The sequence below is a fragment of the Vicia villosa genome, linkage group LG2 (assembly GCF_029867415.1).
Source record: "Vicia villosa cultivar HV-30 ecotype Madison, WI linkage group LG2, Vvil1.0, whole genome shotgun sequence".
NCBI classification, from domain to species: domain Eukaryota; kingdom Viridiplantae; phylum Streptophyta; class Magnoliopsida; order Fabales; family Fabaceae; genus Vicia; species Vicia villosa.
This window is the reverse complement of record NC_081181.1, coordinates 52,832,607-52,904,695: the sequence shown is the minus strand read 5'-3', so window position 1 is coordinate 52,904,695 and position 72,089 is coordinate 52,832,607. Positions and strand designations below refer to the sequence as shown.

The following is a 72,089-nucleotide window of genomic DNA, read 5'->3' as shown; positions in this document are numbered from 1 at the left end:
GCCACGTACCTTCCACTTCAGAGACTCAGTACCTATCAAGGGGCAAGAGGATTTATTTTCCTCTTGCCACATACCTTCTAATTCAGAGACTCAGTACCTATCAAGGGGCAAGAGGATTTATCTTCCTCTAGTCATGTACCTGCAAATTCAGAAGTATCCCGAATCAGAGGCTATGACCCATTAGATATGGTGAGCTTGATTCTCAAAAAAGAACATCCAAAAATCAGAGTTCTTTAAACGAAGATGCGACCAAATCATTTTCTAATATTGCTAACTAAATTACTAAAGATCCTTGAAAAGATTGCATTTGCATTCATCACATCACATAAAACTAACTTTGCCTTTCAGGTCGACCAACTGGTCAGACAAATACCATCAAAAAATCAATCTCTGTCAGATATACATTCTGGAAAGCATATCCCTCCAGACATTCTGAAGACACCTACATCAGATATACATTCCGGAAGCTCGAACCCCGGACATTCTAAAAGTTAAAATCAGATGAACATTCTGGAAGCTTGACCCCCAGACTTCTGAAACATTCCAATCAGATATACATTCTGGAAGCTCGAACCCCGTACATTCTGAAAGTTCCAATCAGATGAACATTCTGGAAGCTTGACCCCCAGACTTCTGAAACATTCCAATCAGGAATACATTCCGGAAGCTCGAACCCCGGACATTCTGAAACATTTTTATCAGATACACATTCCGAAAGCTCGAACCCTGGATACTCTGAATCTCTACACGAGTTCCACAACAACGACGCAAGCTAGATGCACCTAAGCGTCAATTCACCAAAATCAATATGTCATCGGCTCAAACATTACAGCATCTATTGAAGATCAGATTGATTACTCTGAGGGATGCTCCTAAGAATTCTAACACCTCCACTCCTGGCTATAAACTCAATGCGAGGTGCGTGTACCATTCCAACAGTCCTGGACATTACACAAACAATTGCCGGACATTGAAGAATAAGATTCAAGATCTGATCGATGATAGGGAAATCAAATTCAACCCTCCTGAAAACTCCCGCGATGATCACTGCTCATATGCCTAGTCATGACAAGACTGATTGACGTCTAGACGAATGAATTTTTGGATCATTAGATCTACTTTCATTTGCAAGTTTCTTTTCTGTTGGTTTAAACATTTGACTCATGATAGACATTATCTGTTTTAATAATCATCATCAGTGCATTGCATATGTTTGTCTTGAAAAAATTACTTCGCTATCACTCGTTTTAAATTGCGTCTTTATTTTGCATATGTTTTGTGATACTCGACTCCTGCTAAAGCTGTATGCCTTTTTGAGGGAGGATGAGGAAAATGATACCGCAACCTCATACAGTATGCTTTTAAACAGACTATGCTGACGATGTACAGGCATTGTTTCAATTCCTAAACAGTGGAGATATAAGGATGTTAATCCCTCGTCAACCCCTTTGAGCCTAAGGCGTATGAGTTTTCTTTCTTGTACAATTTAAAACCCTTAATCATAACCTGGGGCATGGTAGTTACTCAGTTAACTCAATTATACTAGATGCTGTTTTCACAAATAATGATGGGTTCCTGTAACCATTAAGTCAGGCAGTCAACATCTATCAAATGAAAAATAAAAATTAAGTCAAAACCTATGAAGGAGAATTATCGAAAATCGAAATATCCCGCTGACTGTAATCTCAAAATAAACAGTTCAGGCAAAAGTTAGGGACAACAATGTCAAAAAGAGGTCACTACAAATCCTCGACAAAAGAAAACGTTTCAAAAGAGGTCACTACAAATCCTCGACAAAAAGAAAGTATTACAAAAAAGGGATGACTGCCTGTCCAAATAAACCTCAGGTGCTTTAACCATCATCAAATATCAATGTTACAACTTCAAGCTTTGCTAAGGCTTAAACACAGAGCTAACTGAGCATAGGATCGGAGAACATCACGAAGAAGGGGATGGGTATAAATAAATTTTTGAGCTGTTATCCTTTGTTTCTTAAACCGTGAACCAAGACACGTTACAACCCTTGAAAGTCCTAACTGAAGCATGGTTAGTTCGAAAGCATACTGTCACCAAAAAGGTATCCTGACTCCTTAAGGTTTACCAAAAATGTGGAGTTGATATTTCGCTTTACAAACATCACGTTTTTACAAACATCACGTTTTTACAAACATCACGCTTTTACATCTCCTGTTTTAATGTTTTTCAATAAACTCAAGACAGACATATTCATTGCATCTCATGAATTCATTATTAAACATATTCTGCTACATAATTTCAAATGTTAGCATCAGAAAGAACTTGCACAGGGTACAACTAATGACTGGAAGTTATCCCGACAAACAAAATTACTCCGAGAAGCAATGTCTCCTACGTATACAAGGGGCATGGCACGCTTTGCCCAATCAATCTGGGGCAATCAAGTCAAGAATCGAAGAATCTCTCAAATGCCAAACAGTCAAAGGCGTACATCCCAAGTGGACTTCAAACTATTTCCTGATCAGTCAGGGGCATTGTAGATGTTTTGATTGGCTGCATTTTGTGGTAAAACATTCATGTGTATTCTGTTGTCTTGACTAAGGTCATGACATGTGGTGTGTAGTGCTAAAGGTTATGCAGGTTCTGGTTGTGTAAGCTAATACATGCTGTGAGTTGGATGTCATGCTCGACGTCATGACATCAGTGTTTGACAGCAGTAGCTGCTACAGTTTCTATTCTGTTTCTATTATGTTTCCTTATTTATCTTAGTCTTTATTTTGGGAAACTAAAGATTATGTTGATTGTACATCAGTAATAGAACAAATCATGGGCTGTCTTTTTGGCATCCTGATATGTGAGAAGCAGAGAATTGAAGTGAAGAATACTGTTTGCTGTGATTTATGCAGAACAGGTACAGCATCAAGATGTTCTATGGAATGTCACGGCATGCTCTGTGACATCAGTATTTGACAGCAGTTACTGTTATATTTAGCTGTCACGCGCCTGCTGAGCTGGAATATAAAGATTCAGTAAGTACTCAAAAGATGCAGAATATTCTATGGAATATTATGCAATCCTATGTGGCGCAGGTTTAAAGGTCAAGAGAATCAAGATTAGAATATTTGAGAATTATGCAGTTTCTAATTATGAAGATAAATTAGGAAACTTATGATTGAAGACCTTGTTTGTAGCAGAAGAAATCTGCTGATTTGTAACAGCATGGAGTGCTGCGATTTTAAGCCCAAATCCAACTAGGATCAGGTTATATATAGGAATCTTTGTAGCCTTGTAAACCTAACGATCATAATGTAGTCATTAGGGTTTGTTGTTTAAGTGAACCACCCAGGTTGTGGGATGGTCACTGATTTGTGCCTCGAAGCCTGTAGGTAAGAGGTTTGTTTTATTCACTCAGAAGCTGTGAAGCAATGAGTGAAAATTGTGTTCTTGGAACTACGCTATTATGTATATTTAAGTTGTTGGTGATTAAGTCGTCGATGCAGTGGCTGAGTTGTTGACTGCTAGACATCGTTGCGATGATTGGGAGTGGAATGGAGTTATTCCATATCTAGGGAGAACCTAGGTAGAAGGGTCATTGGGTAGTGATTAAGTGAGGAGTTGTAAACTGGGAGTTTAGCTCTGAATTGATACTGCTAATAGTGGACTTCATCCCTGGCTTGGTATGCCCCCAGAGTAGGTTGATTGAACCGAACTGGGTGAACAATTCTGTTGTGTTGTTTATGTTTCTGCATTGTTTATTTGTAAGTTCAGTTTGGATGTCATAACATCGTGCACGACATCAGTGTGTGATTTAATGACTGTGCTAACACAGAATCTCTGCTAAGCAAATTTGTTAATGTTAACTGAACTGATATGGGATCCCAACACTTCCAGACTTCTGGATGTTAGATGTAATAAATAATTGAGGGATCTGTATGTACTGCCTCAGCCAAGCTGATGACAGACCAGATGTCACAACATCGTATATGACATCTGGGGTCTGTCTTACCAGAATTTCAATTGGTATCAGAGCAGGCATCCTGTCTGTTTCTGGATGAGATCCATGGGAGATACTTTCTGGTTGTTGGAGGTAGTTGATTGTTTGAACATTCATGTTCATATTGAATGGTCCCTAGAAGTGGAGGATGGACCTATGTGTGGAAGACTGGACCAAACTGACCAAAACAAGTGTATTCTCTTGGCAAGGGAAGATGGTGTTACTGGTTTCAAGGATATCCAAATGATTCATGCGGGAGTGAAGAATTTGGGGTGTTTTATTCAGCATATAGCAAGGTACAGAGAAGAAGATTGTCAAAACCTTCATGCGGGAGTGAAGTTAATGATAAGGTATTCTTTGTGCTTATCTGTTTCTTTCTGGTCAGAATATTGGTTAGGTCTTGTTGTGTTGCTTGAAGAAGAAGCAAGCATATTGTTGGATTGTTCAGCTGCAATTCTTGGATGTCATGCTTACAACTGGTTCTGGGAGTAAGCATTGTGTAATCTCTGTTGATATATGGCTATTTTCTGCTGCATAGCATCTGATGCATAATCCTATCTTTGAAAGAAGATCTATAGGGTTATATGGTTTTCAACAGAATTTGTAGCAGATTGTTTTCAACTTTAGTACAAGTGTCAAAGATACTTGAGATTTTTTCTCAAGTCCACTCATAAAGGCATGGTTATTGAGGTTGAAGAGGTTCATATGATCAGTGTTCCTCATGTTCATCTGCAAAGTTGTTTGATAATCCTCAAGATTGTCAAGAATTGTGTGTTCCAAGAAGAAGGAACTGATGGCATACTGGTATGCAGCTACCAGTTGAAGAACAGATGTTCTGGTGCTAAACTTATGTAGTGTGAGTACATTTGTTTGGAACCTACTCCTGATCTGGAAGAGGAGACATCTGCTTTTTGTGTTGATTGGTCAGAATACAATCAACTGAACCTTCCATCCCAAATGTCAGTTTATTTCAGGCATAAGCTTATGGGAGTTGGAAGTAGAGCTCAGTGCAAGTGAAAGGATTCATTCAGGTTTTCTTTTCAAGACCTCTATGAAAATTCAAGATGAGCTTATATCTGGTATGTTCTTTTGATCAAAGGAACCAGATGTGTGAATTGTTTTCTTAACCATAGAACAGTTAGTGTTGAAAACTGAATACTGTGTATCGTGCATAGTGAAATATGGTTTTGAATATTGTGTGATGATTCAAGGGAGTCAGATTACTGTGTGGAATCTGAGGTATTTTCAGGAGTTATGTCATAAGTGAATCTGTTCCAGAAACCTTGTTGAGATATGGCATATATTATCCCTTAATCATGAATGATGTGTAGCTGACTGATGCAAAGGTTATTGTTTTAGGCCTGAGGTTTATTGAGGATAAATTTTAGTTGGTTTCCGCTGTATGGTATCTCTGTTAACCATGGTTTATGTAAGTATAGTATCCTCAACTGGTGTATGAAGTATGTATAGGTATAACTCATGGAGTTAGTTGCCTCTAGTAGGGATGTTGTATAATGAGACTTTTATGTACAATGCATGGATAAGCGGTGTGGAGTTTCCATGATTGTTTGTTTGAGGGGGAGATTTGGTTAACCTCCCCACGTCTGATTCAGCCTTGTGTTTGGTTGGCTACTGAACGGTGTCACATGGGTTCTGGTTGTTGTGTGACACATTTGTAAGGAAAGATTCATCTCTCTCTTTCCTAAGGGCGAATCTAACTGGGAAAGGATTTAAGATCAATTGTTATTTGTGCAAAGTACAAGTATTTAATTGATTATCCTTGGAAGTTCAAGATAACTGATGTTCTTAAAGATGTTGGAACATCTCTTCTTCAAGACCATGTACAGGAAGGATAGTGCAATTGTTTTAAGATCTATCTCTTTGATGGCAGCAGAAGCATATGATCACTGAAAAAGGTTTCCTGGCAAGAAACATGTTCGGTTTTGGAGTGCACAAGAAGAAGAAGACATCATAATCTTGATGGTGGTTACTTGGATCAGTTTATTTCTGATCTAGGTAAGGAAGTGCATTGGCTAATGCACACTGTGAAGTCAAGAACAAGTGGCAGTATTCTTGACATCATGGAAATAGCTTTGCTCAAGGAAGTGGCATCCTTGGTACAGCTAGAGGATTAGTCTCTAACTAGTCCTTCTGATGACTCATGCATCAGAGTGTCTGATGTTGTTGGAAAAGAAGCAGGGATTCATAAAAGTGTGAGCTTGGATGACATAACTGCATAACTGCAGGATGGAGGTTGCGTACTCAAACTTGGTTTCACAATCAGGTCTATGAGAGCATTGAACTCTGGTTCTGTAAAGGGAGGAAGTTCTTTCAAGTGGCAGAAGAAGGAGCTGAATTCAACAGCTAGATGTTAAAACACAATGTGTTGACATTTGGTTCATCTCAGAAGTGGGTTCGAAGGATCAAGATAATCAACATATGGCAGCTGTTTATTCTTGAGGATAGTCTTAGACAAATTACTTTTGGGCAGAAGAGTAATAAGTTGAAGACAAAAAGGAGGTGTTTTCTACTCACCTCTTGGAGCTTGTGGTAGAAGTTATGAGCTATCTATGAAAGAGTGCATCTTGTAATATAGATCTCCTATTGTGGGTGACTTATTGTATCCTAATCAAGTTGGTGGCGAAGTGGTATCTAAGGATTATCAGATGGTGCTTTTTTTTGTGTGTCGTGGTCATGTCATGCAGAGTAACTTTTAAGGGGGAGCTGTACGTTGCTTTGGCAACATTTATGGCCAAACAGGGGGAGAAGAGATTGTCACCCCAGATCATATTGAACAAGTTATTTCTATTCATGGTATGTGATAGTGTAGCTTGTGGAACTTATTCAGCAGGTCTGATGTTTTGATGTGCTTTAGCAATTCTGCATAACTGGTAGTTTGCTAGTTGTTTTTGTGCTGCTGTGGTGACAGAATGTTTTAGCCAAAAATTTGCCAAAGGGGGAGATTGTAGATGTTTTGATTGGCTGCATTTTGTGGTAAAACATTCATGTGTATTCTGTTGTCTTGACTAAGGTCATGACATGTGGTGTGTAGTGCTAAAGGTTATGCAGGTTCTGGTTGTGTAAGCTAATACATGCTGTGAGTTGGATGTCATGCTCGACGTCATGACATCAGTGTTTGACAGCAGTAGCTGCTACAGTTTCTATTCTGTTTCTATTATGTTTCCTTATTTATCTTAGTCTTTATTTTGGGAAACTAAAGATTATGTTGATTGTACATCAGTAATAGAACAAATCATGGGCTGTCTTTTTGGCATCCTGATATGTGAGAAGCAGAGAATTGAAGTGAAGAATATTGTTTGCTGTGATTTATGCAGAACAGGTACAGCATCAAGATGTTCTATGGAATGTCACGGCATGCTCTGTGACATCAGTATTTGACAACAGTTACTGTTATATTTAGCTGTCACGCGCCTGCTGAGCTGGAATATAAAGATTCAGTAAGTACTCAAAAGATGCAGAATATTCTATGGAATATTATGCAATCCTATGTGGCGCAGGTTTAAAGGTCAAGAGAATCAAGATTAGAATATTCGAGAATTATGCAGTTTCTAATTATGAAGATAAATTAGGAAACTTATGATTGAAGATCTTGTTTGTAGCAGAAGAAATCTGCTGATTTGTAACAGCATGGAGTGCTGCGATTTTAAGCCCAAGTCCAACTAGGATCAGGTTATATATAGGAATCTTTGTAGCCTTGTAAATCTAACGATCATAATGTAGTCATTAGGGTTTGTTGTTTAAGTGAACCACCCAGGTTGTGGGATGGTCACTGATTTGTGCCTCGAAGCCTGTAGGTAAGAGGTTTGTTTTATTCACTCAGAAGCTGTGAAGCAATGAGTGAAAATTGTGTTCTTGGAACTACGCTATTATGTATATTTAAGTTGTTGGTGATTAAGCCGTCGATGCAGTGGCTGAGTTGTTGACTGCTAGACATCGTTGCGATGATTGGGAGTGGAATGGAGATATTCCATATCTAGGGAGAACCTAGGTAGAAGGGTCATTGGGTAGTGATTAAGTGAGGAGTTGTAAACTGGGAGTTTAGCTCTGAATTGATACTGCTAATAGTGGACTTCATCCCTGGCTTGGTATGCCCCCAGAGTAGGTTGATTGAACCGAACTGGGTGAACAATTCTGTTGTGTTGTTTATGTTTCTGCATTGTTTATTTGTAAGTTCAGTTTGGATGTCATAACATCGTGCACGACATCAGTGTGTGATTTAATGACTGTGCTAACACAGAATCTCTGCTAAGCAGATTTGTTAATGTTAACTGAACTGATATGGGATCCCAACACTTCCAGACTTCTGGATGTTAGATGTAATAAATAATTGAGGGATCTGTATGTACTGCCTCAGCCAAGCTGATGACAGACCAGAAGTCACAACATCGTATATGACATCTGGGGTCTGTCTTACCAGAATTTCAGGCATCATACTAAGTACTAGGGGCATGTCGCCCATAGTTCACATCTCATAAAGTCCTCGCGAGGCGAATCTTTCCAAAGTTCCTACTAACTGGGGCAAATCTATGCAAGTCCAGTTTGACATCTTGATCAACATTCAGTGGTGTGTCCTAATTAAATCCAGGAATGGTAGGTACTATAATACTGGGGGCAACGTCCAAGATATCCACGTCTTCCCACAAAGCTGATTTCGCAAGATCATATCCCCACAGAGTAATCACTAAGAAGATACCTTCAAATACTCTCGTCCCGACAAAGACGTGGTTCCCCAACAAAGTTTACATCTGCAACACTACCGTTTCTCCAACACTTTGCTCTTCTCCAACATGGCTTACTAATATCTTTCATCCCCAGTTAGGATCCGTCAAATTACTATTCATCCCCAAGTAGAAATCATAAATCCCCAGCTGAGCATCTCCAAGAAAAGATCAAAACATCAAACTCACAATGACATAGAGATTTATCTTCTCAATCAAGATGCTTCGAGTAACATAAATCATAGCCATACATCATATACATCACATGCATATTCATACACTGCACGCGGTTATAATTTATACATAACATACAAAGCGTCCCATTTAATTTTGAGAACTCCATCTCATTCATTACATACATCATAAACATTACATAAAACTGACATTGCCGCCGAGTGAATATTATCTGACAGGTACATTACAAAGGTTCGAATCTTATTCAAAGCAAAGCCTAACGCACGGTTCTCCAGACATCTGAGGATGCAAATCGGATTAGTCTAACGCACGACTTATTGATCAACCTAACGCACGGTTCTCTAGACATCTGAGGATGCAATTGGGAATAGTCTAACGCACGATTTATTCTTCGACCTAACGCACGGTTTTCCAGACATCTGAGGATGCAATTGGGATTAGTCTAACGCACGACTCATTCCTCGACCTAACGCACGGTTTTCCAAACATCTACGGATGCAAATTGGATCTGATCTGACGTACGACATATCCTTCGACCTAACGCACGGTTTTCCAGACATCTGCTGATGCAAACTAGACCCAGTCTAACGTACGACTCAACCTAAGTCTATTCCTCAGAAACAGTCTAACGTACGACACATTATGACTCTCAAGTATATCAAGTCGGATGGCATCTTCAAGCCCATCTCCATCATACATCTTCTCCAAACACCTGGATGGCATCTTCAAGCCCATCTCCGACAAAAGTCCCTACTTCATCTAGGGCAAATTTCTTGGTATTCTAGTGTTCAATCCTCTTCTACCCTCAGATTCCGACAGGCACACATGCCAGTCTACATCTTCAAATATAAGAAAATTGAACAGGGGCAGCTGTCATACCTCAAAATTTGCCCTCATGTTTATATCCTTAATTAGCTGGTGCTTTGCATTCACTTCATATGCCATTTTATAATTAATCATATTTTGCCCATATTTTAAACCTTGCACGATTTTATTAATTTTAATGTTTAATTCAATTAAGTTGAATTTCTAATTAAAGTTATTTAAATCCCTTTTTACTATTCTTTGGTTTTATTATGTTTGCTCTTACTAATGTTTTCCTTTAGGTACAAAAGAAAGATTATAAAAGCCCATCTTGCTTTTTAAAAAAAAAAAAAGAGGCCCATATCCTTTTGATATAGAAAACCCTAATGTTACATTATAAATTCATTAGAGTTTACATGAAAAACGAATTTTGCTAACCTATTTTCCCGATCCTTACACTAATCCTTATTTTCTCGCAGAATAAGCTCTTTTTTTTCTATCACACGTACAGACACCATAAAAAAAAACATGTCAACAAAAACTTTTTTCTAACACCACCATCACGTTCACTGTAACTTCAATTTCATCATCATTCTTCACATACTACTTACCACAAAATTTTACTCTTCAATTGCATCGCCATATACATAACTAACAATTTCCATATTGACCCTCTCACGAAAGAAAGAAGGAGAAACGACATCAGGAGCAGCTCCGTCGTGCCTCAAGTTCGCCCACCCGCACCGATTCAAACGCACCACACAACGCCGTCAAAGTCGTGCGCACCGGAGCCGATTGGATTCCACTCTCCCTCGTGGTCAACAACCACCGTCAACCATGCCGCGAGCCATCGTGAGAAGCCAGCCGCGACCACCGTCTCGTTGCCGAAAGAATAATCTCTACCTCCGATCGCAACTCCGACGCCCCTTTCGTTTCGATCCGCTCCCGTGCGCGCCGTTTCTAGCCGGTAAATTCCCTTTAAACTCTTATCTTTGGGTGATTCATCACTTGCTGTTTGATTTTACATTGAGATGGAGGAGAAAAGTGGAACCTTGTATTGTTATTTTAGAGAGAGAATTGAGCGTGGAAAATGGAGAAGAAGATGAATCTTGTTTTCATCTTTTAATGTGTGAGTGAAATATTTTATTTTTAAAGAAAAAAAACAAAAACTTTATGTTGCTGCATCTAACCACTTATGTTTTAATGTTAGAAAAGTCAAACAAAAAATTTCATTAACTATTATTAGCTCCAAAGAGCATATATCAGGCTGGTGTATATATTATCTTGTTTTGCTTTATCTTTCATATCGATATTAGCATATTTTTGTGTTAACTTCATTTAGTCCATATAATTTTTTTTTTTACGTAAAGACATCCATCTCTTATAAATAATAGAATGGTAGAAATATCTTATTCCAATGATTTAGATTGTTTAATTATTTTAATAATTTAGTTAGTAAGAATAACTTAATTAGTTGTTTTAAAAAGAATATAAATAAATAACTGATGTCAGGTAATCTTTAGGTTTAATGTGGTTTGTAAATAATTTGACAATGTAATTACTAATTTGATTAAGTAGTAACTGATACATATCCTCTATTTTTTATGTTAGTTTTTTTTTATCAATATTTGTTGATGATTTTTCACCATTCTCTCATCTATATTTTATGCATTATTACTAACATTTTCTTTTTATTGCGAGACACATTCGAGCTGTTTATCATTATCATGGATATTCGCAAGTTCATCTTCAATCTCTTCCACTGTGTTTCGCTAATTCCAAATATAAAGGACCAAACGGTTACCTCAAGATCCTCCGACTACGCACCTTCAAAATCCGAAGCTAAGTATTTGACTTAATTGTTAAGTATATTTTGTTTCCTTTTATTTTAAGGTTTACTTGTCGAACTCCGCATACACTCACATCTATTTTCTGCCTTTGCCTTTGCCATTTTTCAGGGTTAACCCCGAGGTTTCCTCCGACCGCCCACCATATCAGATCACATTCGAAGCTAAGTACCTATTTATTTATCTATTTATTTTAAATTTCTTTATCTTTTATTTTTAGGGTTAGTAATGTTTGCCTCCGAACTGATAATGCACTCATCCTATTTTGCTTTCTATTTTTTTTTTATTTTTTTCAGGGGTTTGCCAATTGCCAAAGCTTCGAATATCGGTAACCCTAAACCCTGATCTTGATTATTACTTGTGTTAGATCTATAATATTATTATCCCGCTGGTTTCACTTTCCCTTCCGCATAATTGTTAATATTAATTGTTGTGGTTAGTAACCCTAGGGAGTGCAACTTGTTAATTCAATTAGAATAACCTAACTATAAGATTATTTTCTGTATATAATCACGTGATTGTTGCACCCACGCACGCTTTTGGGGTAACCTCTTTGTTGCCTTGTTGCCTGTTGCCTTTGTTGCCTTGTGTTTTTGCAGAATAGCCATGTCCCTCGAATACGAGGATACCTCAGCTATGTTGCCTTGATTAAGATCATGGGTCCCTAATGATGCTGCCTTCGATACACTAAACATGATCTCGACCCTCGGAAATTGCCTACGAAAAGGCTGAGGTATCCTCTGGCCGCCTACGAATGGCTATTCTGGTTCTTCCCTTAGACTACCTGCCTCTCTATGGCATGGGACAGTCTTATGGCGAACGAACTCTCGATGACCCTTCAACCTCCAAATGAAAGGCTTCCTGCCCTCTTATGGCAAGGATAGATCCTTTCACCCTGAAAGGCTAAAAAAAAACTTCTTTTTCAAAACTATAAGGTAATTGCCCCTAATTGCTTTGCCTTGCTCTAAAAATCTTTCATATTCTTTCTCATAAATCTTCAAAATGGCTACGCTCATTTACGAGCTAAAGTCCGCTTTCTTCTTCTACATTTCTTTTCAAAAAATGAGCAAAGCACTTAAGAGCCCATGGAAAACCATGGATGCAAAGGGTGCCTTACACCTTCCCTTTGCATAAATTACCCCCCGAACCCGTTGTCTTTTAAAAAGGTTTTTCCTGTTCTTTTAGCCTTTCTGATTAATTTGGATAAAATAAAAGTCGGTGGCGACTCTTGCTTACTGCGACATTTTTCGATATAAAAGTCAGTTCACCGTATTACAACAGCATACGGGTTTTATCCCACTTCCACCAAACCCTGACCAAACCGATTCCAATCGACAAGATTTTACATACAGCCACACAACACATATTATAACACACATTTAGCATACAATTTGCATCTATTATCATCATGACATCATCAAGTCATGCAAAGTTTACCAAATCATACAATTTTCATCAAACCATCCCCAACCCCAATCTGACCTATGATCCAATTGACCTAAACAATACATCTAATCAGCCCTATCATCTATAACACGATAAGAGATGCTAACCGGAAGAATGCCCCTTACCTTAGCCAAAAGTTCTTGATAGGTCTCTTCCTCTTCTGTTCCTCTTTCACGTTCCTTGAGTTTCTAACTTCTCAGCTCTTCTTTCACGTTCTGAACTTCCTTATCTAATCCCTTATTATTTTATTAAAAATAATATTATAATTAGTAATGGGCTTACTAACATAACACCCCCTTCTTACTAACATCACATTTGGCCCAATGCCATAATCCATCATTTTCTAATTATTTTCATAAAACCAAAATAATTCTAATTATTAATTCAATTTCCAATTAAATTAAAAATTAAAATATACGGGTGTTACACATTTCATTCTCATAATGATGGTATAATTGGCGAATGAAGTAACCTAATCAACCATAGTGGACAAACCCATTAAGCAGCAACATTTCACCAACTTGAGTCATTATTATGAAAAGAGAAATGTTACTTTATTCTAGACCAACATTTCACATTGTTGTTGCATTATTATATATTACACATTGAACTTATATATTCCACAAACTAACATAATTTCCTTATTATATAAAGATAGTTTCATTATATAAAAGATAGCAAGCAGTATGATATAAAAGATAAACATGTTCCTGATAGGTAACAGTATTATATAAGCAAAGTATTATATAATGAAACACAATAGTATATAGTTTCATAATAGATGCATAAACAACAATGCGACTAGTAGTTGAACACAATAGAACATAGTAAATAGTTTCGTTATTATATATCAGTAGCACGTGATAGTAGAACACAAACAAAAATATTGCTAGTAGTAGAACATAGTAGTTCAGTTCTCTAACTAACGATTCAACAGAAACTTGCAGATAGAGAAAATCACTAACAGAATTTCCTAACGAGTTCAACCTTATCTTTCATCATTCTCCAAATCACTCTTGTCATTTCGTCTCTAGCAAGTGGCAAACAATGAAAGATTGGTTATTCACAGAAACATAATTGGAATTCTGACCCATTTGAATCCAGTTCAAGAAAATTAATAAGGCATAAAACTTTCTCATCTCTTTATGATGAATGATCAGAGAAAAACACAATCGTTAGCCATAATAGAAAAACCTTTAGTCTTCTTTTTAGGTTTTAGAGAACTTCTTTCATCATTCGTTCTCTAACTCTTCAGTGTTTATTCTCTATTCTAGAAAAAATCTTAGTCCCTTTTCTAGATTCCATTCAAACTAACACCCTTCTAATTTGTTTCTAATATTTCATCTCTACATTACCTGTCATCTAGATTCAACAGCGTTTGTTAATAGAGGTAAATATTATTTCCTCACTATCTGATTGTTTTAGTAGCTTTGTCCTTTTTTTACCGTATTCCGAATATGTTCTTCGTAGAATAAACTATAACTCTGTTATGAAGATTTTATTCTTTTACTTTGTTCTGTATTTGTTCTTCCAGAATCTGTTTTTTTTTAATGAACTAAATAGATAACTCTATTTTGAGGATTTTCTTTACTCTGTTCTGTTTGAAAATTTTAATAATTTTTTAATGGAACTTGTGGCTTTATTTATTTTTCTATTGTAGAGATGTCATATAGTACCTCACTTGAATCATTTGGAGGTTCACCACCAAAAGATGGAGAAGAATGCCAAAAATTATTGAATCCTATCATTGATTTAGATGCAAATACAAATCAAGAACCACTAACAAATGAATCAACACCAACAAATGAAGTTGTGAATGAAGAAAATGTTGAGAGCAGTGACATTATTATTCAAGAGTCCAAGAGGAAGAAAACTTCTCTAGTCTGGGGTCACTTCAAAGAAGTGGAATCAAAGAATGGAAAAATTGCAATGTATACATTGTAAAAAGAATTATGTTGTTGTTTCTAGTGGATCAACTAGTCATTTGATGAGGCATTTAAAATAGATTTGTCATGTTTACAAGAAGCTAGCAACACAACAAAAAAAATTAAATTTTCAGCCAGCCAAAAGCATGATTGATGAGAAGCTTTCTGGACCACTACTTATGAACGCAGGGGCTAAATATGACCATGAAAGACAACGAGAAGCCAATGCACATTGGATTATGATGCATGAACATGCATTTAGTATTATTGAAGAAGAAGGTTTTCTTTTTATGATGAAATGTTCTAATATTTCATATGAGAAAATTATTCAAAAACATTGAAGAATGACTGCATTGCTGTTTATGAAGCTGAAAGAAAAAAAGTTGAAGTCTACTTTAAGGAAAGTAAATAAGATTTGCTTGACCACAGATTCATGGAAGTCAAAAAATCAAAAGATAGAATACATGGTGTTAACTGACCATTTCATTAATGCTGACTGGGTTTTGTAGAAACGCATTCTTAGTTTTGTTCATGTTCCTCCTCCTCGGCGTGTGAAGCAACTGGAAAACTCATCTAAACAAAACAATGAAGTCGCCATCGAACATCTATTTATCCTACAATAAGGAATGGAAAATATCGAAGAAAACCAAATAACAAGCAATGGTCTTAGAGAAAGGGTAAGAAAGTCGGTTGCGCAAGGGGAAGGTACTAGCACCCCTCACGCCTGTGGTACTCCACAGTATCCACTTTTGCTAGTTTCTAATCTAAGGGTGTGTGTGTGTATCATGCTATGTGCAGAGGGAAACATGCAATGGAAGGATATACAAGATAACAGGAAACATGCAAATAGTAAGCAAACAAGATAAGTGAAACAAAATCGAACAAAACAACAATAAAAAGAAAAGTTCGCTCGCTAGGGTGTTCGTACCCTGTGCCTACATACCTCCAATGTGCAATGGAGAAATCAGAGCGCCGTAGTTCGGCCCAAAAGTTTCTGTTTCTATCTCGATTCGCGTCTCCTAGAGAAACAGAACCGAGCACCCTAAGGGAGCATGCAAACAAGGAGCGTCACAAAGATCCTAGCAGACATGGAATGTGAACAGGCATCACAAATAAGAACAAGCGAACAGGCATCGCAAACAAAAACAAATATGTAACAGGCATACACGAATGTGAGTGTGTGAACAAGCATCACAAGTGATATCATACTAACCAGCATAGCAGATAAATGACATACACGTAACAGGTATACATGCATGGTAAACACGTAACAGGCATACACGTCAAATGTGAACAAGTATCACAAACAAAAATGCAAACAAGTATCGCAAACAACATGTAACAGGTATACATGTGCAGGTGTGTGAACAAGCATTACAAACAAAATTCCGAACAAGTATCGCAAACAACATGTAACAGGTATACATGTGCAGGTGTGTGAACAAGCATCACAAAGATATAATACTAACGGGCATGGCAGATACAAAGATAGTGAACAAGCATCACAAAGATATCATACTAACAAGCATAGCAGATACAAAGATAGTGAACAAGCATCACAAAGATATCATACTAACAGGCATAGCAGATACAAATATAGTGAACAAGTATCACAAAGATATCATACGAACAGGCATAGAAGATACAAAGATAGAGGCATATGATCGAGCTCCGCTCGATAATCAAACAGACTACCGAAGTAGTGATCAAACAAATGCATAACAATGGCACGCAAACGAGCTCCACTCGTAAAGCAAACAAACTACTGGCACTGGCCAAGTAGTAGAAAAGCGGTCCCGCCATAGCCAAGGGGAACGAATCACCCAAGTCAACCAAGCATTAGACCTCGTGAAAATGATCGGGCCATAGACAAGAGGAGCAAGTCCCTCTCAGCAACCAAGCCGTCACGGATCTGAAAGGAAAACAGTGCGTGCGTACACCGAGCATCAACGTCGAGCAATGCGAGCTATAGGAAATGCGGGATCCGGTTGCATGAACCCTTTTTCTGACATACTCGATAATAAGATCTTGTACAGGTTCAGAAGCGAGCCACGCGTAGCGTGCGCATACTGAACGGACTCGATGAGACTGGGCGGGGGTTGATTGCTAACCCTTTCTGCGTGCCTTCCATGAGGACTTAACGGAGTGCCATCAAGGTCTTATTACACCGTGACTCCCTTCCGCAAAGCACAAATGTAAACACACCAACAAAAATAGAGCCTCTTTCGAGGGCTTGGCCAGATGAATGTCTACCCTACTTCTCATGGCAAGAATGATGCTGCATGCCTACCCTACTTCTCATGGCATCATATGGTGCGTGAAAGAGTAAAAGGGACAACGGGACAATACCGAACGGATAGCAAATCCGCAATGAGCTAGCAAGCGTAAGCAAAGAAGTTCGGAATACTTCGCGTAAGCTAGCATCAAGCAAAGTCAGAAAGCAACGTCGTGAAAATAAATCACGAGCGACATATGGTGCGTATCAGACACAACCACATAAGCAACCTGCAGGAGAAACACAATCCAGACAATATAGGAATATACATCTCAATGAATGAGAGATCAGATGAATCGATCGGAAATATGTTCGTGTCCCACAAATAAAGTGGAATACAACATAAGTCAAGTCGCATCAGAAGCGAATTCGTGTCCCACAAATAAAGTGGAATACAACATAAGTCAAGTCGGATCAGAAGCGAATTCGTGTCCCACAAATAAAGTGGAACACGAAGCAAGTCGAATCACAATCGAAGGCTCTCTCGAAGTACCTCGCACTTCTCAACAATTGAATCAGTAATAACAAGGAAGCACGCTTTAGAAAATACTAGCAATTAAGTCCTAAGTAAATTCTAAAACAAAACCTAACAAGATTAAATTGTTTTTAATGACATTTTCATCTAACAATAATAGAACAAAACTATGCAACTAAACATTTAAATTCTAACAAGCAAAAAATTACATGTTTTTTATTATCTCTTTTTATCAATGCGAGAAATCTAATCAAACATAATATTTTTCATGGTATTTTATCAAAAAATTACAACTGAACAATATAACAAAACATTTAAATTCTAACAAGCAAAATATTACATGCTTTTGATTATTATCGATTTTATCACGCAAAATTATTGAATTCATAGCATTTTTAATAACTAAGAGAAGTAAGAAACAAAACTAGTTAGAACAATTACATCTAATGTAACAAATATGTACAAGGGGGTTTCAAGTTGAAGATGGTGGTGTGAAAGTGCTAAGGGCGCAGGGCCCATTGGGAGGTTGCTGGCTCATCAGAAGTTATTGTGGCAAGAAAAACACAAGGAGGTGCATGTTTGGGCCAGGGGTATAGCGCAGAAACTCGTATGGCCCAAGGTTGATAATCCATGGTTCTTATAGCACCCTCTAGATCTTGTTAATCAGGTTTTTTAATCAGCTAATCTCAATTAATGACAGATCACACTAAACTAAATAGACCTAAATTAAAAGGGGAATTAGGTTAAAAATGTGACCATTGGAATGAACTCAGACCTTCACAAACGCACACGACGATGGCGCGACGTCAAAATTGGTTTCTCCTCCGAACGAAACTCTTCCATCTCCGTCTCTACTTTCGATCTCTCCGTCGTGAATTTGAATTTATCTACCTCGCTCTCTTGCCTCATCTCTAACGAACAATCTTGAAGGATGAACAATTGAAGATGATGTCTACGACGACTCGAATGATGAATCGGTGATGAGAAGCGGTTGATGTCGGCATCGGAATTCCTCCGTTCTTTAGCCACGTCTCAGATATCTCTTATTTCTTTTTCTCTTTTCATATCCTATGCAATCTCCTTTTACTTGTTTCTGATTCTTGTGCGAACTTTGTGTTATTGATGATAGTCAATGTTATAAATGCTTGCCGTGCTGATGGTGTTGACGCTTCGCTTGAAGTGGATGTTGAACTGCGAACGTGATGAGCGTTGCTGCGAACCAACACCGTTGAAGGTTCAACGACGAGTATGCGTTTGAGAGTGTTAGTGGTTCGATGGATAAGATGATGTAATCCTGCAGAATCTTTGGTGAGTTCTTGAAGATTGAAGGTGATGGATCGAGGGAGCTTGAAGGTTGTGAGAGGGAGGAATTGGAGATTTCTGCGATTGAATCTTGGAGAGGTGAAGAAGATGTATCCAGAAAGAGAAAGATGAAGGTTCTGAGGTGAGTTTCAGCTTTTTGCTTTCAGTTACGATTCTTTATTTATTTTGATTTTCCAATTTTCTTGATTCTTGTTCCGGGTTCGTGAATATGAATGATGAAGAAGGTTGAGGTGTGGAGAAGATTGAATGGGAATCGATAGAGTGAAGGTCCTGAAAAAAGTTTTGTTACCGATTCGGTTACAAGTTTCTGTTAGAGTTTTTTTTGAAGATTTCTCTGAGTGAATTTATTTTGTTCTTGCTGTTGAATCCCCCGTGAAATGTTATTGATCTCCCCCTTCTGCTATCGGTTTTCCTGTTTTTGTAATGTGTGCTATGTCGACCCGGTTTATTTGCAAGCTGAGATTTTGTTCGGTTTATTTCACTTCTCTTGCCACTGGTTTCTTCTGATGCAGTCTCTTGATTTTATGAACAGGTTTTCTACTGCCCAGTTTCGGTTCTTTCGGCCAGTTAACTTCAATCACAGGATCACCTCGGTTCAGTTCCCCTTTTTGCTGCAGCAGGCCTTTGGGCATTAGAACAATAGGCCTTCTTTTGTTGTAATTTCTTTGTAATGGATAATCATGTATATGGATTGGACTTGAACTTGTAATTGCCTTTGAATGAATGTTTGAATGTAATCTTGTAAATTTCTCTTGTAAAAACCTTGAATTTATCTCTTGGACTTATATCTTTCTTATGGGCCTCTCAACAACATTTCTTTCAATTTTGCATCTAGATCCCAATGACATAAAAAAATGAATGAAACTTGGATAATACGTCAATGAAGCTTAAATTCATGATGACCTCGATGACCGAATAAATCTTGGATGCGCTTTCAAATTAAACCTTTTCATCCAATTAAAAACACAAGGAATGACTATTGATTTTGAGTTTTTAAATGGTGAACATACATTGAATCGGGATTGAATGAAGAATTTTGGTCGTCTAAAACTATACCATCGAATGAACATGAGCCTTTGTATCTTGATGGTCTTAAAATAACACTCATAGATCTTAACTTGATCTTAACTTGATTTGAATCCTTGAGGAACAAAATGCCTTGAACGAAATTTGAATAATAGGATTAGTTATATCATCAAATCAAACTCATTCTCGAATAATTGGGACCCTAATTCAAATCTCAATTCTTTCATTCAAACCTAACTCGTACGTTGAGCCACCAATAAATTGCAAATATAATGGCGCCTCGGACACGATGCTCTCTTTTAAGCTCATACCCTTTTATCATGACTCTCTATCTTGCAATTCATCCCACAAACCTCTTGACTTAATGATCTCGAAATAACGGAACACTTTATTATTTTTCTTGATTTTCGAACGACGAAATAAACGTCATTCATAACTTATAGCATGTATAAAAGAGGGCAAATTTTGGGGTGCAACAACGTGGTGTTTATATTGCTGATGCAATCTTCAAATTTCTTAAAGAATGGGGCATTGAAAATAAAATATTTAGTGTGTCAGTGGATAATGCACTCTACAATGATAGATGTTTGAAAGAGTTAAAAGTTTTGATTTTAAGGCACCGAAAGTTAGTGTTAAATGGAAAGTTACTTCATGTGTGTTGTTGTGCACATATACTAAACTTGCTTGTTCAAGATGGTATTGGGAAAATAGAAAATATAGTTGAAAACGTGCGTGAAAGTGTGAAGTTCATCGATCAGTCGAAATTGATTTTTTGTATCGCCTAATTTAATAGCACTTTTAAAGAAAGTGCTATTAAAAAGGAAACAAACAGATTTATAATAGCACTTTATGTTTGGATGCTATTATAGGATACATACAATGTGATTTTGATAGCACTTTGTGAAAAAACGCTATTATTAAACTTCACTAAGATAGCACTTTTTTTAAAACGTTATTAATATTCTTCACTAAGATAGCATTTTTTGTAAAACGCTATTATTTTACTACCCTATGTTATCATTTATGAGAAAGCGCTATTGTTGACTTTATAGAATATATAATAAAATAATAAAATTAAATTAAAAAAAAACAACCAAAACATTTTTGGCGGATTATTTTCATTTTGGAGCACAATTTTTGGCCACTCACCACCAAAAACCAAAACATCCATTCTCTCTCCAAACCTAAAACCCACTCACGCGTGAAACCCCAACCCAGCCATGTCGAACTTTCCTTCAACTTTGATTTACTCACGTCGAACCTTCCTTCCTTTGATTCACTCACGCCGTCGAACCCCCGACCCAGCCACGCATTCTTCTCCCTTTGTCAGCCCAGAACTCGCACCGTGGCTTTATCCAATCACCACCAAAAATAGAAAAGACATTTGATTCAGATTCACTTCCAATTCACCACTCGAACAGTAAGAGGAAACACCAGAAAGAAAGAACAAACAAAACTCATTCTCGATCGAACGCATCCCTTCGTCAGCTCACCACCATCGTCCCTCTCTTCATTGGTATCAGGTAATCTTTCTTTTCTCATATTATTGCTCTGTGTTGTAAAATTGAACGATTTGAAGTTAATGATAGTTGACTAATTATAAGAGAACCCTAGGTTCCCTAATTGTTGACTAGTTATAAAAGAAAACTAGGATCCCTAATTGTTGATTATTGTAAACTCGTTGCGGTGGCATCCTGGACGTGAATAGTCTCAAAAGTTCCTTTGCTCTTAACGGTCTCTGTTCTTAATGTAACACTATTAATAAATTTGTTGACTTTTTCAATTATTTTCACATGTTTGTATCAATTTATCTGGCTATGGTGTTTCAACACTTTGAACCAATCTTTGCCTCCTTTTTTGTTCCATGCTTATGCTCCTGATTCTTCCCACTTAGTAATTCATGTCACTGATTTCCACTCTGATACTTGAGAAGCTCATCTTTCAGTTTCATTGCTTGAGGACATCGTGACGGGAAACAACGGACCTCCTCAAATTTGATCTTTCTGCTTAATGGGAAACCAATAGATTTATGCATCAGCTTGATGCTCCTTAATGATCTTTGTACTAAATCAATGATTTTTTGTCAAGATATTAAGATCTATTGTTTAGAGTACAGTACGCAACGTCAATCCTAATAAGTATTTCATACTCCTATAATCTTTCTTTTCCAATTCAGTAGTTTATTTATCCTTAAGGAAATGCTTCTCAACGAGTCATTACCAACATACATAAGTATATATGCGTTAGCCTTATCGGTTTTTTTAGGTGTTAAGAATCAAGATACAATCCTATGCTTTGGGGGGGGAGAATTTGATTGGTTTATACCAAAAAATTGAACATACTAATCTAAATGGGCTAACTATCATTCAACATACATGGATAAGGTATGAGAAGGAAGTCTTGTTTACAATTAAGAAATATCATGGTTTTGGAGTAGGGATGTTAGATTATATATGTAAGTAGGAATCTCTGTGGAGACGGTCTCATTTAGAACGAACAATGTAGGTGCAAAGTTTTTCTCTGCGGGAGCAGGGAAGAAAGTCCCTTGATGGTGGTTTGGAAACAGGGATGGACATTTCTTATTTGGAGTATTATATATTAGTGTATTAGATTAAAAAATAACGGGCTACTTTGATTGTTAATTAGTTCTATTGTTTTTGGAAAAGTCTCCTGATTAGTTAATTAATTACTTCTTGATGTTGGTACATAATCTAGATTGATAACTGGTACAGTATTTTTTGGTTTGGTATCTGATTAGGTAATTTTGTTTGGCACCTGCTACTTGTGATATGGTTTGGGAAACATATATGATATTGGTGTAGGTCTGGATCATTTGGCCTCTTTTGGTACATTATCAAGGTTGCTAGTTGCTCAAATGGTGTGAATCAATCACCTCCAGTAGGAAAGAAGCCAAGTTTAATAAGATTCTCTGAGGTAACCCAAATTTTACTTTAAGCAATAATCATTTGTGTAATGATGAATAATTTCTTGAGTTGTATTAATGGGAGCACTAATCTCTTCTAGCAGTCTTTGGTTTTAACATGATTATATATTTTAGACCATGTCAAAGACTACTTAAATATGTTTCCCATTCATTAACAACAATTTCCTCTATGTCTGCTAAATTAATTTATAGAATAAAATAGTAGAGTTTAAAATTTAGGAAATGCCAATGTATGAAACATAGCAAAATTAATTGTAGAAGAAAATTAGAGATGTCTTAAGTCTGGCTGAACCATAATAATAATAATGTCATTGCAACAGTTTAAAAATGAGTAGGTATTCTTATATGAGCATAGCACTTTCATGTTGGCAGAACTTTTTAATGTGGGGCATACATGTAATCACTTTCATTGAGTTATGAGCCTTTCATTAAGAAGGAGTGGTTGGCACTCTTATCGAACTAGTTGATCTTAGACATAAAATTGGTGTTGAACTAAACTTTTACTCTAAATGCATCAATATAAGGACTTTGAATATAACGGTGATGTAGTATAATTGATAATAGCAAAATTATCAAAGCTTAACCATGAAGCATAAGTTGTATCTCAAGGCTTAACCACTCAATAGATGTATTCATGCTTAATCACCTGACAAGGATGTGGTATTATAAGATGTTTTCTTCTATTATGACAATTTGATATGAAACATATCTTGCATATATGAAATGCACCTATTTGGTTATTTTTACTTTTAATGGGGACTAGAAGATATTAAAATGTTTTCATCTTGATAATTGTTAACTTGAAGTATCTTTAGATTGTAACAGACAATTAGTTTTTTATTTTTTAGATACAATTAGTTTTTTATTTTTTAGGATCTTAGATTATCTCTTTAAAATTAGCTTCCATGTTTATTTAAAATTATCCTATTTAATTAGGATTTGGAGTAGTTAATTATTAGTTAAAAAAGGGTAGTGTTTAATCTTTTCATCTCTTGCCTTTCAACATAACCTTACAATTGTAGACCTGGGTTTGGACAACTCTTACCAAACAGTTACATGATCAAGTTATCTATATGAGTTATTTGTTACTGTTTCAGTTTTACATGACAGCAAGGCCTCTTATTATTGGTTGATTTGACAAAGTGCATCATTGGTAGCATATGAAGGACAGTAAAGTACTGTTATATTGAGATTATGAAGCAAAAAATTGAGTTCTTAAATGTTTCTTATGCATTTAGTTGTACATTTTTTAATTTGTTGATCTTTTCTTGTGTTACAAATGTGCTGTTTTTAATGTGATTTTTTTTTTCCCGTGGAGCAATTGAAATTGTGCCCCTAGCTGATGGAGTGTTCTAAGCGATTGTTTATGGATCTAGTATTAAGGAATTGCATTGCATGTTGAAGCACCCGTCTTAATGAGTGTGTATTTGGGCTGCATTTAAGTGATGTGCCTAGTGTGAGTAGGGTGTGTATGCAAATAGATGATTTCTCTAACTTAGTTATGATATAATTATTTTTTTATAATTCCATATAATTATTTGTATCTATGTTTAGGAAAATTGGTACTTAGAGTGGCACCTTAATGTAGAAAGCATTAACAATGTAAAATAGTCAACACTGGTGATTACTATTTGGTGTTGTTTTGTTGTCCTTTCTTGTTTTCTTATGTGTTTTGTTTAGAGAATATGACTATTTTCTTTGAGATTTGGATTGAAGTACTCTTAAATAGAATGCATGCATCTACAAATTTTCCATGTAAATGCCTTTTTTTAGTACACTAAATGCCCTCTATATATGTTATGATATTTAAACAAATGGATTTGGTTAAAAATGTTATTTGGTATTGATGGATCATAATATGTATGAAATGACTAACTTAAAGCCTTATTTCGTATTGAATTGAATTTAGCGCTTTGATATTTGCACACCAAAAGAGTGAATTTGTGTAAAAAAAAGGTACTACAATAGCGTTTTGTAAAGAGTGATATTAATGAAACATCCTATAATAGCACTTTTTAGAGAAGGTGCTATCAAACATGTCCCATATATTAGCGTTTTTTATAAAAGTTCTATCAAATATGTGCCCTATAATAGCGCTTAGTATCAAAGTGCTATCAAACATGTGTCCTATAATAGCGTTTAGTTTGAAAGTGCTATCAAACATGTGCCCTACAATAGCACTTAGTTTAAAAGTGCTATCAAAATCAATTAAAAAAACGCACAAAATGTCCACTTCAGTAGCGCTTAAGGAAAAACGCTATTAACAACTAGTACTTTAATAGCGCTTTTAAAGTGCTATTAAACAAAAAATATTTACAATAGCGGCACGGTTAATAGCGCTTTTAAGTGCTATCAAAGACAAAAAAAACGCTATTAAATAGCTTATTTGGCGTAGTGGTCTGAAGCAAGGTTGCAAACATTCTCACAAATAGTTCAACAACTAAAGCTTAGTGGTAAAAAATTAATTCTTGAATGCCCTACTCGTTGGAACTCCACTTATCAAATGTTGTCAGTTGAAATGCAGTTCAAAGAAGTCTTTCCTCGTTTTCAAGATCAAGAACCAAACTATACGACTCTTCTAGATGATGATGATTCGGAAAAGTTGAAAAAGTTTCCAAGTTGCTAGAGGTATTTAATGTTGTTACAAATATTATTTCTGGTAGTGAATATCCAACTGCTAACTTATATCTTGCTGAGGTGTTTCGAATCAAGCTAGTTTTATATCAATCTTTCAATGATGAATTTCATTTTATGAAAGAAATGGAAAAAGCGATGAAGGAAAAATTTGACAAATATTGGAGTCAATGTAATCTTGTTATGTCCCTTGCTTCTGTTTTGGACCCTAGAATCAAAATGATGGGTGTTTACATGTGTTTTCCATTAATTTATCCGGAAGAGGAAGCTATAAAAAATAAAGAAAATGTGCGTATTGCTCTTGATGACATGTACAAAGAGTATGTTGATCTACCTAGTGTAGCGGAGAAAATCTGAGAACGAAGCCATTAAATTGACTCGACTCATTATTTCAGTGAAATTTGCCACCGCGCTTTATTATTTCCAAAAGAAAAGGGAAAAGAACGAATAAAAACCAAAGTTTAAAACAAGAGAGAGATCTTAGGTACGGGTTTTGATTATACAAGGGGAAGGTTTTAAGCACCCCTCATATCTGTGGTACTCCACAGGAATGTTTTTGAAAATCTATGTTGTGTGTGTTCAAAGAAGAGGTTTGCTTATTTTTTTAAAAACAAGCTCGACAACAAATTATATCTTGTGCCTACATACCTCCTCGGTGCAATGGAGAAGTCAGAGCTAATGTAGTTCCGCTTAAAAGGGAGAACGTTTTAAAAGGAATAAACACTTTATCATCGTCAAAGAGAATACTCAGCCATTGATCTTGATCATGAGAACAAATGATTTCTTTGCATCACAAATGAAAGAAGGGCTCCAACTCGGATGAAAATCAACGAGTATGCCTCTAGCTCTCTCACATGGAAAAGATCTCATTTTATCAATCAATCTCAAAATCATGGGGTATCGCAACTCACTACAATAATTACCGTGTCTAAACTTTTGAAGAAAAAGCCACTAAGGGCAAGAGATTTTTTTAAAGAAAAGGTTTTGAAAGATATTGTAAAAATAAGAAGATTTTTGAAAAAAGGGAGAAGATTTTGAAAATCTAAGAAGGGGAGGAGATGAAGAGGCTATCCTAGAGCATAAAATAAAAGCTAAGGAAAGAAGGATCTAACCAAAAAGAAGCCAACACTTGACATTAAGAGTCAAGGTAGATTTCCCATCCTTTGGACTACCAACACTAAACCAACACATTACCACTTGGGGATCCAGATGAACTTATTATCTTTAGCATCACTTTGCATTAAGCACATTAAAATTCTGACGAAAATCGGGCAGAGTAACGGCTGTTTTTGGGTAAAATCCTTATCATGACACCTTGGAATTAACCATCAAGGGCTTTCGAGGAAATACCTGCACACACAAACAGACAACAATCCAATGCCAGACAGACAGAATAACCGCATAATAATAGGGTCCAGAGGTACTAACTCCAAAAGTCCAAGTCTCCAAAATGCTCAGGATAGTAACCAATAGTCCATAGGGCCTTATGTGTTTTTTAGATTTTTAGTTGTTTATTAATGTTTTAGCACAAAAATAGAGTATGGTCCAAGTGGAGAAAAGGAAAATGCCGGAAATAAAACATCCAAATGGACAAAGAGAAAATAACAGAAACATAAACAAAGCATCCAAATGGACAAAGAGAAAATAGCAGAAACATAAACATGATGAATGATAAAATAAAGCATAAAGCGAGAAATATAAAGGACAATATAATAAAGTACGGAAATTGAATTTAATTGTTAGTTGTTAAAGATGACCATCTTGAAACTTGTCAAGTATGTCATCAAAGTGTTAGTAATGAAGATCGATGGTGAGTGAAGGATGTTCTCGGATTTAAATTCAATGAAAGTTTATCAGAAGCTTAATAAAATCATAGTGACTACACAATAAACTTCCATAAGTCTTAAATCAACCGCAAACAATTCTCTTCCATATTTGATCTTTTTATTCGGGACACGAAATGTTGCGCTATGTTAAGCAGATCGCCAAGTGATTTATGTAGAAATCACCCTACAACGAGGTCAGTCAACAATTTATGTGCTAATGCATGCGAGATAAGCGATATATAGATCACTCTCCGAAAGCAATACCACACAAAAAGAAATAGGTAGCGATCTCGTCTTTACCAAGAATCCATAAGAATTCTCAAGGTATCAAAGACTTTCATTGATCAAAATAAAAAGAAGTAAAAGATGGAACCACATTCAAAAGCTCCTTGTAGTCTTGGATCAACTTGAGCACGAAAATACATCAAATAAGCAAGCAAATATCATCAATATAGCACGAAAGGTGCATCACACACAAACAACCAAGGATCACATCTTTGATTATGGAATGGATCAATAGAATTACCACTTCTTTCACAAACTTTGAGTTTACTTGAAGAACACAACCACAAATGCTTTGATCTTCCACAATTGATGAAGAACAACAAAAGAAAAGAGTGAAATGATGAAGGTTTAGTTCAAAATTAGTAGGATTCAAGGTGAATCTTACTAATTCAATGGAAGTGAACTTTGGGTGAGAGGTTTAGAAAGGAAGGGAAGAGAAAAGGCAAGAGTTTCTTTGGCTTTCAAAGCTTGATGAATGAAGAGGTGAATGCCTCTATTTATAGGATTTAGGCTTGGGATTGGTGGTGGTTTGGAGTTAGGCTTGGTAAATGGATTTGGAGCCAAAAATATGATCCAATGGTGTGTATGTCATCCAATGAAGGTACATGATAAGATTGATCAAAATGATGTAGGAAATTGCTTGGGCAATCTAGAAGCTTCACCCCACACATGAAAGTGGTGACACACTCCTTAAAAGCTGAAATTTGCCTTAATTTTTCCAATTTCGCATTGGTGCAATCGATTGCTCCATTATGCAAATCGATTGCACTGCCTGAATTTAGTGCAAAAACAGTTGGTGCAATTGATTGCACTGAAGACAGAATGCAAATCTGGTGCAAATCAAGTTGACGCAATCGATTGCTTGCTGAAGAATGCTAAAAAATGCCTTTTTGATGGATATTTTGACTTGGTACCTACAAAACACAAACATACAAAAGCACAAGGCAATATTTTTGGTATTTTGGTTAGTAAAGCATATACAAACTAAAAAACATTAGTGCTCGATGGTTCCCTTGCAGATGAATTGAGCACAACACCATAAACAGAGCTTTAAGTTGAAACTCGATTGATGATTGATATGCGAATGATGTATGATCTTAGGGTCAAAAATTGGGGTATGACACCTAGTGAGCACAATGAAGAAGGATCTAGTAGAACTAGTGTTGATTAAAATGGGCTTATTTTGGAGCCACAAAAATCCTCAGGGTGGTCATCGTTAATGAATTATGTTGAAAAGCAACAAGCAATTCCTGTTGTAAAATCTGAAATCGAAGAGTACTTGAATGATCCAAATTACAAACCTAAAGATAATGGTCACATGTCCTTTTGTGCCTTGGAATGGTGGAAATTGAATAGTGGAAAATATAGAGTGTTGTCGCGTATGGCAGCAGATGTTCTTGCCATTCCAATTTCTACCGTGGCTTCGGAGTCAACTTTTAGCGCCGGAGGGAGAGTTATTGATTCATTTCGAACTTCTTTAAATTCATCTACTATCGAAGCTTTTAACTTGTGGTGGTGATTGGCTTCGAATATTACATAAAATTAGAAACAAACCTAAGGTAATATGCTCTCTTTTGATTATTAAGTATAATATAAACTTTTAAAAATAGAACTGATAATTTATTAAAACTAACTTATTATTTTCATTGATAGGTAAAGCAAGTGCAAACATAAATTACATTACTCCCTTGAAGTTATAATTACTCTAATTTAAGTGATTATGCTTTCAATTTATTTTTTGGATGTTTTGTTTTGCAACTGTCATATTTATAGGTGTCTACTGTCTACTTTTATTTGACTGAATTAAGGTAAATGAAAAGTCTGTGTAGTGTGTAACAAGGGAAACCATTGCAAATGATTCATTTTATCATGATGATGAAAACTATGGTGGAATAGAATAGCATGACATGATAATTTTGTGTTAGTAATGCAATATATAAATTTAATTGGTTAGAAAAATATCATATTTTATTTTGCAGGTAGTCTCTTTTGTAGTAACTATGGCATCTTTCATTTTGCAGGTTGTCTCTTTTATAGTATCTATGACACCATGGTAGTAAAGCTTTCACAGTAGCATTTAAAGATATTTTTGTTGGAGACATAGCAGAATTTGCTAATGGAGGTTAGGTGGTGTAATCATTTTATATTCTATGGTATGAATGTATAAACTTTTAGTAGTATTTGTTATAATATTTTATTAAAAGTTCTAAGGTTCCTAAAGACTTAGATAAAATTGTAAGACAAAGTTAAATTTCAATTGAATAGTTTATGAATTAAAGTTTCAAATGTATCTTTTGAAAGATTGGTATTTCATAGTTTTTTATGTTGGAGTTGTAGATCTTTGGATACAAATTTAAATTCTAATTTCATAACTTTTATTTTAATTCAATATTTTTATTTTAAAAATTATTACCTTAAAATGTCAAATATAAAAAAAATCTAAAAATTACTTTTAAGTTCGTGAAACAAATGAACTAAACCTAACGAACTGAACCTAACGAGCCGAATCGAGTAGTTCGTGAACTTTAAATGAGTCGAGTTTGAGCGTAAAATAAAGTTCATATCGAACTTGAGTCAAATTTCGAGCTGAACATATTCTTATCGAGTCGAGTCGAGCTAAGACGAGTTTGACTCGACTCGACTCATTTCCAGCCCTACCCACAGCTCTCATAACGGATTAAGTGATGTCAGGTTCATGACTAACTTTTGTAACAGAAATTGACAGGAAAATATAACAGAATAACTCTCCTATTTCCTCAAATGCAGTCCCTATCGTAATAAACTCCCTTCAATAAGATGACCGGCATAATCAGAACACATGAACCAGTTCAACGTCATTAAACCGAACCGAAAATCCTGCACACAAGCATACAAACTCACTAACATAAATTCTGTAAGAGGAAGCCGATTAAAAAACCAAGCTGCATAGTCCATAATTAACGGTTCAACAGAAACTTGCAGATAGAGAAAATCACTAACAGAATTTCCTAACGGGTTCACTGTCATACCCCAAAATTTTCCCATCTCATCTTACCTTCAAAGCTCATACAGAGGTTCAAGGCTTAAGGGTTAATCTAAAGCTCACTCTCCTAATCAAAGACCTCCTGAACTAGGGTTTTTGCATTCTTTTAAGAAAATTTATGAATCAAGGTCTCCAATGGATTTCATATGGCTTATTAGGTTTCAAACTATTTCTATGACATTATTCAAGCTTCAATTCCCAAGATTACTCAGTCAATTGCTCAGATAGTCAATAATCGACTAGTTTGACCTAAAAGTCAACTGTGGTCAAAGTACAGTCAAAATTCCTGATTTTTGTTCAACATCCTTATTTTGAAGTATCATTCATCATTTGATCAAGGGTTGATCATGATTCATCAAGGAAAGTTCAGAAATCAACAAAACTCAGTTTCTAAATTAGGGTTTTTGACCTAAAAGTCAACTGAACTTTGACCAGCCATAACTTTCACATGGAACATCATAAATTATCCATCTAAAGCCTATCTTAAAGGAAATTGAAATCTCTACAACTTTGTCTCTCACATGCCAAGGCTAAAAAGGGTTCATTTGAGAGATATGGATCAAAAGATTATAGGTCCTTTGGAAAGTCAACAAAAAGTCATTTTTCTCAAAGAATGGTACATGAACATGGTAAATTCAATTGAGATGAAACAAAAATGATATTTTAGAGGACATCTTGAGCTTTCTAAAATGGTCAAGAACACCTTAATAGGGTTAAAATTGAGAGAGATACGCATGGTTAAAGTTGGGCAAAATTGAGAAAATGCATGAAGTGCAAAGTGAATAATTTTGATCTTTTGGGCCCATGGGCCTAAGTTTTGGTTTTGAAACTTAATCCTAAACTTATCCACGACCCATAGGCCCCTTCTATTTATTTTTATTATTCTTATTTATTTTTATTTTGAATTTAATCACTTAAATTCAATTTAAATTGAATAAAATATTAGAAATAATCAAAGATTGGGATGAGATTATTTTTGTGTCAAATATTGAACCTCCAAATCATGGTAAATCATTTGAAATTCATGGAGACATGATTGGCAAAAGATTGACAAAAAATAGCAAATTTTCAATCAAATTTCGATCAAATTTCTCACCGTAAAAACACATGATTTTATGCGATTCTCTCCAAATATTTTGACCTAATTCCATTCCTCGATATAAGGAGAACACTCATCAATCTTAAGGGGACGAAAAAATAGAGGAAGAGGGGTGCAAAAGTTAGGGTTTTCCTTTGATTAAAAAGAAGAAAAACTAGGGCAAGCAAAAGGGATTCGTGGCAGCCAATTTCGATCAATCCTAAGCACTGAAACGATTCCCTGAGGTGTTATACAGTAAGGATGTGCCATTAAACAAGTCCCAGGTGAACCAGAAGGTCGCAGCATGCCTTTTATCTTCATGAACACGTGTTTTCTTATATGAGGCGTATTAGTTTATTTTAGTAAAATCTAACCATGTATTTGCGATCCTCATGTTGTTTAGAGTCCATTAGAGTCCTCGTTTCAAAGTTTTAACGCAGGGATAAGAGAATGCCATTGTTAGGGCATTGGATAAGGAAGCTTTCGTTTTCGGGCATAAAGGATGTTCCAGCGCAAAACGACACCACCAGCAAACTCCTAGCACGTGGTTTATAAGATCTGGGTTTTTATTTCGCTTGTTGGGTCGTTATTTCACGTGTTTTAGATTTTCAGGAATTAGCTACGCAAAAGTGATGCAGAATCCATGGAAAAGTCGAAGCGAATTCCTAGCAAAATCGTTATCCAATAATATGCATGGTTTAGAGGTTGAAGACGACGAGGTGGCGAGTGCTGAATGGCCGGTCAAAATTCAGATTTCTCTCCCTTACATTTGATTGGTTGTAACATGTGATAGTGGGTCCCAATGTTGACTTACTTTGAATTTATTTTACCACGCGTTGTTTTATATTTTATTGAAACATGTAGGCATCTAATACAACAAGACGTTGCAGTACGGTTGGCTTGCAGAAAAGGCGCCCACCCTCGAAAACCACGGTTCGAACCTTAGCAGCGTAAATAATTTTTGTCATATGATTGAATTGGTGTGCGGGCCATTCAAGGTTGGATATCCAGTGCACCCAGTTTCCATGCGCCCCATGTGCTCTCCGACACCAGTCGTCAGATCGCGTTTGATCCAAATCCAACGACTCAGAGAAAGATCCCCACGATGGACATTCAGAGGTCCATCATACCAGATTCCAACCACCTGGGTTTGTCTTTTCTTTATCTCTCTCCTTTTTTTCCTTTTTTGTTATCATTAACTAATAATTAGTATTTTAATTAGGTTTAAATATTATTATAATTAGGTTAATTAATTTATTTTCCTTTGGTTTAGTAATTTAATTGGATAAATAATTTGGTTAGTAATTTTAGGATAATTAATTAGAATTGGGTTAATTATTTTTATTTTAAATTATTATTAGGATTTTTTACCCTCAAACTTCAAAAACCATAGATAACCCAAGAGGTAGGTGTTTCCCATTAACCCTAGGTTTAGGTTTCTTGCCCATAAATCTTTTGCTTTATAACCTTGATCTTATTTCTGCCTATTATAATTTTGCCTTTGTTTGTTTTATTTTATTATTATTGCTGTAATATCTTGCAGGGTTATCATCTACTAAATTATTTCTTAATTATTTCTTGTGGTTTTCCTGCAAGTTTTTGCCTTATTATGTAACTGCCCCAAAGCCATGTAATAATTTAGGGTTTTATTTTTCTGCCTTTTAATTCTTGCCTTTATTTTTTCTGCCCACAGGTGTTTATTGTAATAGCGTAGGAACTTATATTCTCTGCCTTTAATTTCTGTATTCTTAACTGCGTGGTTAGTAATCCTAGGGAGTGCAAGCCTTGAATTAACTTAGAATAACTAATTACAAGATAAAATATCTGAATTTGATCACTTGATTGTGCACCCACGCACCTTTAGGGTAACCCTTCTTGTTGCCTGTTGCCTTCTTAGTTTGAAAATAGTTAAGTCCCTCGAATACGAGGATACCTAAGCAAAACAAATGTTACTCTCAGTTCATCATCATAAGATCATAGTCCCTTCGAAGTTGCCTACGATAAAATGATCTTGTCCCTCGAAGTTGCCTCGGTGAATGATGATTGTCCCAATTGCTAGGGTATCCCCGCATGTTTCCTAAAAAAGGTTAATGACTATTCTATCCTTCCCTAAAGACTACCTACCCCTCTTTATGGTAGGGACAATCTTATGGCGAATGATAATTCCGATGACCCTTTTTAAATCCAATGAAAGGACTACCTACCTTTCTTATGGTATGGATAGCCCTTTCAAACGAAAATCTTAAAGAACAAGAAAGACGAACTTAGGGTAGGTGCTCTTAAATGCTTACTCATCATTCAATTTCAAATACTTTTTTTCCACTTCTTTTCAAAGAATATTTTCAAAAAGACTACGCTTATTTACATGCTAAAGTTCTTATCCAAATCTTTTTCCTATTCACACTACACTTTAAACATTTTGAAAACAAAAAGTGAGCTAAGCAATTAAGAGCCCATGGATAACCATGGATACAAAGGGTGCTTACACCTTCCTTTTTTATAACCAATCCCCTGAACTCAAAGTCTTTTAAAAGGTCTTTTTCTATTCTTTTAGCCTTACCAAATGGATAAAATAAAAGTCAGTGGCGACTCTTGCTATCCGCAACATTTTCTTAAAGTCAGTTCTCCCACCGTATTACATTCACCAAGAGAATCAGAAAAGAATAATTATCACCCTCTCTCTCTCTTCAAACTTCATCCCCATCCCAATTCTCAACAATCTTCAAGAACACCATTCTTTCTTCAATATGCAAAACAGAAAAAACCAAAATCATAAAACGCTCTTCATCTTTCTCCTTCACACAATCATCTATAATCTTTAACAACTAGTTCATCTTCATCTTCTTCATTGAATCAGTTGTGTATTAGGCCAATACCTTTAACCCTTATGATTCCTAGAGTCGGGTCTAAACCAAGGAGCCAATTGATAGCAACCTTATTTTGAACATTGAACTTATATTTCATAAACGTCCCATAGTGCCATACATACATGATAATAAGAAAGATGAGTGAAAGGGCAATAGGGATCCAAGCACCTTCAAGGAACTTGATAGGTGAGGCGAGAAATATAGTGCTTCAATGGAACCAAAGAACAATAGAAAGCAAATAGCTACCCAAGCACTTTTGTACCAACATAAGACTATAACTAGAGACATCAGGCTTGTAGTCACCAGCATGACAGTTATCACAGACAAACCTTTTTATCGAAAGAAAACAAATAATCATGATAATACACCAAACATATGCTAAAGATCTATGAAGCATCGACACAGATATGGACGCCACCAAACACAAAACTAATAGTTAAGATGATTGATCATGTCAAAGGCGAAAATATAGAATAATATAGCACACTAATGTAGTCAAAGTTTTGAGATGAAATTGGATTGAACAATACATGAAATTATTCCAAAATAGTGGAGTTACCTGCATCATTTCTGAGGCGCTTGGTATCTCGAAAACCAATTGTAACATCCAGGCAAAGAAGCATCAGACTCCAGTTGATCTCACGAATGTAAATCTGGCCATGTATTTTGGATGATGTATGAACGATTTTGACTTTTGGAAGCATCCTAAAGAGGAACATTGTTTTATTATCGAGAAAGTTCTGGTGATGATAGCACTATCTATGTAGATAATATCGCAAAGACGCCTTTGAAAAGTTAAGATATATATAAAGATAAGCACTATCTATGTAGAGAATATCGCAAAGAACCTACCTGGTACAGACACATAAAACCCGATTCTATAGTCACTTTCAAGGGAATGATGCTTGGAAAGATACGCAGCTTGTCCCATATAAGCTATGATCAAAGAAGGGTATACCAAGAAGAAAACAATATGCATGTAAATGACTTTTTTGTTAAAAAAGTTGATTATTTTTCATTTCTGCAAATAGTTGAGTACGATTTTATTTTGAATAAGGTCAAAGAAAGTAAAAAGCCTATTCATAGTTCTTCATATGACTTAATTTAGCTAATGAAAAAGTGATACCTTACAAGATCTTCGGTAAAGAATGCACACATTGTGTACATATCATAGTTACTCTGACGAACGATTTAGTGCGTGTTTGGATTGAAGGTGGTTTTGGCAGAATCACCCTGGAGGACCGTGGTTTTTGACATAATCACGGTGTCACCATAATTTCACCAGTCTCGCTGCCAATTCAAGCAAAAGTACACATAGACAATTCTTCACTTTCCAAACAACACTTGTTCATAATTTAGAAATCAAAGCACATACAGAACATATATACGCACATACAGTTACAAAACACATCTTTTATGTGAAAATGACAGACAAACCACGGTTCAAATCCCATACCCCTTTTGTAGCTGTTGAATCAATCTCGCTTGGCAACCGCAACCAAGCTGAGTATCGAAAAGATCCTGGCCTAAACGCTCCCGTGATATCGCACAACAACATGCTTTTTCTCCATCGTGTGGCTTCCAACAAAATATTTAACAGTGAAAGTCACTGTCTTGGATTTGCGAATGCGTATAGATTCGCAAAAACTTGGTGCAACCTTAATGTCAAGCCTGAATTTTCGGATACTTCAAACAAAACTCAAACATCTTTAAGGCTCCTAATTAAAGATTATTATTCATTGAATTTGTAATGTAAAGGACTGTAAAATTGACAATCATATATTAACCTTTCAATATAAATTACCTTAACACCGGCTTCAGTACATACTCTCACAATATCTTTGACATCAGAGCGACAAGAATCCTAAAGACACATATTAGTTTTAATTCAAATGAAGGAATTTAGGTTTAGCTTGAAAGCACAAGGGCAAAAAATTAGAAACAATATTGAAAGTTAAAAGTAGATTATCAATGTTCATGATGGTGATCCAACACAGTAATAGTATATCATATATCATTAGAGTTGTCCAGGGACACCTGTTTTAATTTTTATAACTTATGTGTCCAATTTGTTTTGGAAGAACTCTGCCAATTTGTAAAAGAAGAAAAAAACTTCGGTAGTAGGGATTGAAAGAGACTCCAATGACATCTAAGATGAACTTGAGAGCATCCAAGTCTTCCTCAAGGATGCAGACACCACAAATCTACCATGTTGAAACCGCACACCTCCGAAAACGTGTTGTTTTGATCGGTTCATGATAACCCTAACAAACTCGAATAACACAATCTGCAAACAGATCAAACAAATCACAACTTCAATTTCATCAACATAGTGAAAAAACACGAAAATCAAAAGTATCAGCATAAAAAAAATCTAAAGAACAAAAACAGAGAGGATCGTGGTGTTAATGAGTGAGGGGATTGATCTGAGACATGGGAAAAGGGAGAGAATAGTAATTGTAATGAGTGAGGATCTGCCTTCTCAAATGCAATCTCACGGTTTGCAAATGGGAGGAAGGCAGAAGGGTTGGAATGAGAAAATTCCAATTTTGAAACCGCAAGTAGGAAACGATTGGAAAAAGAATTGAAGATTATGTTTTGTAACCGCCATGATTTGTGGAGAAATTGGAAGAGAACAAAGGTTTTGGAACCATCCATGTGAAATTTTGTGGGAAGACCATGGTGCAGCCTGTGGAATCAGAAAATGTTAAAATTTGACTATTTTATTATATTCATGAAATACTCGGTGTAAGGTCATCCATTGTGTGAGTCTAGAAGTTTCCCGTTAATCATTCACATGTATACTTTAAATTTGGAAACAAAATAGTTATAACTATTAATTATTCAAATACAATTTGAGTACCCGGTTTCAAATTCTAGTAACGTGTAACTTACTTAATACGGAGTAAAAATTAGTTGAGCTATCATTCACTGGTATATTTTATTCAACCATAGAATTAGTCTTGCGGGAGGGTTGACGAGTGCCCCCTTACCTACTTCAAGAAGCAACCTACGACCATTTCAATTTTCCCACCACTAGTAGTATAGTATAGTGATATAGTCATTAGTCAACAAATCCAAACGCCATTTCTAGCAGCCACCGGAAACCATTTTACAAAACAACACCTAAAACATCGCATTCACCTTCACTCTTCTTTCTTCATGCACAAAAATGGATCCTAACCATTTTCCTATTCTCTGCTGCCTCTTAAACCACCTACACCCTCAAACCTATCCACCTCTTCCACAACAGCTTCATCAAAATCTATTAACCCGTTTCCCTCATTTCAACAACCCGAAGCTCTTACCTTCACTCACCAACCTCATTTCCAATCTCAACATCACACACACTCTTTCTTTTCTTAACACCCTCGGTCCTCGTCCTGATCCTTCTTCTGTTTCCGCTTCACGTGCTAAAGTCGCTGAAACCGATGCCAACGTGGCCGTGTATGAGGCTTTGTTGAGGGTGGACGATATGCATGAGGAGTGTGTGAAGCAGTTGAGGGTTGCTGAGGAGAAGCTGGTTGAGGCTTGTGGGTTGTTTGTGAAGCAACCGGTGAAAGGAGGTGATGAAGTGAATGAAGAAGTTGTTGGGATATTGAGGAAAGCCGAAGAGGGTGAGGTTGTTGAGAAAGTTGATCTTTCTGGGATGAAGTTGAGGATTTTTCCTGAGGCGTTTGGGAAGATGAAGGGTTTACTTGTTCTTAATTTGTCTCATAATCAGTTAAAGGTATTCATTCTCTTCTGAGTTCTATTTATTTCTATATTAGTATGTACTGTGTTTGTGTTATTCTTCAAGGCTAAACCTTTTTGGACTTTTTTTATGGATGTTGTCAAATAGCATATAGACGTGTTGGGATAAACTCAATTACCCGCTTAACTTATAGCATATGAAAATAATTGTGGCTAATAAGAATTCCAACACGTACATAGACACTCACTCAGAGATACCCAATAATGTAAAAAATATAGGATATTAACGCGGCTACATATTCGAGTTTTATTTATTTATTTATTATTTAAAAGAGTTAAAAATATTTTAATCAAAATAAAAATATTTAATTCTTCATCGATAATACTGTTTCAAATATTTTAAAAAAGTCCGTTACCTCAATAATGGCCGGGACAAAACTGTACCGATACCGATACCATTATTCATCAATTTTATGATAAAGAATAAATTGTAATTAATTAACCCTGCAACAAACGCAATTTCTAATTCAACACTTGTATTGATCGAAATCGCGAAAGTCTTTAAAACCTTAGTTTTTATACATGTTTAATCCTTTTAAATTTGTGTGAGATTTGATCACGAAATGTATAAGAGGTGTCAGAAAAAAATATTTTTTTAATAAAATGCTTATCTGAATTGTCCGACAAGTGTTGTCTGAGTGTCATATGAGTGTCAAATACCGATTCAAAAAATGTCGAATCATAGAAATAAATCGTTGTTCTAGAAAACTCTTGATTAACTTTTCTGCCACTTGTCTAACTTTTCTAACACTTGTTTGAGTTTGCCGAAACATATCGATTGAGTGTTATAGAAATGTCGGATATCGACGTGTGTCCGACACCGCGATACGTCGAATCCTAAAGGTGTATGCTCTTCTTAGATATACAATATTACTCTTTTATTTAAGTTGTTTAGTTTATGGAAATGAGTTGAAAATAACACATGTATAAAGAGTTTATGAAAATATAGTTGCATTGCATGCTGGACTAATAAAAATTGTATGACTAATTATGTACATCATTTTGATTACACTTACTTACTTATCCAAGTCAGATCCAAGAGAATGAAATAACTGCATTCTGCATTTTTATGTTCCTTAATACATGTCCATATTTGAAAATACATATAATTTTATTTATTGTAGCTTATAGTTTTGAATAACTTCATGTCCTCAAAACAGGTGATTCCAGATTCAATAGCAAGCCTAAAAAAGCTCATGGAGCTTGATGTTTCATCAAATCTTTTAGAGTCTCTACCAGAATGCATTGGATTGCTAACCAATCTAAAAATCCTTAATCTGTCAGGAAACAAACTAACTGCTCTTCCTGAATCCATTTCTCTTTGCAGGTACTTGTTTATTTAGAAACCACAGTTTTCTCAAACTTAACATTTGCAGTACTTTTGTTTCTCGTATTTTGTTTCTTCGGTTAAGCGTTTCTTCGATGAAATTGTAGGTCATTAGTAGAACTAGATGCAAGCTTTAACAACTTAATTTGTCTGCCAACGAACATGCCCTACGGACTCGTTAACCTCGAGAAGCTTTCAATCCATTTAAACAAGTTACGGTTTCTTCCACTATCCGTTGGAGAAATGAAATCTGTAAGATATCTTGATGTTCATTTCAACGAGCTTCACGGCCTACCTCAATCTATTGGGAAACTAACAAATCTCGAATATCTAAACATCAGTAGTAATTTCAATGACATGACGCAGCTTCCAGAAACAGTTGGTGGTCTGGTTAACTTGGTGGAGCTAGACATGAGCAATAACCAGGTCCGAGCTCTTCCCTGCGCGTTCTGCAGGCTTTATAAACTAACAAAGTTGAACCTGGACCAGAATCCGACTGTTGTTCCTCCGTTAGAGGTTGTAAACCAAGGCGCTGAGGCTATTAAGGAGTTCATGGCTAAGAGGTGGCTTGAAATTATAGATGAAGAGCGACTGAAAAACATGGCTGAAACTCAAAATCGACAAGTAGAAACGGGATGGTTGGTGTGGGGAGCCTCATTGTTGAATAATGTTGCTGCGGTTTCTGAGAATGTTGCAGAATATTTGGGAGCCTCAACAGCTGAGACCCATGAATTACTAACCCAAACACGAAACTAACATTGATACGTCGATATCAGTATTATTTAAAAAAAAATGAAAGTACTAAACATAAGTAAATATATGTATCAGTGTTGTTATATCAGACACACCTTTAATATGTAGTATAAGTGTTACTTATGTGTTGTGATATATGCATATACTCTTTGTTGTTTTGATTTTATCTACCTAATACACATGATGCATAAATAAATAAGACCAGAAAGAGTGAATAATAATCTAATAATTCCCCCTTTACATTTGATCAATTCTGGCGGGCTGCAGCCGGCCTGCATGCTACCATAAATTATAAATTTGTTTTGTTTTCTTCTCTTCGACTATATATTTAAAAACCATTCACACATTTTTAGGCAATAGCTTGTGTAACTTAGTCAAAACCAAGAATCAATCAATAACTATAATAGTTGATTATTAACCAGTTAGAAAACATGCACATATTGTTAATAAATAATTGAAATAAGGCCTATGATTGTATTTGGAGAGTTTGCATATAAAATTTCTCTTCATTTCTCAGTTAGTAAACAAGATGAAGTCTTTCCAGTTAGCCAATGAGTCTTGTCCCAACAAATTCATCCTCCCACAAAACAAAAGACCAAACCTTTCAGAGGTTAAATCTTTAGACTCAATCCCCATAATTGATTTAAGTTACTGTCATGACAACAATTCATCCTTGGAAGTTGTTCACAAGATTTCAAAGGCTTGTGAGGAGTTTGGTTTCTTTCAAATCGTGAACCATGGTGTTCCCGAACAAGTTTCTAATAAAATGATGAAAGCAATTACTGACTTTTTTGAACTGCCATCAGAGGAAAGAGAGAGTCTCTATTCAACAGATCATACCAAGAGTGCAAGATTGTTCAACTATTACCTTAAAGTTGAAGGTGGAGAAAAGGTCAAATGTTGGAGTGAATGTTTTGCTCATCCATGGTATCCTAATGATGATTTCATTTCTTTTCTACCAGAAAAAATTAGAACTCAATACATGTAAGGAATTTTCCAACTGAATCTACCATCTAAAATTATATATGTTTGGTTTTACTTATTTGACTAATCTACTAACCCCGTATAACAAAAAAAAAAGTCAAATTATTTTTCGTATAAATTATATGCGGTCACAAAACTTTTTGTAAAAATTATGATCATAAGCTAACATAGATAGTTATTTTATGCTTGTGCACATTTTCTTTTGCAGGGAGGCATTTAGTGAATATGCAAAGGAGATTGGTTCATTGGGGAGCAGGCTTTTAGGTTTGATATCAATAGGACTTGGGTTAGAGGAGGATTGTTTGCTGAAGAAGTTAGGTGAGCAGCCTAGACAAAGAGCACAATCGAATTTCTATCCACCATGTCCAGATCCGGAGTTAACCATGGGTCTGACTGAGCATACTGATCTGAATGCTCTCACTGTACTTTTGCAATCAGAAGTTTCTGGTCTTCAAGTTAAGAAAGATGGGAAATGGATTTCTGTACCTTTTATTCCCAATGCTTTTGTTATCAACCTTGCTGATCAAATTGAGGTATGTTTCATTCATTGGTGTGCTTTTCCAAGACATTTTCTATCTACCGTTCCACTCCCACTATCTTGGTTAATTAAGATCTTATAGTGATGAAGCATGTTAAAAAAAAAAAAAAAAAAATTTGGCTTTTCCCTTGTGTGAGTCTTACTAGCCAAATTCACCGGTCAACTAAGTCATAACTTCAGGACATACCAACACTTTCCAGTCTAAGATATTTATAATTCTATCGGTACAAATGTCTTAAAACCTCAAGTGATATAGAATAAGAATACATATTTATAAGATTGGCAAAAACAATGGCGGGTGGCGGTGGCACCTCGATGTCGTTGGTCGTCGGCAAAACGACGGCAATCGAAGTTCGGCCGGTGGAGGCTTCACATCAACAACGACATTAAATCTCCAGTGAGTGGCAGAGGCACTGTGGTGGTGCTGGTTGTTAACAAAACATCCACGGTCAAAGTCTAGGCGAGGGCGGCGATGTTGTGGTAAGCAGAGGGTTGAAATCTATGCGGAAGTAACAGTCTGACTGTTTCTCGAATCTCGAGATAGATTAGCTTAGCTCGGAGATCAAACCGGTAACGAATCGGTGTTTCTTATCCCATTTTGAATATCCGGCCTTGTAGAGTTTGGGGATATTATAAATATACTTCTCTATCACTGTCAGTAAGAGAAAAATATAGAAGGAAGGGGTGATCCTAGTTAGAAAAACCAAGAGTAGAATTTTTTGGAGTTTTTTTTTTTTGAGATTATTGGAGGTATCTAAGGAGATTGAGAAACACATCTAAATATTATGGGTTTATGTGATTAATATAGAGAGAGTTGGAGAGATTAGGAAATACTTTGTGTGAAAAATATGGTTTGTAATTGAGAACGTTCGAGGCTATTTTCTTTTACCCTTTTTGTCATCTCTTGTAACAAATTTTGAACGTAGAGTGAATCACAAAGCTATTCTCTTCTCAAAGTAAATCAAATCGATAGAGTTAGGTAAACAAATTCTTTATGTACCTATCTTTTGAAATTCTGGCACTTGCAATACAGATGTGAAGACCGATGTCCCAACACCAACACAATGTCAAGACAAATGTTATGACACCATCTACTGACAGAAAACACTTTTACCAAAATAGAAACTATGCAGAACTAAATTGCATAAGGTAAAAGAACACAATCAATTATTAACCCAGTTCGGTGCAACGTCACCTACTCTGAGAGTTACCTAGCTAGGAAAGAAATCCATTATGATAGTATTACACTAGTGTAGAAAGTACTTTTTACATCGGGCGAAAAGTACTTTTTACATCGGTCCTGGGCCCGATGTAAAGCCAGACGATGTAATAAGTCTGAGACATTTTACATCGGGCCAAGACCCGATGTGAAAAGTTAACATACCACATCGGTTGAATTCAAATGTATGATGTGAAAAATAATGCAATTTTTTATAAAAAAATATACGTCATATATTACATCGGTTGTCCACTTTACCCGATGTAATAGATAGTTTTTACATCGGTTTTCAACTTTGCCCGATGTAATAGACTGGTTTTTACATCGGTTTTCCTAATACCCGATGTAATATGTTTTTTGCTTTTAAACATATAATGGCTGTTTTTCCTATTCTTTTTCCTATTCTTCCTATTTTAACCTGTAATTTTTTTTGTACCTAATTTTCCATATAAGATTCAAATACCACACAAACCAAAGTTAGGTCGCTATTTTGCTCATTTTTCCCACAGCACACAGACCACATTTAATTGCACCAAATAGCTAAGATGCATATATATATTCGTCAAAATATACAAAAGTATTAATATAGGATACACAAGTGTACAAAATGATAAGAAAGGTTCACACACGGTTTTCTACTACAAAATAACAACACAACAAATATCCAACCATTTAAGTCCTTTCGCGCACTTGAAAAACCAACATGCATCCACGAGAAACATAAAGTTATTCTTTATATAACTCAAAGAAACATTTTGTCCAATGGAGTCGCAAATTATACAAATCTTCTTGTGTTAATTCTGTAGGATCATCAAATACCTACAATACGTATAAAGCACTATTTCAAAAAAAAAATCACTAATTAAAAAAAAACATATTATAACAAAATTCACATAAAAGATAAACTTACGTTGTAATAATTTTCTTCGTGGCTTTATCAGTATCCCGATGAAGTGAACAAAAGACGACCACAATATTGTCTCTTGGACACATGACTATTAATTGCCAATGTTGTCTGTACATGTGTATGGAAATACAAAAGTCACATAAAATATCTATGTTATCAAAATTAAAAAATAGAAAACAGAATTTCATAAAAACTTACCCGTGAATAAGTGGTAGTAAGTGGCAAACTCTGGTTTCCAACATTAACTTATCTTCGTGGCAAACTCTGTTTTCAAACTCTGTTTTCCAGAATTTCATAAAAACTTACCCATGAATACGCATGTGCCCTCTTAAACGAATCTTGTCCAATATCACGCATCATGTCTTCCGGACGATCATCCATTTCTACACTAACATTATCTCTTTGGGACACATTTGACTTTGCTACTACTTCACAGTGCCATATCCATTATGTATAATTTTGACAAATCCCTTCACAAATTAGATAATTCATGATTTCTTTCTTTTTTTGGTTCTTGATTTGCACAACGAACACATGGACAGAGAATAAGCGTACGGAGAATTTCTTCACCATTACTTTTAGTAGGAGGAAGATCTTTTTTAGCATTACTTTTAGTAAACTGTAGAAATTTCATCACTACATGTTCGTAATCAACACTTAATCGATTAACTCTCATCCAACTACGATTCATACCTATGTTTCAAAATTAATGCATACATAATTAAATCATTATGACGCCTACAAGTATATATTTAGACGTGTGTGTGTGTGTATATATATATATATATATATATATATATATATATATATATATATATATATATATATATATATATATATATATATATATATATATATATATCTAACAATAATTATCTAGACAAGTGTATATATACACTAAATTCTTGAAAAGATTTGAACTTGATAATTTCATCTCCAAAGACAATTTTCATCTCCAAAGATTTCAACTTAGATAATTTCATCTCCAAATGAATTCAATTCTAAGAAAAATAGAATCATCAAATTTTGATGGCAAGACTATAACTCAGCCATAGATTTTAAAGTGAATCCATCAATTAAATTTCCACCAATTGAATCATGCAACAGTTGAACAAAATATGAATAAACAAGAAAATATTATTTTTCAATTATATTCATCATGAACCAACACACATCTTACACTGCTGTTCAATCAAGTCATAAATATTTTACAAAACAACTGTTATCTCACATATATATCATTTGCAATTACCTTGATTAATATTTACTATGGTTTGTATAAAAAAAAACAAATTAATCTAGGGTTAAATAAGTTTTTGGTCCCTATAAATATCTCAAATTTCGTTTTTAGTCCCTATAAAAAAAATGTCGACATTTAGTCCCTATAAAATTACTTTTTCATTCACTTTTAGTCCCTCTAAAGGGACCAAAAGTGAATGAAAAAGTAATTTTATAGGAACTAAATGTCGACATTTTTTTTATAGGGACTAAAAACGAAATTTGAGATATTTACAGGGACCAAAAACTTATTTAACCCATTAATCTAATATATTCCTTTTTGTGTTTTTGTCTTAAACAATGAAAAAAAACTAACGATAAAAGAAAAAATTAAAATTATACAAGAAGAAGAATAGTCACATGTGAGATCCATTTCAATCTTTAAAGTATCTTCTTTTTTCTTTGTTTTCTAAAAAAACTTTGACTTTTTAAAACCTTTGGATCCCACCACTTATGAAGCAATACATGACAACCCTTTTTAAAATAGTAGTAGATGATAACAGCAACCCACATAACAACACATATATCATATAATAGAAAGCAAACCAAAGATCCAAGTATCTACTTCTCTCATAACAATATCACAACCACACGATGCAACAACACACCTCAAGAGGGAGAGTCAAAAAATAAAAACCTGGATGTTAGAACTTGACAGTAGCGGAAGAGTTCACGCCGTAGCAAGGCGGTTGTGTGGTGGTGTTCGCGGTGATGCGTCTGATCGTCGCGGATGCTCGGCCGACTCCTTTCGACGTCATGAACGGGGGTTGCGACTCCGGTGGCCAGAACGACTCCGGTTCCGTGTGGTGTTGAAGCCTGCGTTACACTGGAGCTCCGTCGGATTTGTGAAACTTTCTTTCCCCTTTCTTTGTTCCGATCTACAAAAACAATAAGAACATCTAGCAATTTGCCTTGTTAGTTTATGTAAGGATTGTTTTACTGTGTTGAATTTGGAATAATAGTGGATGAATGAATTGGAGAATTTGGGATAATAGTTTATGGTTTGAAAACAATAAGAACATCTAGGATTGTGAGTAAAGGAGGCTCTGGGTCGTGCAGGTGGAAGAAAGAAAAGAAATATGTTTTGTGAGTAAGGAGGCTAGGGTTTAGTTGGAAATAGTGGGAGACTTTTTCCATTGGGTATTATACGGTTGGAAAATCTCTTTCTGGTAGACTTTTCCCATCGGGTATTATATGGGCCGATGGAAAATCCCTTTCTAGTAGACTTTTCTCTTCGGGTATTATATCACCCGATGTAAAAGCCTTAATAAAAAAATTTCGCCTTATTTACGGTAATGCCACCGTGTATTGGATTTTTAATTTTGCTATATATTTCCCATCAGCTCCATTAAATGTCTGATGTAAAATCCCTAAATCAAATTTTTTTCACATCAATTTATTATAAAACCTGATGTAAGATTATTTGACATATATTTTTCACATCAGTTATCTTCATACCTGATATAAAATCTTGTAACCAAATGTAATATTTTTAGTAGTGTTAGTTCAAAGCCTAAACAACTCCAATTTATAATTTATCACCTAATCACTACCTTGTGCAACTTCTACCTAGAACCCTCTAGATATGAGACCCCCTCTCACTTCCTACCATTCACTTCAGTAATAAAAATAGTCACAAACCAGTGACAAGAAACAAAACAGAAGCTTACACTTCTAATAAACAATAGTTTTGCTTAAAAGCTTAAACTAAGAACAATACTAAACTCTTTGCTTAAAAGCTCATGAGTGAAAACAATCAGTCTACCTCAATGTATCAAAATATACAAGGGTGACTTACAAAAACACAAGAGACTCTCAAAACCTAAGACTCTAGACTTTCCCTAGTTTTACAAAATTGTGAAAGCTTGATTACATTAGGTTTATGTTTCTCGTTAAATACTCCTCAGCAGCCCATGGGTTTTGAAATCTTCACTCAAAGATTACTTGATCCACAAGCTGAGGGCTGCACCAATTATGCAAAAAAATCTCCTTAAGTCTTGGAACAAAACATCAAGTTTTCTAAATTCTCTCAATATCCAATTTTAGAAACTTATGTATAGTTGGAGATCAAATCACTTGTTCCAGATTAAATCTTAGTGACCTATGAAAGTCAGTGAGATATATCAAAAAGGAATCTCACAAAATCAAAACAAATCTGTCAAGAATTAAAAAAGCCTATGTTGATGTTTTTGTACAACATGTCACAACATCTGTTAGAACACCTGTCTTCAATGAACCTGATCAGCTTGTTAGGACATCTTCCATAACATCTTGTTGTGAACTATTTTTTAGCAAAATTGTTGTCAATCCTAAAACCATGGTGCTAACACCTTTTATCCTTCTCTTGTTTATTGTGAATTTGCCTAAACTGTTTGGTAGCTTAGTTTGTGCTTGAGGTAATTTATTTTAGTTGCCCTTATTCTTTATCCCACTCATCATAGTTCTCAAACAAAATTAATATTATTGTTATATTTTAAACGGTCTTGTTGTGGTTAAACCTTTCAATTTCACAACAAGGCATACTATGAAAAAATGGGTTAAGTTTACAAGTGAGTAATATGGTAGAGAAAAAATATAAAGTGGAATAGTTTAAAAATTTTCACAAGATGATTACCAATATCATTTGAGAACTTCAATTTTCCCCTTCTTTATATTAAGTAAGGTAATATTACTTTGGATTAAGTCCAAACTATTGAGAGATCCAAGGAATTCTCAAAGGTGAAAGATTTGAAGATTGACGAGTGTAGTGAAGGTCTGAGTGTCCCAAGAGGAGAAAATGTGAGTATAAGGATTTATAAAACTAGGAGATTTTATAATTCAAGGTTAAAATGCTTTATTTTTTAAAAAATGCCACTTTAAGAAGGATTGTCCCAAAAGGGAGGACAATGAAAATTCTGTTTAAATTGTAGGTACCTGAAATGAGGATAGTTATGAGAATGCTGGTGCACTTGTAGTTTCGAGTTTTAAGAGTGAACAAATGTAGGTTATGGACTCAATATGCTCTTATCACATTTGCCTAAGGAAATAATACTTTAAGACTTGAATCTAGAAGATGGTGAAGTCGTTTGAATCGATAAGTATCCGACTAGCAAGGCTAATGGCGTTAGTACAATCAAACTTAAAATGTTTGATGACTGTTAGTTCCTTTTAAGCAATGTAAGGTATGTTCCCGAGTCCAACCGAATTTTTTTGTTCATAAGTATGTTTGATGATCTAGGCTACTATACTAAAGTTGAACATGGGGTATTGAAAACTTCTCACGGTAGAGTGGTCATGGCTAAGGGGTCTAAAATATGTAGATTATATATTTTATATGGTTCCAATGTTATTGATCATTTATCATTAGCTAGTAAAGACTTTTATGATAAGAACAAGCTATCAGATTTCAGGTCAAGGCACGATAGATGCCTTGAGGCTGTTTTATAGAACTTTAATGAACTTTGCAGGGGACAAGGGATAAAAACAAATTTGATGGCTTCTAGAATGGTGTTATAAGTTGAGTTGCGAGAAAGTTTCTAGTATAAGGTTGATGCTAAATCAACTTACCTGATCGGAAAATTCCCATTCACATGAGTATACTTTCAAACACCTATGGAGTTTGGAGTAGAAAACTTCTAGACTACTCTAATTTAAAGATCTTCAAAGTTTTGTTGTTTGCGTAAATCAACACAGTCCAACTTGATGGTAAGGTTATAAAGTGTGTCTTTAATGGTTTTTCAGAATGTGGGAATGGTTATATTCAGTGGAAAATAAAATTCACAGGATCAAAGTTCATCATAAAAAGATGTATTACTTTCATTAAAGACTGTAAGGGAAAGAAAGGTTAAGACATGGAGATGAAGGTATCATAAAATATGACTAAGAAGATTCAATTAGGGGTGGAGGATCTTGCTAGGGATACTAGTTACAGTGAAGGAAATTTTACAATGGCATATGATTATCGTTTGAATCATGACAAGGTAGGGATGAAGATTGTACAATCTCGGGGATTCAACTATGCTGCCTTTGGTTGTTATGCTTTAGATGTGGCTGAAAGATACAAAAAGAAGTAGAGACCTTTAGAGAGGAATTTGAAAGCAAAGAGAGTCAAAGATGGTTGAAGAACCATACTTATGGAAAAGTTGATAAGTGCAAGTTGATGCGTGTGACAAGATCAAGGTTCAAGTGTGGCTTGAACTTGATCAAGGCTGTGGAATAGTGATTTTAATATTGGATAGAAAATATCTAGGTGATTGATGGGTATATTGACACCACCATCAATTTAAAATTAAGGCGGAAATTTGTAGAAGAATGCGTAAAACCACAGTAATAAAAAGTAAGAAAATATATTTTCAGGATTAGAAAAAATCGACAATGGATCTCTGGTGGGTGGCAGCGGTACCACAATGGTGGTGGTCCTTAGTAAAGTGGTGGTAGTCAGTGTTTATGATGTAGCAGACCTTCGAGATATGGCAAAGCCTTGTGTGCAGAAGAAAAAAAGTTATTAAAAAAAGAGAAAAATGTTATTAAGTAAAATCAAATATAGCTTAACATTACAATGTAACCATGAAGGAATTATGAATACATACAATCTAATACTCCTTATGTCTAAGAAGAGAAAAAAAACTCCCTTATTTTATCATAAATTATAAGTAAAATTTATCAACTTTTTATCTATTTAATCATGTTGTTCTGATTTTATATTCATTATTATTTTTCTCATCTTCCTTAGTCAATGATATAATTCAAATGCTATCACACTAATATTTGAAATTATTCTTCTTTTTAACAAATACACTTTGCTTTTCATTTGAAGTATTAGGATTAGGATGCATCATTGTTATCTTGTTTTTTATCACCTTTGTTATTACTTATTATCTCCATGACCAAAATACATAGAATGTTAGATTTAAACTCCTTTGAAATGGTTGGATTATTATTTGTTGGGATATTTTGTCAAATAATTTCATTCCTTACACTTCATCTTACTTTTTTTCGCCACTTCTCTCCCCTCTTAAACTCTTAAATAGATTTTTAAACTTTGTTTATAAATTTGGAAGAAAACAAAAGAGATGACTTTGAAAAACGAAAGAATTAAATGAAAAAAATTGAGAGATTTATTTCTTTGTTTGTGGTTTATTGTTGGATATTAGTATGTTGCTACATTATTAATCTTTGTTTTTGTTTCACATACCCTCTCCTTTTGTTCTGTTTGCGAATTAGGAGGGGCAGAGAAATGAAGAGTTTGGGAAGAAGAAGACCCTACTATTTTTTTGAGAGAATGATTTTATAAAGAATAATAAATGAGAATATATATCATTAATTTTATATACTTTCAAAATATTTAAGTAATATAAAATAAAATCGAAGAATTTATTTAAGTCTTTCAAATCCTTTCACAATTTAATTTTGAATTCCTTCAAACTATAGAGATTTTTAAATATGAATATATAATTAAACACCCAAAACCTTCTCCACATAAATTCTTCAATGATTTTCACTTATTCTTTCCTTTTTTTAATTAAATCTCCTCTTATTTAAATAATGTAAATTTTTATACATATTTGAGGAATCACTTGAATATAATTGAAATGTAATATGTATAATTTCTAACTTAATATGTAGGTTTTGAGCAATGGAAGATACAAAAGCGTACTTCACAGAGCTGTTACCAACAATTTAAATCAACGACTGTCAATGGCGATGTTCTTTGGGCCAAATCTGGACACGATAATTGGTCCAATTCAAGAACTAATAGATGAAGAACACCCTCCCAAATATAAAAAGTATCACTTTTCTGAGTTTCTAGAAGAGTTCTTCAAACAAGAAGGAACAAGAACCATGCTGAAGGAAGCCTTTGAAGTGCAACATGATAATAAATAATGCATTTTAATTTGTATGCATTAACTATGAAAATAAGTTTACACATACATTCGATTAAATATAACTATCAAATATTTTTATTTAATATGTATTTAAACGGTTAAAAAAATGATTTCGAAATATGTGTTAAGCAATTTTACATTATAATTGCATTTAAAATAAATTTTAAATAGGCCCAAATTTCATAATGTATCTGCTACTGTTGCATTGTTATTTCAATAAAATACCTTACACATAGAGATGTGACATAAGCAATTGTTGGGTTGTTAACTAAATAAAAATGATATGTTAATAACGAAAAATATACCCTAATAATTTTAGAAAAATTCTTAGACACCCTCTTATTTCAATGGCTAATGGTATTCAATTAAAGTTGATGAATCAGAACTGGACATTGATTAACCTAGTTGATATTTTATTTAATTAAAAGATTTATAAAAATAAAACATGAAGTATCTATAAGTGCAATATCTATTTATAAAATAATTTCTATTATACATATGTTATTATTTATTAATCATTTTTTTTCTTAAGTTGGCATTCCTATTCATGAAGTAGATTCTTATCCATTCATATATAGTTAGAATAAGTTTATTTGTGGCAACTAATATAGTGCTATTAAATGCCTCAGAATTTTTTTCGTAAATACATCACATTTGGGATAAAAAGAAAAGGCATGCTTACACCATGTCTTTATAGGTATTTTTGACAGCCACTCCCAAGCTTTCACATTAATCACCCTCAATTCTTTCATTTTAGCACCAGGCTTGGAAATATGTGGCCTTTGCAGCTGTCATCATTAAGTCTCTAATTTGTGTTCCTCCACCAAACTTAATTTTGAAATTGGCATACGAATGCCTAAGACAAAGTCTATGCTCTAGGCATACTCAATAAAGGGGGCCACATATTACTCTCGTATATGCATGTGAGATATGAAAATCACATCTAGGCCACTCATGTCCCTCAACATGATTTGTGTAGTACCTATCAACCATCTTTACGGTCATCCTGTTATGGTCATCAGGTTGAAGGGTGACATACAACACTATTACTATGAGAATAACTTATTACACTTACATGTCACTTTATGTAATATTCTCATAGTGGTTCAATCTAGTGTAAATATTATTCATAATACTTATGCATATGTGAAGACTTAATATCTTATATCTATAATCAGCTAGATATAATTATCCGTTTACTCACATAATAGTCTTTATCCATCATTATTATCCTATGTGACACTAAAAATTGACTACACATACTTTAAGATTAATGTCATTTTGTTTAATATGGTCTCACATTGTACTATTAAACAAACTAATTATTTTAAGGTCTTTGTTATGTCATAAATCACTACAAAAAATGCGTAAATTATGGCGGTTTTATTATGGCGTTTATTAAAACCGCCATTTTTTACTGTATATTACGACGGTTTCTGAAAACGACGTATTGTTAATCCAAAAATGTCGGTTTTAAAGGCCGTTATTTACTTAACTTTTAAAAATAAATTGAATTCAAGCACGTTGTCGTTGCGATTTGTCCTCCTCTATTTAACCGTATTCAATCTCATTTTAATTTTTTTTAATTCTCTCTCTTTTTTTTAAAATTTTTTAACTCATTATTTTTTCCAGCTTCTCCATTTGTTTTATTTATTTATTAATTTATGTTTTTTAATATGAGGAAAACAAGACCTAAACCCTAATTTCTCGTTCTTCATTTTGCATTCACTTTCATACTTCTTCATCCATCGGCCATATCTTTAACTTCAAAGAATCTTAGCCGATTTTTCATCTCCTGGTCTCCGTAGCACGCTTTCTCGCTCACCAACCCTAACGCAGGCTCGCACTCAACTTCATTCACCGTCTGTTACAGAGCCTCTATGTGATTCATATTTCTTCATTAACATATAAACCTTTTACACGATAGTGAATGTCGTCGCCCTATGTTGTCATAATTGTTTTCTCCATCTTCATTAGGTTGTCTTCCACCAATGTTGTTTTTCTGCCAATGCTAGGTTTTTCCCTTATCAAATTCAACTCCATCTAAATTTCACCAAAGGTACACTATTTTCAATATCTATTTCGATTTCATGTTTGATATGACGTATTGTTGATTCAAGATTTTGGTGAAAAAAAGGTTGAAGAAATCATAAACGACTAACATTTGATGGCAAAGTTCTAGAAATTTTCATCAAGGTAACGTTTTTTTTATTAATTCAATCAAGGTTAATATTTTGTGTGTTGTGCGTCGTGGAATCACAATGTTTTGGTGCTAATTTGGATGTTTATGAAGTTGATTATGATCTAAGTCTTTTATTGATAATTTGAATGTTTTGGTGTTATTTTGTGCATAAAGTCATAGGACTTTGGTGTTAATTTTGAATGTTAATGAGATGAATTAGCTCTTGTACTGTCTTTGGTAAGTGGCATTGGTATACCCACAACTTAATCTCCAATAGAAATAATCAATGAAAACTCTGATAGTTTTGAAATTTCATTGGATGGCTTGTGTTAGTCTTTCATGGCATGTGTTTATTAAAGTGATTTCAACTTTCAAATTTGCATTCATCAGAGAAGACAATGACCTCAATATATGATTTTAATAGAGGTATTGAGAAATTAAGATTAGAAATGCAAAAACCAAACACCTAGCCATTCACTTAGTTTGCCATCCCCTGTTTTAAGCTAAACACATAGGTGAATAATGGCCTGGTTTCTTAGCTATTTTATATCGTTTTTATGCTAACGTTTTAATACCAAGCAATTGGTTTTTCAACTTAGGGGATGTCTTGTTTGACCTATTGTTTTGGGGCTGATTTATTTTTGTAGTACTAAGGAGGGCATATTTTTGTTTTAAGGCTTATTTTTGTTGAGTAAGGATTTGACCTAATGATTATGAAGTTCATGGAGCCAGAGTATAAACTTTGTGGGTGTATTACTTGCTGACTTTTGTTAATGAATTGAACAACTTTCATGGCAGTATCTAAAGTATGTTATAAATGTGGGTGTGATTATAGTTATCAACTGATTTATATAACTTATGGTTGTATGTAAAGACAATTAAATAATAATTCTTTTCACATTTGTAAGTATTAAAAATTACTCACTCTAATGGGTTTAAGTAGTGTATTCATCTTGCTGATTTTTTTTAAGTGAATTGAAGTGTATTCATCTTGCTGAATTTTTGTTAGTGAATTGAAGAATTTACTCAATCATGTATCAGATTTGGGTATTGTATTACCAACCTATGTGAGTAGACTTTTTCAGTCTTTATTCGTCTGTAATCAGTATATTTTTTTTATAACTATAGTTCCACTGTAATGAACATTTTTCAGAAGTATTTTGACATTGTAATAAATTTAGGTTAAATACAATAATAATTACAATAATGAACCTAAGGTTAATTGTTTAAATATGAATTATATAAAAATCCATGCGTTACACGGGTTTGATTAGAATCATTACCTCAAATATTATTTTAAAAAATATATTTTTGCTAATATAATTACATATAATCTTATAATTGGATGTATTTTAAAATTATATTTAATATAAAAAACTATTTAATAATATGAGAATCTTTAATTTATATTATTATTTTATTTTATTATTTTAGTTATGTTCTTTAAATTTAAAAGATATATCATATTTACGTTTATAATTTTATCATTTGTGTATATTATTTTTAATTAATCATGAAATTCATAATACATATAAATATAAATGTATATTAATGTATACTTTAATTATTTAATTAGTGTTTACTATATAATTTAAGAAACCTAACAAATACCTAAAATTATCAATGTCAAGTCCAAATAAATTCAAATAATATAATTTTTATATAGTTAAAAAAATCATACTAACATTATCATATAAGATCAAACCTTCATATAATAATAAAATAATAATTAGAATTGACCTTAAATTTTCAATAACTCGTCTAATAGTGGCCAACCTTCAATTTATTAATGATCAAAAAATTACCATACCCAGTGAAGAAAATAATGATAAAAGAAAAATATACTCAATGTCAAGTCCAAATAAATTCAAATAATATAATTTTTATATAGTTAAAAAAATCATACTAACATTATCATATAAGATCAAACCTTCATATAATAATAAAATAATAATTAGAATTGACCTTAAATTTTCAATAACTCGTCTAATAGTGGCCAACCTTCAATTTATTAATGATCAAAAAATTACCATACCCAGTGAAGAAAATAATGATAAAAGAAAAGAAAAAACTATCATAAACATATTTTAAACCATTTATTTGTAAGTCCTTTTATTTTTTACCTACTTCATAACAAATATCATACAATTTATTTTTATTGTAATGTTTAATTTTTGTACTATTCAATTTATTTCTTAACATTCTTCCAATAATGAAATCCAAAATAAATAAAAAAATTGGCTTATTTTTTTAATCTTAAATTTGTAAAATACATATTAAGATATGTATTTTTCAATTTTGTTTATATTTGTTACAAAATCAACAACTAATGTATAGCTATATGTTCAAAAGGTGTGTTATAGTAATAAAAATATATGATCATTAATTTTATTGAAAGTGAAAGGTTAAAAAGAATTTTAAAAATAGTTTTATGTCATTGTTGAAACCAAAGCGATAAGAATAATTATTAAATAAATCAATAATATAAAATAAAAAGAATGTGATATTTAATTCAGATGTGTGATATTTTCTTTTAAAAAAACAACAATAATAATAATAATGTTAATAAAAAAATTAATATAATTTATCATCTCATTTTAAATGGATGTGTAAAGGGAGATAAACTCAACTAAAAATAAAGTGATAAGAATGATAAAAAAACCATGAGAGAGAATCATAGATACCTGCTTAGAGAGAAATTAAACACAAATAACTTTAGAGGTGTTAACCCATAATACTTTAGAGAGCAAAAGAAAAAGATCAGCTTGACACTTCTTGATACAAATTAGTAATTTAGACTTCGTGATCTTTATTAATCAAATATTTGATTGTTGAAGAAGACCCACAACCTACACCTAATCTTTGACTGCTGGATTTAATCATCGCCGTAGTGGACACAATGTTATCTGTTTGTAATGGGTTCCTTTTAAACATTAAACCACTATCATTTATTTATAAAAAAATCCTAAGTAATTTATTACAATACAATATAATAGACATAGTAGAGTAATTTGAGTCATTATCATGTAAAATAAGTTAAATATTATTTCAAACATACGTTGTAAATAAGAAAGTGAAATAAAAATTACAATACAAAATCAAAAAGTATGTAGCATTTAAGAAGAGTAATATAAAATTAAAAAGACTATACATATCATATAAGAGATGTTAGAAGTCAAGCCAAAGATGAAGACCTGCAATCAAATTGTATACAACAACTCTACAAAATCCTTACAACAAATTATATATTTATATATGTGATTTTAGCTATTAATAGGATAATAAATCTGATTAGAACGTGTAACCATAATTTTAATAATTAAAAGCGGTCACTAAAAACTATAACGTTTAGTAACTACAATAAGAGTAATTATTATAATAGTAACCGAAACATACTAATAATAATTTTTAATATAATATAATACAACCATTATGAAATATGTTCTGGACCGGCCCAATCAATATAATTGGGCCAACCCAGCCTTCGGCCCAAGACAATTTAGACCGCGCGTGCCAAGGTTCGCCCGATCGCTCCGGGAATATTAACAAGGCTACCGACCACAAGGGACCCTCATGCCCGGTAAACAATCAGTTCATGCGTTACCTAAATATCCTCCCCAGAAGGAGGAGTCCTACTCGCACACAAACATCTTATAAATAAGCCCTCTCCCCATAGAGGGCAAGGTAATTTTTTCTTACCCCAAAACTCGCTCACTTTGTTGTACCTTGTGGAACATATACTTACTTTGGCATCGGAGTGCCTTGCAGGTACAACACCTTTTTCCCCATCAACCGTTCGGGACTTCAAGACTTCACTGTTGCTGGCCATCTGATCTGCTCGGTAAGATCAGTGGCGCCGTCTGTGGGAACTCTAGCTCCCCCGTTCCTTTTTCTTGCACCTTCTTGATCCATTCTTGCCTCCTGCAAGAACCCAGGAACCAAAGCTCTAATCAAATTATCATTCATGGCCAGCAATAACGAAGATCCCTCTTCATTAGACGCTGCAATACTCAAGAAAAACGACATCTCAGTCATTCCGCCTTCTAGAAACACCGTCCCACGAGACGGTGTCACAACGTCCCCTTCACCAAAAGATCTCCAAGATGATCAATTTCATCGTTTCAAAGATACGAGCGGGAAGGACAACCACGAAGAAAGTCTGGGCAACCCTTTCATCCCCAAAGGACAGACTCCTCAAGATCAGACAATAAACGTTGTTCTAGTTGCTCTTGCCCAGACCAATGCGCTCATACAACAGCAAAGTGACCGAATCGGGGCCCTCGAGCAGAAGCGCCGCTCAAAAACTCCCCCGATCACAAAACTCGTTCTCGACGCGAGATAGTTACTAAGAAACGCCCTCGTTCCCCCTCCCCCAGGGAGAATGCGGGTCCCTCTCCCAAGAAAGGATCGGGCGACCAACGTTCCCGACACCATTCACCGTCCCATCGACCAAAAAGGAAGTCTATATCACCCCCGGCTAGGAACGACGACAACCAGAGGCGACGCAGGCGTAGTCAGAGCCGATCTTTTTCTCCGTCCCCCAGCGACGACGAAGAAGAGCGCCATGGTCCTCTATCCCAGGCAATCTTGGAGGCTCCCCTGCCAACTAGTCTCGAAAAACCCCCTCCGCTGGGCACATATGACGGGACCACCGATCCGGACGAACATATAGAGAACATCGACGCCCTTCTCGACTACAGAGGAGTGCCCGGTGCCATAAAATGTCGTTTGTTCCCTACCACCCTGCGCAAAGGAGCCATGACTTGGTATAAAAGTTTTCCCGACGAGTCTATCACTTCATGGAAAGTGCTCGGGAAACTTTTTTCCAGACACTTCACGGCCTCCCGGAGACACCCTAAATCAGAAGCCTCCTTGGAAGCCATCATCCAAGGAAAAGATGAGTCTTTACGGGCGTATATAGAAAGATTTAACAAAGAAGCCGTACAAGTGTCCACCACTGCCCATATGAAGAAATTCTTGCTCGAGCGCGGCCTCCGACCACGGTCGGACTTCGCTAAAGCCGTCGGATTCGAAACACCGGCCACTCTGGACGAGTTCTTCCTGAAAGCTCAAGCATACATACAATATGAGGAAAAAGAGGCCGCTCACGCGGTACGCAATTCTAGACAAGAAGAAACCAGCAAGAATGGTCGACAAGACGATTTCCGTCGGGGAACGGACAAGAAGAAAGACGATAAGGGCCGGGATCCCAAGGACTACAAAGCCCCAGCCGAGAAATTCCGAGAATACACCCTGCTCAACGCCTCAAGGGAACGCATCTTGAACGAGTGCGCAAACGCCGAATTCCAGACGGGTGTCATACCCCAAAATTTGCCCATTATATTTATTCATATTTCAGTCCATCTGACTTTCAAATGCTCAAAGATACACAAGAAGGAAACATGCAGTCTCTCTCCTAAACAATAGCCTCTAAACTAGGGTTTTGTATTTCTCAAAGTAAAATCAAGTTCTAAGACCTCAAGTGGACCTCATAACCTCTCATATGCCTCAAAGGATCCTCATGCCAATTTTCAAGCTCTGTTTCAAAAGATTGCTCACCCAATGACCCAAACGATCAATAATCGACTGGTTGACCTAAAAGTCAAACTATGGTCAAACCACAGTCAAAACTTCTGATTTTTGGTCAACATTCTCATTATGAAGTATCATTCATCATTTTATCAAGGATTGATCATGATGCATCAAAGAAAGCTCCAAAAGCACCAAAAACCTAAGTTTCTAAATTAGGGTTTTTAAGGCAAAAGTCAACTGAACTTTGACCAGCCATAGCTTCCACATGGAACATCAAAAATTTCCCATTCAAAGCTCAATTTGAAGGAAATTGAATTTGTTAGAACAAGATTTGTTCTGATCAATATTCTTACTTTTGATGATAACAAGCATATGAATTTTGTATGAGATAATGTGGTACTCTAATACTATGCAATTTCCATTTCAGGAATTATATAAAGAGTATGCACAAAATCAGCGCAAGAAGCACTGACTCAGAAGGTTCAGCATGCAACATCAGAACATGGTCTGGCAAGACATCAGAAGATGGTAAAGAAGAATCAGAACATGGGTCTATGGAAGCATCAGAAGAACTTGAGATCAGAAGCAGAAGCACTGAAGTTCTCATGGTATCACGCTCAGAAGCACTTCAAGGTCAGAAGACAAGAAGATGCTCTGCACCAAGCTGTTTGACTCTGATGACATTCAAACGTTGTTTACACAAACATCAGATCAGAAGCAAGTACTAGACTGGCAGGCTACTCTGACTGACAAAAGGAATGTTAGAAGCTATTAAAGGCAACGTCAGTAGACACAGCGAAAACAAGGCTCGAGGTAGTTGACAAAAGAGTGAAACATTAAATGCAATGCTGTACGGAATACGCAAAGCATTAAATGCTCCCAACGGTCATCTTCTCAAGTGCCTATAAATATGAAGTTCTGATGAGAAGCAAGGTTACAACTTACGAATTACAACACTTGCGCAATATACAGAAACGCTGTCAAATTCAAAAGCTCTCAAACTTCATCATCAAACTCACTACATTGCTGTTGTAATATCTTAGTGAGATTTAAGCTTAAACTTAAGAGAAAATCACAGTTGTGATAATAGCTTTATAAGAAGCATTGTAACTCTTAAAAGAATTTGTTTACATTAAGTTGTAAGTACTAGAGTGATCAGGTTGTTGATCAGTATACTCTAGCAAGCCTTAGAAGTTGTCTAAGCAGATTGTTCCTAGAGTGATCAAGTTGTGATCAGGATACTCTAGAAGACATAGAGTGTTTCTAAGTGGAAAACCATTGTAATCTCGTGTGATTAGTGGATTAAATCCTCAGGTGAGGTAAATCACTCCAAGGGGGTGGACTGGAGTAGTTTAGTTAACAAGTTTTAAAGCTACACTTATTCAAACCCCCCCCCCTTTCTAAGTGTTTTTCTATCCTTCAGAATTATCTACAACTTTGTCTCTCACAAGCCAAGGCCAAAAATGCTTCATTTGAGAGATATGGTCAAAGAGATTATAAGTCCTCCAAAAAGTCAACAAAAACACCTTTTGGGTCAAAGCTCATAACTGGCAAATGGAAAACTCAATTGAGATGAAACCAAAAGGGTCATTTAGAGGACACTCTAAGCTTTCTAAAATGATCAAGAACACCTTGATGGGGTTAAAATTTGAGAGAGGTACGCATCGTTGAAGTTGAGCAATTTTTAGAAAATGCATGAAGCCAGTATGGAGCAATTTTGGATTTCTTTCCAAACGGGCCTTAATATTTGAGCCATCCACGAAATTTCAAACCTATAAGGAGCCCATTAGTCATATAAATTTTATTTCATGATTTTATATTATTTATATTTGATTTTTATCCATTTAAATTCAAATTAAATCATATAAAATCACACTTAAATGAGATAATTTTTATAATTTGTGCTTAGTCAATCCAAACATCATCCAAAGGCCAAGATTGAATAAAAAGTATGCATAGAATAGAATGAGATGCAAATATAGAAAGATTTCATGTAAAATCTTTTTCAATTTCCACATCATCAAATCATTCAATCTCTTGCCAAGTTTTAACCCTAATTCTACTCTTCTATATAAGTACAACACATTCAGATCACAAGGGGAGGCTAACACGTTCTGGCAGCCAAAGAAATAGGGTTTTCAAAGTTTCAAAAACTCATGAAGCTCGGGCACGATGAATACCTCTTCTCAGCCTCTTTCAATCCAAGCCAGCACCATAATTCTCTCCCGGAGGTCTCAAATAAGAGGTATGGATGGTAAGATAAGGTCAAAACAACCTCAAACGCACACCTTTCTTCATTCGTGTTCATAAGCATATGACTTTCGTTTTCCATATGATCATGTGTCTCGACCCTAACCAATGATTTCTATGAGTTATTAACGAGTACTAGAACAGGTTCGACGCATGATCCATGAGCTTTGGTACAGGTTATGACTTATGCCATTGTTAGGGCTTAACCATGCATAGCCTCGACATCATGTTCATGTGCAATTTCAGGTCACGAAACAAGGCTTATGGGATTCACAAGGTTGTAATTAGTTGGTCTATGGCACTGGTTTGCATTGTTCAATTTTATTTTGCAGGTTTTGAAGTGAAGCAAGGGGAAAAGAAAAACCTGCGGAAAATCCGCAGGTAAATCCATAGCTGCGTCCGCAGCAAAATCCGAAGGTCCCGAGGTTGATGGTGATGAATAGGAGCGCCGTTTGGTTGACCATCACACGTGGCTGCTTCACGCATCCTTATTGGCCGGTCATAAATCCTTTCTCTCTCCCCAATTGCAGTTGGTCAGTCAAAGTGTCAAAGCTCTCTCTCTCTCGCTCCCATTGGCTGGCTAAAGATAAGTGGTCCCACTCTTGACTCTTTTTATGTTATGCTGTATTCATTGTTGTTTACGTATTTTTATAATTTTGTTTGGTTTATTAACAGACTAGAAAACGCAGCACACTGGCAAGAAGGAGGGAGTAATAACCCAGGTGTACTGGGTTCGATACCTAGCTTACACAATATTATTTTTTTCAGTTTATTTGATTACAGATCTAATGCGCTACCCCAACGAAGGACCATGATGAGCCCTCATGTGAAAGCCGTTGGATCTCCATACTTCCAGATCCAAGAGCTCAGAAACACTGGTACATCATGGGACGTCAGAAGCGCACCACACCGAATCAAAGCTAAGTCCCCTTAATTTTTTTAATTTATTTATTACATAAATCTTTTTTTATTATTATTCCTTTTGCTTAGTTTTTTTCTTATAAAAAGTATTTTAACTATTTCTTTTGAATTTCAACTTCCTTTTTTATTTTATATATAAAAATAATTTTAATTAATTTAATTTAAGTTGATAATTTTAATTAATTAGGGTTAGGTTTATAATTAGTTTTTTATTTTTATTATTAAATTAATCATTTTAATGTTTTAAATCCTGATTTTATTTTGCTCAACTATTTTTCATTATGATTACTAATCACTGTTCTCCCCTAACCCTAAAAATTCCATTACTGGTAGGTGTTGCCCATTAACCCTGATTAACTTGCTCCCCATTTGGGGTTTTGTCTGTTCATTTGTTTGCCTAAATTGTTACAATTTTAATTTTTGATATGTTACATTATAATTGTTGAGATCTTTAATGCACTAACATTCCTTTTCTTTGTGCCTAATTTTCAGGATTAACCAAGATCCTTCAGCTAAGCGCCACGCCAATAAAAAAAAAAAGCTAAGTTTCTAATCCTTTGCTTGTTTAAATATCATTTTAATATTTGTTTTGCCTTTTGCCCGAAATAGGGTTTACTTCAATAGCCAACGAATCACTCATACACTAACCCACTATTTATTTTCCTCATAATTTTCAGAGTCAATCGAGGAAGAGCAAAGCGTTCAAAGATGTTTAAAACTAATTATTGTTCCCTTTTATTTTTCCGCCTTTTAAATTCCGCATTCCCCCACAGGTTTTTATTGTAATCCCCGTCCCCGCAGGTGTTTATTGTAATAGTGTAGGACTATTAAACTGTTTTATCTTTCTGATGTGGTTAGTAATCTTAGGGAGTGCAAGCCTTGAATTAACATAGCTCACTAATTACAAGATAAGTAACTGAACTGAACTCACGTGATTGTGCCACACACACACCTTTAGGGTAATCCCTTTTGTTGCCTTTGTTGCCTGTTGCCTTGTTGCCTCTAATTGTACTAAATAGTCACGTCCCTCGATTCCGAGGATACCTAAAGCAAGGTTGCCTAAAAAGATTGAAAATCATCTAGTCCCTCGAAGTTGCCTCGGTAAAAGATGATTGTCCCAATTGCTAAGGTATCCTCGCATGATGCCTTAAATGACTATTCTATCCTTCCCTAAAGACTACCTACCCTCTATATGGTAGGGACAGTTTTATGGCGAACGATAATTGCTCGATGACCCTTAACATCCAATTGAAAGACTTTCTGCCCTCATGGTATGGATAGACCCTTTCGCCCGAAAGACTAAAAGAACAATTTTTCTAACTTAGGATAGTTGCTACTAATTGCTTGCTCTAAATCAAAAAATCCTTTTCACACCTCCTTTTCAAATCAAATTCAAAAAGACTACGCTTATTTACAAGCTAAAGTTCTTATTCAAACTTATTCAAAAATCTACTATTCACACACGATACTTCAAACTTTTCAAACAATTCAAAAGTGAGCTAAGCAATTAAGAGCTCATGGATAACCATGGATACAAAGGGTGCTTTAAACCTTCCCTTTGTATAACGTACCCCCCGAACTCAAAATCTTTTAAAAAGGTCTTTTTCTGTTCTTTTAGCCTTTCTATAAATTGGATAAAATAAAAGTCGGTGGCGACTCTTGCTCACCGCGACATTTCGATAAAGTCAGTTCACCGTATTACAGAACTGACAACGGGCAAGGTCCGCTTCCCTAAAACCATGCCCGCGCGACCGAACGTGGATAAATCGAAATACTGCCGGTTCTACAAAGGCCACGGGCACAACACTGAGGATTGCATCCACCTAAAGGATGCCATAGAAATATTAATCAGGGAGGGACATTTGAAACAATATGCGAAGAAGCAGGAATCCGCGAGAGAGGCTATGTAACACCCGTATATTTTAATTTTTTTAATTTAAATGGAAATTTAATTTATAATTAGAATTATTGGTGGTTTGTGGGATTTAATTGGAAGAAAGATGGTTTATAGTATTAGGCCAAGTGTGGTATTAGTAAAGAGGGGGTGCTATGTTAGTAAAGCCCTTTACTAATTAAAATGTTATTTTTCATAAAAATAAGGAAAATTGGGAGAAAGGAAAAAAGGAACGTGAAAAGCAGAGCAGAGGAGATGAGGGATTGGAAAGCTGGTACGTGAAGAGGAGCAATGGAGGGAGAGACCAATCAAGAATCTTTGGCTAAGGTAAGGGGGGACTCTCCGGTTATCATCTATTATCGTATTCTTAGATAATAATATTGATTAGAGATGTTGTTGAGTCAATTGGATTATATGTCGGGTTTAGGGAGGTTATGAATTGATGAAAATTGCATGGATTATTGATTGATTATGTGTTGTTTTGATGTGTGATGATGAATAATGATGCAATTGATGATTAACTGCCTGTATATGATGTTTAGAGTCAGTTTTGGAATCAAATGGGGTGAGATCGCAGAGTCTGAACGCAGACCCGTAATTCTGCAAAATCGCCAGGTCGCACCGCGAACCTCTGTTTGCGCCGCGAACCGTTGGGCAGAATTCCAAGAAGTTGTGATACGCTCAGGTCGCGCCGCGTCCAGGTGTTGGCGCCGCGAAGGCGTACTTGTTTTCTCGTATCGCGCCGCGTGCATATGTTGGCGCCGCGAACGTGTTTGTGTGGTTCGGGTCGCGCCGCGAGTCTTGGTTGCGCCGCGTGCTGTAGCGATAATTGTTTTTCTTGAAAAGTTAAATGATGTGTAACTTTCGAACCGTAGGTCTGTTTTTAGTGCCGTTTCGAGCACGATGAATCTTATGAGATAGCCTATGTTTTAAATGATGAAATGAGGTGTGAATCCAATTATTTTTAAATATGATTTTATTTCTTGGTGAATGATGTATTGTACATATATGTGATGAGATGTGTTAAATACATGCTACGTTGAAATATTAATCATGTGACGATTTGTTTAATTGGATGATATATTGTTGACATATATGATGAAATGTGACAATATAAGATGTTGTTTTGAAAAACATTATGATGTGATGATTTGTTGAGAGTTGTATGATGATGACTGAATTGTTTTGGAATAATATGGATACATGTGTGTTCTTATTATTGATGATGATGATTGATGTGGACACATGTATGTTCTTTAATGATGATGATGATGATGATGATTAGTTGTATTTGAATGATGCTAATGTATATAAACATACTTTGATGATGATGATAATGATGATGAAATGAGTATTTGATGATGTTACTCATTAGACTTGACGATGGTATAGTATGTTGTATATGTTGCATTCATTCATGTTCATTGATGATACTATATTCATAAGGGTGTGTTGGATCAGTGAAGGGCATGATTCCCATTGTGTGGAATCTGTGCTGGCAGGGCCGTATCTGGATGATGTTGGATCGGTCATGGGTTATTCCCATTTGATGATGTTGGTACCACATGCATAGTGTCAGTTCATACATATGCATACTTTTATAACATGATTGGAAGTATTCCAGTGTTATAAATATTGATGATGTGTTGATTGCGTGTTTTGTTGAATTAATGTTGAGTATGATTGTCTGTGTGAAAGATGTGTTCTGTTGATGTTTGTGTAAACATGATTTTTATCTAATGAGTTATAATTTCAGATGTTTCAGTGAATGCATGACATATGCCGAACGTGTGTTTTCTTTTACTTTTGAATTGTGACACCCTTTGCATGTTTACTCTGATTTAATTTTGTTAATTGCCGTGGGGTATTAGAGGGGTGTTACAATAGTGGTATCAGAGCAGGTCGGTCCGTCCGGCCAATTGTTGAGTCAGTTGAGTTGCGCGACAGTTGTATCTTGTCGGCATTTTATTCCTTGGTACGCGACATGTGAGTGAATCACTGTCGGTACTTGGTTGTTTGTTGCAGGTGTTGGATTGAAACAAGTGGGGGAGAAGCTTCGCTTCTCGGTTATGTTTCAGTTGTAAGAAGATTGATTCAGTAGGCTGTTGTTGGCAACAGTGCGAGCGTTGTTGGAGTTTGTTGTTTCCCGAATTAAAGGTGACTTGGAATTAAGACTTCACTGGGAATTGAGTTGGAACATCTTGAAGGAAGATGATTAGAGGTAATTGACAGTTATTGTAAGAGAAGGAAATTGGAAAGTTGCGATGTGTCAGCTCTACTGGTGTACTGCGAAGATGTCAGTTGGGTAGCTTTACGTCTCGGAAGAGATTCAACTGCAAGTTTGCAAAGAGGATTGCTGTCGTAATGTTCCAGAAATCGCACTTCGGCGATAGGATGTGTTGCTCAAGTCATAAGAATGTTTGGAAGTGAAGAGATACGATAAGGGGCTGTTTGGAATGTAATAGAGTTGAAGAGAATGAGTTTTGGAGAGAGATTTTCGTAAGCAAAACGCAGGAAAATTGCTGAATAGCTGCGGAACTTCGAAAATTCATAACTAGAGTTCTGGACATCCGAATTGAGTTCCGTTTGAAGCGTCGGAAAGCTAACGAGATGAACTTTGTTATAAAAATGGTTGCAACAGCTGTAAGATAATTAATTGTGACAGGATGACGTTGGAAAGAGGTGAAGTTGCGGTTGCTCTTGTTCTTATAACTAGACTTGTTTATTGGTACTGCACGGGATGTCAGTGTCAGTGTTGAACGGATTGAAGGAATAATTAGAAGGTTTGTTGAGAAGTAATTTTAAGAATTGGATTTACCATTTGAAGAGTTTTGGGAATACTGTATAGAGCGTCGCTGCATGATGTCGATGTTGCATTTCGGATAACGATGAAAAATTCATATCTTGGGTTCCGAGTGTCAGATTGACGTGTCGTTTGAACCTACGAAGAGGAGAGATTATGTTTTACCTTATGGGAGAGTTATAAATACAGTAGATTGATCCTATAAGGAGATATTGTGAAGTCAGTTAAGGAAGCGTGAAACTTGTTGAATAGGAATGCCTACTACCGTGATTGTTTGAAACAAAATTGAGTGGAACATGTTGTTGATGAGATGTTCGGTAATAAAGATGGTTTGAGGGCTGATGGATTTTAGTGAGAAGTAAATTAGTAGTAAAGATGGGATAAACTTTAGAACTCTTGGAATCGTATTTGTGATGGCAAAGTAACGATAAGTATAAAAGAAGAATTGTAGGGAATTTCTAACATCTGTTAATGTGAGGAAGACTTTGTTGAGATTCCGAGTGGAATGATATTTGGATGTGAAGGATGTCATGGAATTTGGATTAAAACCCCGAGTTATGAATGTTGTGTTATTGTGTTGCGTAGGAAGTCTTTAAAAATGTCGGTGCTAACGGTGAATGGGTTGGATTTAATTGGGCAATTTTGAGACTTGAGTTGGTATGTGAAGGCACTCCTAATAGTGTTAGGTTGAGTATGCTAAAAGATGACTAGTGGTACTCTTGACGAGATTAGAGAAGGTCAGAAAGCTGATGTTGAGTTGATCGATAGGTTGACTTTGAATTACCAAGGTAAAGGCGGTGGATTCAGAATCAACGAGAATAGTATAATGAGGTTGAGTGATTGGATTTGTGTTCCTGATGTTTTGAGCTTCGGAAGAATATTCTAGAAGAAGGACACCATAGTGAATTATTGAACTATGACGATGCTAATGAGTTTGGGTGCAAACTCGGAAAGGGACACTATTATGTAGTAACGACGGTTTATGCTTAAATATGATTTTCAACTAATATTGACAAATTTAGGACTTGATCACCCTAAATCTCTTGTTGGTAGTAGATGGAATCATATAGATGAGATGAGCTTGTTTTGTTACCTTAATGGTTTAAGATGTGATGAATACTAAGCCGTGAGAATGATCACTCACTATGTTGTGTGAACTTATGAAGAAGTGAATATGAAAGAGTGCAACATGGTGGACAAATGACTTAAGAGGGGTAATCAGAGTCACGCAGCGAAAGTGTAATGTGGAGTAGTGTTATGAGTGCTACTCGTGGGAAGTGAGGAATTAATATGTCAGGAGCTTACATAGAGAATATGTATTGATCTATATGTTGGATTTAGAATCCAGTGGATGTAAGGATGTCACGTCGAAGAATTATAACTCATTTGAATAATTACCGAGATGATGAATATGTTATTATGGTTGTACATAGTTAACGAGTATCTATTCGGCGAAGTTAAGACGATGAGTTGATACCATATGATGCTATAATAATTTTGTGCTGTTGTAAGATGTTATTGTAGATTCCAGATATAATAAGGGATTATACTCTAAGAAGGATGAGGTCGATTTAATTCTTAGAAAAGAGCGAAACTCAATTTGAGTTGTTTTGTAAGAAATGGTATATTGAGGCTGATGAGTGTGATTGTAACTACTTGTGCGTACTCGTTCCGATGGTGAGAATGTTTTAATAGATGTAGTAACTCAGGAATTTGTTTTTGAGTGCGAGTAAGTATTACTGAGTGGTAAATTGGTACCATGAATGATGAAGAATGATTCTTGAAACGAATGAGTAAAGAGAGTCGGAATCGGGTAAAACTCAGAAATCTAATTGGTACAGATGATTGTGATGACTAATCAGAGTAGTGCAGAAAAGCGGAATGTAACGTGCTGGATAATTAATGGTGTGACTTGAGGGGAGTCGGATAGTTGGAATTCAATAGTATAGGAATGTTGTTATTGAGTTTCTTGAGGGAAGCGGTTGGTGAAAAAATGTAAGTATTACATTCTCACTCAGATGGAAAAGTGTGTCTAAGGTTGGTATGTTGGTAGATGGAATGCATTACTGCATTGTTGACCAAGTGTGATCATACTATGGATTGTGTAATTGTATTACTCAGTTGTTGAGCGTATTGTATAGGTTATACCTCAATGTTCTATTGTAGTTAACCTTTTGGAGATATAATGAGTGGTACACCTTTGGATGGTCAAATGCGACGTAAGAACTGGGATTTGAATGTATGAAACATGTTTCCTGTTGGTTATGTCAGATGGATTTTTGAGGTTGACTGATAGTAATGTTAATTGAGAGCTGGAGAGTCAGGTGGAGGACTCTTGTACGAGCTGGTTACTTGAGGTATGTTTTCGAGGACGAAAACTCTTTTAGTGGGGGAGAGTTGTAACACCCGTATATTTTAATTTTTTTAATTTAAATGGAAATTTAATTTATAATTAGAATTATTGGTGGTTTGTGGGATTTAATTGGAAGAAAGATGGTTTATAGTATTGGGCCAAGTGTGGTATTAGTAAAGAGGGGGTGCTATGTTAGTAAAGCCCTTTACTAATTAAAATGTTATTTTTCATAAAAATAAGGAAAATTGGGAGAAAGGAAAAAAGGAACGTGAAAAGCAGAGCAGAGGAGATGAGGGATTGGAAAGCTGGTACGTGAAGAGGAGCAATGGAGGGAGAGACCAATCAAGAATCTTTGGCTAAGGTAAGGGGGGACTCTCCGATTATCATCTATTATCGTATTCTTAGATAATAATATTGATTAGAGATTTTGTTGAGTCAATTGGATTATATGTCGGGTTTAGGGAGGTTATGAATTGATGAAAATTGCATGGATTATTGATTGATTATGTGTTGTTTTGATGTGTGATGATGAATAATGATGCAATTGATGATTAACTGCCTGTATATGATGTTTAGAGTCAGTTTTGGACTCAAATGGGGTGAGATCGCAGAGTCTGAACGCAGACCCGTAATTCTGCAAAATCGCCAGGTCGCGCCGCGAACCTCTGTTTGCGCCGCGAACCGTTGGGCAGAATTCCAAGAAGTTGTGATACGCTCAGGTCGCGCCGCGTCCAGGTGTTGGCGCCGCGAAGGCGTATTTGTTTTCTCGTATCGCACCACGTGCATATGTTGGCGCCGCGAACGTGTTTGTGTGGTTCGGGTCGCGCCGCGAGTCTTGGTTGCGCCGCGTGCTGTAGCGATAATTGTTTTTCTTGAAAAGTTAAATGATGTGTAACTTTCGAACCGTAGGTCTGTTTTTAGTGCCGTTTCGAGCACGATGAATCTTATGAGATAGCCTATGTTTTAAATGATGAAATGAGGTGTGAATCCAATTATTTTTAAATATGATTTTATTTCTTGGTGAATGATGTATTGTACATATATGTAATGAGATGTGTTAAATACATGCTACGTTGAAATATTAATCATGTGATGATTTGTTTAATTGGATGATATATTGTTGACATATATGATGAAATGTGACAATATAAGATGTTGTTTTGAAAAACATTATGATGTGATGATTTGTTGAGAGTTGTATGATGATGACTGAATTGTTTTGGAATAATGTGGATACATGTGTGTTCTTATTATTGATGATGATGATTGATGTGGACACATGTATGTTCTTTAATGATGATGATGATGATGATTAATTGTATTTGAATGATGCTAATGTATATAAACATACTTTGATGATGATGATAATGATGATGAAATGAGTATTTGATGATGTTACTCATTAGACTTGACGATGGTATAGTATGTTGTATATGTTGCATTCATTCATGTTCATTGATGATACTGTATCCATAAGGGTGTGTTGGATCAGTGAAGGGCATGATTCCCATTGTGTGGAATCTGTGCTGGTAGGGCCGTATCTGGATGATGTTGGATCGGTCATGGGTTATTCCCATTTGATGATGTTGGTACCACATGCATAGTGTCAGTTCATACATATGCATACTTTTATAACATGATTGGAAGTATTCCAGTGTTATAAATATTGATGATGTGTTGATTGCGTGTTTTGTTGAATTAATGTTGAGTATGATTGTCTGTGTGAAAGATGTGTTCTGTTGATGTTTGTGTAAACATGATTTTTATCTAATGAGTTATAATTTCAGATGTTTCAGTGAATGCATGACATACGCCGAACGTGTGTTTTCTTTTACTTTTGAATTGTGACACCCTTTGCATGTTTACTCTGATTTAATTTTGTTAATTTCCGTGGGGTATTAGAGGGGTGTTACAGGCTAAACCAGTAACCGAGGAAAAACTAGCGGAGGATACACCTGCCATACAAGTAGACATGAGCATCACCAGGCCGGAAGACTTTTACCTCCCTGACTGGGCAGCATTGGTGACCACCACTTCCCCTTACATCGCGTGGGAAATGTTCCCCTCTGCCATGGTCATATCGGGTGGAGGATTCAGCAAGCTCACCGTGGGATCCGTAAAGCGCAAATTTGACGAGCTGATCTCAGCCAGCGCAAACAAGGCCGCCACGCTGGACCACACCAAGGGCAGCCCAGCCTCCATCTCCTTTTACAAAGAAGAATTGCCCGGTGGAGCACCCAACGCCAACATCCCCCTCCTCATCAGGGCTAGGATGGCCAATTTTGACGTATGGCGGATATTGATCGATCAGGGAAGCTCAGTAGACATCATGTACTCCCAACTATTCAGAACGCTGCAACTGAACGACAATCACCTTACTCCCTACGTAGGATCCGACCTACAAGGCTTCAACGGCACGGTAACTAAGCCATGGGGGTTCGTCGAGCTCATAGTTTCCATCGGATCGGCAGAAACTGAGGGTCGTCAAAGTGCAATTCCTGGTCATCGACTGCCCCTCGATATACCAGTGTATTCTCGGACGCCCGAAGCTAGCAGAGTTAATCGCCGTTCCTTCGACCGTGCACCTAAAGCTTAAATATTATACGACTAAGGGGACAGGTAGCAATACTCAACGGCGACATCGAAGCAGCTAGGAGGTGCTTCGAAGCCTCCGCCAAGGGCCTGAGCACGATAAAGACATCGGCCCAAGAGAAAACAGCGACCAGCACAATCTCAGAAACCAACAAATCTATGCCCCGCATCGACACTGTCGACCTCGACAGTCGCTTTCTGGGAGAATCCCAGCAAAACATTAACTCGGGCGCATCGGAGGGGATTCTCCGGCCAATT

The 72,089-nt window shown here is 35.5% G+C and overlaps 2 protein-coding genes and 2 long non-coding RNA genes across 4 annotated transcripts; 3 read left to right on the top strand and 1 right to left on the bottom strand.

The window, feature by feature from the left end:
• The first annotated feature begins 18,367 nt into the window (after positions 1–18,367).
• On the top strand, positions 18,368–19,784 carry LOC131646176 (uncharacterized). The gene is made up of 2 exons (XR_009297326.1): positions 18,368–19,120; positions 19,532–19,784. It is a non-coding gene; the product is annotated as an uncharacterized LOC131646176 (long non-coding RNA).
• A 17,826-nt stretch (positions 19,785–37,610) lies between these two features.
• Positions 37,611–40,538, top strand: LOC131650602 (plant intracellular Ras-group-related LRR protein 3). Its single transcript, XM_058920306.1, has 3 exons — positions 37,611–38,411; positions 39,595–39,761; positions 39,869–40,538. Exons 1-3 carry the CDS (start codon positions 37,854–37,856, stop codon positions 40,515–40,517), a joined length of 1,374 nt encoding a protein of 457 aa, XP_058776289.1. The 5' UTR covers positions 37,611–37,853; the 3' UTR covers positions 40,518–40,538.
• A 504-nt stretch (positions 40,539–41,042) lies between these two features.
• On the top strand, positions 41,043–51,465 carry LOC131650603 (protein DMR6-LIKE OXYGENASE 1-like). Its single transcript, XM_058920307.1, has 3 exons — positions 41,043–41,498; positions 41,707–42,031; positions 51,045–51,465. Exons 1-3 carry the CDS (start codon positions 41,044–41,046, stop codon positions 51,300–51,302), a joined length of 1,038 nt encoding a protein of 345 aa, XP_058776290.1. The 5' UTR covers position 41,043; the 3' UTR covers positions 51,303–51,465.
• LOC131650604 (uncharacterized) lies at positions 43,638–46,621 on the bottom strand. The gene is made up of 4 exons (XR_009298322.1): positions 46,078–46,621; positions 44,361–44,632; positions 44,166–44,270; positions 43,638–44,074 (listed from the first exon to the last, which is right to left on the bottom strand). It is a non-coding gene; the product is annotated as an uncharacterized LOC131650604 (long non-coding RNA).
• Positions 51,466–72,089: the final 20,624 nt, after the last annotated feature.

Excerpts from the sequence above, each read along its gene's own strand:
- LOC131650602 (XM_058920306.1), top strand. The coding sequence starts at position 37,854 with ATGGATCCTAACCATTTTCCTATTCTCTGCTGCCTCTTAAACCACCTA. Across the intron at positions 38,412-39,594 it reads TGTCTCATAATCAGTTAAAG|GTGATTCCAGATTCAATAGC; the intron begins GTATTCATTCTC and ends TCCTCAAAACAG. Across the intron at positions 39,762-39,868 it reads GAATCCATTTCTCTTTGCAG|GTCATTAGTAGAACTAGATG; the intron begins GTACTTGTTTAT and ends ATGAAATTGTAG.
- LOC131650603 (XM_058920307.1), top strand. The coding sequence starts at position 41,044 with ATGAAGTCTTTCCAGTTAGCCAATGAGTCTTGTCCCAACAAATTCATC. Across the intron at positions 41,499-41,706 it reads AAAATTAGAACTCAATACAT|GGAGGCATTTAGTGAATATG; the intron begins GTAAGGAATTTT and ends TTTCTTTTGCAG. Across the intron at positions 42,032-51,044 it reads ACCTTGCTGATCAAATTGAG|GTTTTGAGCAATGGAAGATA; the intron begins GTATGTTTCATT and ends CTTAATATGTAG.